Source organism: Gossypium raimondii, chromosome 13 (assembly GCF_025698545.1).
Source record: "Gossypium raimondii isolate GPD5lz chromosome 13, ASM2569854v1, whole genome shotgun sequence".
NCBI lineage: Eukaryota > Viridiplantae > Streptophyta > Magnoliopsida > Malvales > Malvaceae > Gossypium > Gossypium raimondii.
The window spans coordinates 47054425-47126513 of NC_068577.1; the positions used below are offsets into that span (position 1 = coordinate 47054425).

Genomic DNA, 72089 nt, shown 5'->3' on the forward strand with positions numbered 1-72089 from the left:
TTTTGGTTTTGCGGACAATTAACTGTTTCAATATGGATTATGTTGGAACTTTGGGGATTAAGATTATTATTATTATTATATATATATATATATATATATACTCTCCTACTTATTAATTACTGTAATCTTTTGATAATCAAGAGATTTTACTATACTGATTTCTTGGAGTAATTAATATATTCAATTCTTCTCATTCAACACTTGTACCTGCAATTCTGTAGTGGCAATAGGAAGCCAAGATTAAATTAAACATTTCTTAATTACATTGTTTTTTTCTTTTATTACGATTGGACCGGTTAGATCGAAACTAAATGATATATTGGTCTAAGTATAGAGGTTGAACTGCTTTTGATTGAACAACTCAAGCAGTTGAATCGGCTTTTTTATTATAAATTTTGTAATAATTTTTAAAATTTTTATTTTTATAAAATTTTTAATAATGTATTTTATTGAAACTAGACCAATAATTGAACCAATTGAATCGAAAATAATTAATCGTTCGAGCATCGATCCATTTTTAAAACCACGACTAACAGAATCAAGAGCTGAAGTCGGATATGAAGCTAAAGTGGAAGTTAAAAAGAAAGTTGAGCTAAAAGAAGTTAGAGCTAAAATAGATAGGACGAGAAGTAATAGAAGTAAGCATTATTGAGTTGAGATTTTGCTATATGCTAAGATTAGAAGTTTCTATTAATAGGATAAGTGTAAATAATTGTATCGTGGATAATAGTTGAATCCTAATAGTGTCATAAGTAGATTTCATACATCAAATTATGTTTAAACAATTATCTTTATGAAAAGAGAAAAATTTTTTTTCCTCTCTTATTCTATTTTATTTTTCTTCTACTTCGTGCTATTTCTTTTAGCCACCACTAATCTTTCTAGATTTGATATCAGAGTAGTTCTAAGATCTAATCAAAGAGTTGAGGATATCTAAGAATATAGTATTAATGATAGAGAGTACTAGATTGAACATACTGCAGGAACAAGTTCAAATGAAATCATCGAAGAAAGATGACATAGTGGTCCCAAATTGGTGGGAGGAGTAAAGAAAAAGCGTTAATGCTAAATTTGTGCAATGATACATTAGTCAAATCCTTGAACTAAAGGCTTAAAAGCATGGTTTTTGAAACTTGAAACTGGACCGGGAATTGACTGGTATATCGTTCCAAAATAAAGAGGAGAATTAGTTGAGTTGTAAATCATGGATGAACCGTGAACCGATAAAAAACCAGTTAAACTAGTTTTATATTTTTGGACCAAATAAAAAAACTAGCCCAAATCCATTAAAATTACTAAAAACCCAAGTACCCAATCCAATCCAAAGTAAAAAATGAATTAAAAATAAACTGAAGTTACAAAAATAACTGTAAAATGGCTTAGAAATGAAGGACATGGGTAAATCTGCTTACATTCTGGGAGTTAAGATTACTCGAGATCGTTCTCAAAGGTTAATAGGTATTTCTTAGGAGTTATATGCTAAGAAAATCGTCGAACAATTCAAATTGTAAGATTACAAGCCAATTGACACTCTTGTTGCTAGAGGCGAAAGCCTAAGCAAAAGAATGTGTCCCAAAAAAGGTTCAAATGGAGAAAGTCCCTTACTCTAGTGTAGTAGGAAGCCTTATGTATGCAACAATGTGCACAAGGCTTGATATTTGTTATGCAGTTGGATTAGTAAGTAGATGTCAGTCGAATTCAAGTCAACCCTATTGGAAGGTAGTGAAATGATACATAGGTATCTGAAAGGCAATACAAAATATTTTTTATTCTATCAAGGATGTGACTTGAATTTGATCAAATATAAATACATTGATTTCGGAGGAGATTTAGATGAAAGAAAATTCACACCTAGATATGTTTTCTTATTAAATAACGGAACAATCCCCTGAGCTAATAAGAAACAGTGTCACATCCCAAAATTTGGCCTAATAGTTTCGGGTTAGTAGAATTGGGTTATTAAATTGAGGGTTTGAGTCAAATACTAAAAATTAGGGTCGTAAATAAATAATTAAAGTATTAAAGTAACATAATCGTGTTTTATTTTATTAACTAGCTTAAAATGAAATTTAATTTTGAGGTCTAATTTGGAAAATTGGATTTTAATTGAGTGAGGACCTAATTGGAAAAGGGAAGAAACAGGGAGTGACCAAAGAAGGAAATTGCCCAATTTTTTAAATTAGTCTGATAATACCCACCGTCTTCCCCCTTTCCAAAAACCAAGACCTATTCAAACTTTCCCTAAATCCAAATCAAAGATTTTTCCTCAAAATTAATTCATTCTTTCAGATTTATTAACCTCGCAAATAGCAGAATAACCCCCGATTTCAAAAGAAAATCACGTTTTCTTCCTCAATTTTGTCATTGTTCTTCTTGAGTTCAAATCCCGAATTAGAGTTGTAGGTCGTCGTTTTCAACGAATTAAGGTAATGTTCTTACATTTTAGAATTAAATAAAGAGTGTTGTTAATTCAAATTGAGTTTTAAACGATTGTATGAAAATTTATTTAGATTTAATTTTTTAAAGCAAGCTTGGATTCAAAAATGGTAAATTTCAAAATCTTGAGTAATCTTGTATTTTCAAAGTGATTTTTATTCATCCTAACCTAATTAGAAGGTATTTCACTTCAATTTGATAGTTCATAACCGAATTTTTAAGAATCAAACATTTTCCTCTTTTACATGTTCTTGAAAGCTTGAATTTTTCGAAAATTTTAGAACCACAGATTTAGGTGAAATTAATGGTTTAGATATGGAATTAAATTATATTTAGTATATTTGAAATCGAAATTGAGAATTAGAAATGAGGTTAGAATGTCAAAACTTCAATTTCGGTAAAACTAGTTAGTTTTCGGTAGTGAGAAAAGAGAGGCTTGAATTGTGTTTTCTTTGATATTTGGTTGTGTTCAAGGCTATTTTTGATGAGTCTGGAATGTGTTTGTTGTGTTTGTAAAGTGTCAAATCAATCAGGAGCCACTAAGAGCAAGTCTAAAGGCAAGGAAAAACTTGTTTAAGCTTTTGGCTAGTAAGCAAAAGCGTGATTGCTGAGTGTTCAGAGTCACTGCTAGTATGTGCGATCCGTAGTGTTAATCGAGAGCTTAGAATTAGCCTAAACCCCTATCTTAAGTTCCGAGAGTAAGTATTTTCTATATTTTTTGCCTTGATGTGAAATTATGCCTAATGTACGATGAGTTCTGATATGTGATGCTATTACAATAGGTAATATGTGAGAAAACCTATATGTGACATGTGATTTGTGATAACTAATTTTAATGCACACATATGAGATTTGATATATGATAGCTCAATGAACATTATTGTGGCACCTAAAGTGCAATTAAATGTGAATCTAATAAGCATGTATTGTGTATGAGATTGTGATGCGAATTAATGAATATGAACAGAGGTTATGTGCATTAAAATAGTAAATAAATGTGTGTAATTGTGGATATTTTGGCCTTGAAACCATTGGATATAGTTGGCATGCCATAAGGTTGTGAGTACTCACCTTTGTGTTTTGTGATTTGGGCGTTGAGTCCTCGGGACAGGTTGGAGAGATAAGGGAATGTCGAGCAATGCTCCATTCATCGGGACATGATGGTGTATTAGAAAGTGTTTAGCTTAATGCTACACTTTTGGGATATGTTAAACTCTTTAAATCAATGGTGTGATAGAGATCTGTTTATCCAATGTGTGGAGATAGAGTCCACTTTTTACGTTTTATAATTTCAAGCTGCCAAATTATCATTATTTGAATTATATATATATGATATATGCTTTGTGTAAATGCATGTGAGAGTATATGCTAGACTTTTGAGATAATGAAGCATGATTATATTATTTTGTCAGGATGAATATTTGGTTGTGAATGTGCCTTAGTTTGTTCTTGCTTAAACTTACATTGTTGTGTCTACTCTGCGCTAATTTCGAACATTCACTAAGCTTATTTAAGCTTACACACTCCACGTTAAAATCTTGCAGATAAGTAACTCTTTAAGTATAAGCAGAGTGGCAAAGGAAGTGATCTAAGCAAGGTATAATTTATGAGTAGGTGGTTTTGTGATTCTTTTAAACATACTAAATAAAGATAATGTTGGTTTTAGTTACAATTATTATCATCATCATCATCATTATTTCAGGATTAAACTTATGAACTGTTAATGTTGTTTTTGGACTTGAGATGTGGACAATTTTGATGCTTGAGATTGATATTAGCAATACATTCTATAGTTTGCTTGACGAATATGTGTTAATATGGCATGAAAAATGGTTAAAAGATGTTAGTAGGTTTGATTGAGTTAGTCACTACTTGTTTCATGAGCAAGAATGTTGTTTTAAGCATGAAGAACATTTTAACTCGTGAATTTTTAGCATTCTAGGTAAAAGTATCGATACTCAGGGACCAAAATATCGATACCACGAGAATGGAACATTTTTAAAAATCGACAGTAATCAAATTTGGTATCGATACTCGTGATAAAAATATTGATACATCTGCAAAGGTATTAATAAAATGTTTTGAACCAAAAATTGGCAAAGAGATAAAATGGTATCAATTTTTACATTAGTACCGACACCTAACACATAAATATTGATACCTTCTTGTTTAGTATCGATACTCACACTGGATTTTGTAAAATTTTCAAAATGGTCCTTATTTCTTGAATAATTATAATTCTAATATTTATTTAAATGTTTAATTAATCATGATTTCATCTCTAAAGGTTGATACCGGTAGTCGTTGCTCTTATTTGTAATTGTGTATGCATGTGTATAAGTTTCGATAGTTGTTGTAGCATCCTATAACTCGAGTCTGACAATTGAACCGGGTGAGGAGTGTTACAAATAGAATTGTATTGCATTATCCACAATGGAAGTTGAATTTGTGGTAATTTCAACTACAATGCAAGAAGTGGTATGACTTAAATGATTATTGACTCATTTGGGATTTGGCAAAGATGCATCATGAGATCTAGTGAATTATGATAGTCAAGCTATAATTGCATTCACTAAATATCCCAAAAACCATTCAAGAACTAAGCACATAGATATGAAGTACAATTTTTACTAGACATAGTTTCACATAAAGAAGTCAACATACAATACATATTTATGAAAAAGATGGTTGTAGACGCATTTAAGAAACCAATCACTAGAGATTTATTTAATGAGCATGCTATGTAACAGCCTGTTTTCAGTGATGCTGAAAACAGTGATTTCGGGACCATAATTCTGACGAGTGAATTATTATTTTATTATTTATTTAATGTATACGGGATTGTATTAAGGTCGTGTTAAAATTTGAGTTCTATTAGTTAAAGGGGTCCATTGGCTATGAAATATTAAACTAAAGGTGTAACACCCCTTACCCGAGACCATCGCCGGAATCGAGTACGAGATGTTATCCAACTTAACTTACCAATTCGGAGCATAAAAATTTGCTTTTAAAATTAAATTCACTGTTCACAACAAAACTGTCCACCTGCGCGACTGTCACTAATTTAATTATATCTTGAGTTACAAAACTTGAAATTTAAATCCGTAAATTTTCCTGAAACTAGACACATATACCTTATTACCATAAAATTTTTTGAATTTTTGGTTTAGCCAATTAGTACAGTTTATTCATTAAATTCTCCCCTGTTTCACTACTTGATAGTTCTGCCCTCTTGGCACTAAAAATCAATTATCTCATTGTACAGAATTCATATAAGGTTATAATTTATTTATTTTGAAATAGACTCACTAAGGAATCTAGACATATAAATTATGACCTATAATTCTTTCTGTGCAATTTATAATGATTTTCTAAATTCAGAACAGGGGACTTCAAAAACCATTTTGACCCTGTCACACTAAAATTCAATTATCTCAAAATATAAAATTCCTTTGCCTACACCATTTCTTTTATGTAAAAATAGACTTGATAAGATTTAATTCTATATATCATTCACTCTCTAATTCCATTTCTACTATTTATGGTGATTTTTCACATTCACATCACTGCTGCTGTCAAAGAAACTGCTTCTTTGTATTAACTACCATTTACACATATATAACACCAAAACATAATCTTTACTAACCATTTCAATAGCTAATCTTAGCCATATCATATGAACATACTCAAAATGATTAAGACTCTATACATGCCATAGTTTTAAACATTCTGAAAAACACATAATACCGAGATGGTTATGATAGTGTGATACGAGCTCCGGTGATCCCCAATTCGAGCAAGCTTAATTCACTATAAAACGAATGAAAGGAGAAAATGTGTAAGCTACAAATAGCTTAGTAAGTTACATGTAAACAATAATTACTCATTTAATAATTAACACTTTTAACATATAACTAATCAAAACATTTCTTCGCAATTTCCATCACTTACACATGCACAATCTTACCAATTCACTTGCATATACATTTTCACACTTAACATTTATCACATATGCTCAATTCTTTCAATTGTACCTGCATACACACTTCATTTCATATTCACTTTAACTCATTATTAATCCCGTTGAACACTCGAAATATACACAGATACGTAGAGATTTAGCACATAAGTTGTAACACCCCTTACCCTGTATTCGACACCGAAATAGGATACGAGGCATTACCGGAGTTTACTAATTAATTTTCAGACATTTCATTTTTATCTAACATTAATATTTATAACCAATCAAAATCAAAACATTAATGAGCTAATGTTAACCAAATTAACTTATACACGCCATAATAACCAGAATCAAATCATCCAAAATTACCGATAGAACCAATGGATAATGTGATATATCTCCAACAATCTTCCGATAATCATTTCAAAGCATCTAATAACTATACATATTACCAATAATAATTCAGTTCCAATATAAAACACACATATATATAATATTCATTACCAAATAGCATTCACTTCAATTGAAATTAAACAAAATATAGTTCATACAAACTTACAAAGCTAAATTGCGTAAATACCAAAATTTAGGAACATTTTAGAAATTTTCTATTTTTCTCAATTTCCACCCAATATTGATCTAAATTAAAATTTTATTCAATTTGCTACTTTAAATAATAAAAAATTCATTTTATACAATTTGGTCACTTTTTGACATTTTTACAAATTTACCCTTAAATTTTCACCTTTGTTCAATTTAGTCTCTGAAACATATAAATTGGTCATTTTAATAAAACTCATGCTAGTTGAATAATCATATATTTTCCTCCTCCTCCTCTCCATTCCACATCCTTAATATATATAACTTGCTTATATGTAACATTATCTATAATTTCACATTTCTTTATATTCATTCAAAGCTGTCCACTTGAGTCATAGTTACTAAATTATTTATATCTTGAGCTACAGAACTTCAAATTGAGATCCGTTAGTTTTCTATAAAACTAGACTCACGTATCTTCTTACCATAAAATTTTAAGAATTTTTAGTTTAGCCAATAAGTACAGTTTATTCTGTAAATTCATCCCTGTTCTGCTGTCTGACAGTTTTGACCATTCTTCACTAAAAATTAATTATCTCATCGTACAGGATTTGGATGATGTTACCGTTTATTTATATTAAAAATATACTCAGTAATGATTTAAACATATAAATTTAACCCTCTAATTATTTTTCTCAAATTTTTGATGATTTTCCAAATTCAGTACAGGGAAACCCGAAATCATTCTGACCTTATCTCACAAAACCTATTATATCTCATAATTTACAATTCCATTGCTTACACCGTTTCTTTTATGAGAAACTAGACTCAATAAGATATAATTTCATATTTTTTAATCCTATAATTAAATTTATACGATTTTGGTAGATTTTCAAAGTCAGACTACTGCTGCTGTTTCAGAACTATTTTAGTGTAAAATGTTGATAACTAAATTTATAACACTTTCCTTTCCTTTCTCTTCAATATTTTCCATCACTTTCTCTTATTTCCTTTACTAACATAACAAGAATATAGAACCTTATATAATGAAACTTTACCTTAACATTAATTTCCTACTTTTCAATAATATCAAACTCAAAAGTATATAAAAATCTTGATGTTCTTACCTTATGCCATTGATTTCAATCTTTAACTTGATTTTCTCCCTCCTCCAGCTTCTATTTCTTGAATCTAACTTGATATTCTAGCTCCCCATAGTCTCCTTGTTATCTTTCTCTCTTGATGGATATGAAAATTTTTTTATTTCTAAGTGAAAATGGTGGATTTTTGGTAAAAGGATCAAATTGTAAAGAAAGCAAAGCTTTCTTTCTTCCCCTCTTCTTCTCACGTTAATGCATGCAAAAATGGTGGGAATGGATGGATGCTTTTCATCCTTCTTTCCACATATATATACTAAATAAATTAATAATAATAAAATAATATCATTAAAAAAATCAAATTAAAATATTAATAAACTTATATTTATTTATTTATTAATCTAAAATATCTCCAACATCATCATTATATTCTAGATTTCTCTCTCTTCTAATTGACCATTTTGCCTTTTATGATCTTTTAAAATTCCATCCTTGAGTCATCACTTAATTTGGTAAAATTGTGATTTAGTCCCTCAAACTTCTTCACCTTTTTCAATTTGGTCCTAATCCATCTATTTTTCTTAGTTTCTAGATTATTCCACCCTTAAAATATTTACACTATTGGTCCTTCAAATTTTTCATATTTACACTTTAACCCCTTAATTTTTAAGTATTTACTCTTGGGTAACAAAACTTTTCTCACTTTTGCAATTTAATCATTTCTTGGATTAATATGTCATAAATATACTTTCCAATGTTGACATAACTCAATTACCCTTTTTATCACTTTATTTCCTTATTTTACCATATCAGTATTTTCATGCAACCTTCCTATCATAATGCAACCCATGTCATAATTTTAAAATAAATTTTTCCTTGTCGGATTTGTGGTCCCGAAACTACTGTTCCATCTATCCCCAAAATCGGGCTGTTACATAAGTGCCACATTGATATGTAGCCGAAGCTACCACTGATATGTAGCCGAAGCTACCACTGATATGTAGCCAAAGCTACCACTGAAATGTAGCCGAAGCTACCACTGATCAATAACACTAGAAATGTCCACGGGCCTGCTCACACAAGCTGTCAGGTGTCTGCAACACATGCTAGATCACCCAGCACCCGGGACTCACTGTAACACTATAACACTGATCTCTAGTGACATGTCACTTGTATCCACTTCTATTCCTAAGTTCAACCGGAAATTTACACTTAACACTTTATTTTCAACACTTTATCACTTGAATAATTCATGAACAATTTTTCTTCCACATTCAATATTAATTCACATATCAAATATAATTCACAATTTATAAAAATATAACATTATTTACACGTAACTTACCTCGGATGCAAAATGACTATTTTTGTAAATTAGTCGATAACCTTCTCTTTTCCCCGATCACTTCCACTATTTCTTCTTTCTTGATCTATATTAACATAATTTAATGAATTTTATCAATATTCCATTCAAATACAACTCATACACAATATTTTGACGAACTTACATTTTTTTCCCATAACTTTTCAAAATTTTCACTTTTGTCCCAAAGCTCGTAAAAATAAAATTCACTAAATTCTTAAATTTCAAACTTCACTAAATCATATTTCATGCTCATAACAGCCCCCAATTTCACAAAATCACAACTTCATGCACACTTTACCACCTTTCACAATTTAGTCCTTTTTCAGCATTTTCATTTAAATTCATCTAGTAAAACTTGTAATTAACACTTCAAACATTCATTATCTAACATCACTAATCAATTTACAATTATATCATGAATGGGTCAATTTTTAAACTTTAATTTCATTTAAATTAAATGGTAGAGACATGAAATTCAAGCTTCAATAAGCATAAAAATACGAAAATAATTAAAAACGGGGCAAGAAATCACTTATAATTGAGCTTAGAAAAATCAAGAGCCCTAGCTATGGTGACATGACTTTTTTTGGCAACAAACGTCTGATTTTGAAGAAGATGGACACTTATTTTCACTTTATTTTGTCTTTTTTCTCAATTTGGACAAAAATGCCCTTGACCCATTACTTAGATATTTTTCTAGAATTACCCTTTTGTGTCCATATCACTAATTTATGGTCTAATTGCCACATAAACGCTTCCAATTTCATGCAATAATTCAATTAAGTCATTTAATCACTAATTAGACACACTTTGCATTTTTTTCAATTTAGTCCTAAAAATTCAATTAGGCACTAAATCATTAAAATTTCCTATCCATATTTTCACACAATATTTCAATCAACCGGAAATTAATAAAACTTTATAAAATTAAACTATTTCACTTCAGATTTGTGGTTACGAAACCACTATTCCGATTAGGCCCTATTTTGAGCTATCACAAAAGGACTTGAATGGTAAATATACCATTTAAGGAGATAGTGGATGTGCATGGATAAGGTTTTATTGAAATTTTGATATATTTTAAAGGTTAAAATGGTAATTGAATAATTACAACCTAAATCAAATAAAACAAAACTTGCTTCATCTTCTTCATCTCTCCCAGCGAAAATTACCAGTAGAGAAGAATGTTAGGTTCAGCCAAGCTTTTTCTTGTGCATGTAAGTGTACTCAAGCCCGTTTTTAATGATTTTTATTTTTGAGTTTGTTTTAGCTTAATCTAGCTAGCCCCGAGATTAATTTGCAAAAAGGTTGAGGGACTTTCCATGGTTGTTTTTGAATAGTTTTTGAAGTTATGTGATAGATTATTTATCTTGATTGTGAAATAAACGAGTTTTGTTAAGTGATTTTTTGTTATATTTTCGAAATAGGGATTAAATTGTTAAATGCATAAATCCATGGGTTTTGTTGTGAATTGTTGATAAATATGAGTTGCTTTAAGGTACCTTGCAACATGGGTTAAGTTGGATTTAGGTTAAAATGGTTAGATTTTAAGTTATGAGTTTAAGGACTAAATTATGAAAAGTCAAATTAGGGGTAATTTCCTAACTACTAGCGAGCACATGGTCATGTCATCTGTCCATGTGTCAGCCCATGTGATGAAAAATCCGTCTTTTGGTGCAAGTTACCAAAACCAATCTTCCAAATAAACCAAACATATACATCTATCAACTTTTGACTTGTCCAAAACATATCATATAACAATCCCTAATCAACTAACCAACTGCCTCATTGACACCATTTCACAACAAGGTTATATAAGCATTATCAACCACTCAAGTCAACTGATACAATTTCATACCATTTATATCACACTAATCCAACCCTTTTCACAATCAAATATGCCCATTTGAAAACTTCAACCATTTATGAACCCTAATACCATTTTGTACATTTTGAGCACTTTAATAAGTCATTTAAAAACCAACCACATTCATAGTTCAAACACATGAAAACTCCTAATTAAACACATATACACTTCGAGCCCTATATACATATTATACACACATTCAGAACAAGCATTATATATGAACCATTTCATCAACTTACAAAATAATACTTAACCATGTTAAAACCAATTTGCATGCCACAAAATCGAGCTTTAAACGATAGAAAAACTACTGAATCAATAATAGGATAGTGTGAGCTCCTCGACGATATGCTAGATACATTCTGTAAGTTGGCGATCTACAAGAAAAGGGAAAAGAAACGGAATAAGCATTACAAATGCTTAGTAGGCTCATAGTTATTAAACCAAGTAACTTACCTGAGGTTATTGTAACACCTCTAACTAGTATCCGACGCCAGAACAGGGTTACAGAGCATTATTGGACTTACAACTCAAACAATCATACATTTCATATTCAATTATCATTTAAATAAAAAACCATTTACATTCATTCTTATAGTCCCTATTATGAGCCCTCGAGGACCAAAATAGATCTTAAAAATGGTTTGGGACTAAACCGAGTACTCCAGGAATTTTAGAAAAAAAACTTTGAAACTTTTCAATGTGTAGGGGACACACGCCCGTGTGGCCAGGCCATGTGGGCATTTGAAATGGGGACACACGGCCATGTCCCAGGCCGTGTTCGACCCCGTGTAACTCACTGACTTGGGTCACACGGCCAACCCACACACCGGTGTCCCAGGCCGTGTGAAGCTACTGACTTGAATTCTATAGAAGTATCAAGGGATACACGGCTGTGTCACCTGGCCGTGTGTCACCTGGCCGTGTGTCACACATGGCTGAGACACACACCCGTGTCTCTGCCTGTGTGGACAAAAATAAGTCATTTTCCAAGTCACATTGCTCATCCAAATAAGTACCAACCTTGACACCATAATGTGCATACAACCTTAGAATAAATAGGCATTTAAAACCAACCAATATCAAGTTTATAACATGTAATGTCCACACATACAACATGATATCCATAAGCACATTAATTGACCACTTTAAAACATACCAAATATACTTCCAAAACATACCTTAATGGTCAACTCATATATGAGACATTGTGCCTAAAACTTAACATGCTTACCACATCTCATTTTAAATCAATTGGTACCCAAAATACTAATTCACAAACAAGGCATTCACATAGCAAATATACACCACATACCATAAGGTCATTCATACACATTTACATATCAAAATTTATGTCCACCATACAAACCAAATCAAATGGTCAAAACACAATAAGACATAGGCCACATTAGCCAAAACACCTATACATGCCATTTAACCAAGGTATATAAAGTCCAAAGTACCAAAATAAGTGTTTGATCTTGTAATGCGATCCTTGATGACTTTCAAGCTGAACGAGCTTCCGAGACACTATAAAACACGGAAAAATAAACAGAGTAAGCAATTAAGCTTAGTAAGTTCGTAAAATATAGAATTAAACTTACCATATAACCACAAATTTAGGCAACTCAAATCAATTTGGCCAAAGCCTATCATATAACCATTCACCAAGTTAGTCATGTATACATATAAAAACCGAGAATCATGTATCAATTCCACAATTATAAAATTTCATGTATGTGTAACATTTATATCGTATACCCATATATCATATATATAAACCATCTCCGTATAAATACCTGTAATAGTTCGTATCGAACTTATATAATCTTGTAATAACACTACGTCTATAACACCCCTAACCCGTGTCCGTTGCCGAATTAGGGTTACGAGACATTACCGGACATATCACAGTTCATACAGATATTCATTACATTTTAGAACTCAAAATTTTACCACATCAAATCTCGAAACTTAATCAAATATCAAATTTATAAAAATAATCATAATATTCAAAAAAACATTACATAGTTAAAACATTATTCGGCATCTATCTAAACATATCATATAATGAACATATACAAAATTACTATTCCTTTAGTCGTATATTAAATTTATTTTTTATAAATATATATAAACTCTTGCACATATACAAATTTAAACTTCAAACAAACCAAACTTTACTATTAAAATTTTCATTTATTCATTTATACGGCCTTGGAAATATAAAACATAACCAAACATACTTTATTTACTATAATATCATACGATATTTACTAATGTCTAAACCATAACTACATATAATTACCGAATCAATATTAACTTATTCCATTAAGTAACCACATGGCATACTAGTTATATATACATATATAATCATTTAAACAAGTATCATATCAATGACCAAATATATTTCTTTTTTGACACATGTTCATGCACAAATAACCATATTGATTTGAACCATTTGAGCACAAATTATACTAAAAAAAATCACCAGATTCACATTCTTTAAATCCATACACATAACCATTCACTAATTATATATTCGGTCATATAAGATAGTTTTAATACATAACATAAACCATATCACATGCCTATTTATAAAAGTTTAATACTTTAGTCGAATATTCTTGAACACATATTCCACATTTCTAAACCATTTCACCAATGCAAACATACCATTTCAATTTGACTCAAAGTAACCATATCAAATTGTCAAATTCCTATAGCTTAGCCTAGTACACACATAACAAATAAAACAAATTCCAAAGTTACCAACCGTACCTATTTAACTAATTATTCAAGCATAACATATATGAATACTTTACTAATACAAACCTATTCAATATAACCTATACACATTCGGGCTTATAATCATCTAACCCATACACATTCGGACATATAGTTAACTTCTAACATCGAAATACATAGCTCATTTTAAAAGACCTAACCAAGCTCACTTAAATACTAAATCCATACAGACCACACTTTATATATATATATATATATCAAAACATGTACCACAATATTATCTAACATAACAACCATATATTGCATAATTAAGCCATGGTCAAATGATAAAACTAAACACATTAAACATTTAAACAAGAACTCATATAACCGAACCTAAGCAAAGTCATCAAGCCTTTTTTGCATGGCTTTATATAAATACATGCCCAAAAATCAAACATTTCAACTATAGTATACATGCCTTATGCTCAAAATCAACTTAGCAAAATATCGAAACAAACAATCGATAGTGTGATAGACTTTGTTGACGATCCCCGAACTCGTAACTTGACTCCAAAATCTATAAAACAGAGGTAAACCAGTACAAACACACACGTAAGCTATTTAATCTTAGTAAGTCATAAGCTAAAACATATATATATTAACAAAGGCATATTAACATTTTACTAATAAGGTCGAATACACATAATTTCCAATTCAAAGATATCATTTAGTACAAAAATCATACTTCAATCACACATACATATCATATGGACAATTATAAACAATCATGTACACATATATATTTTCATTTTTAATATCACAATTACAACAATACATTGAATCACTTATATGTTCAACTATGCTAACACAAAGTCCATATTCACATAACTTTATAACATTTCAAGTAATCAACTTACCTTGTTTCCTGATAAACATTTAACTAGCACATACCTGAACCTGTAATTTGATTTCACATTCGGTCTTTACTTCACATTGCCCGTTGAACTGTTCGGAATTAAAAAGGATACGCGAATAGTCGGAAAGCTCATACAATGCCAACGTCCCAGATGTGGTCTTACATGTAATTACATATCGATGCCACTGTCCCAGACAGGGTCTTACACGTAAATCACAAATCAATGCCAACGTCCCAGATGTGGTCTTACACGATAACACACAACAGAATCCTATGTCATGACATATGTATCCTAACTATTCCTAAGGTTCGTACGGGACTTTCAGACATCGTATCTCGATCGAATTGAACTCGAAAACATTGCTCCCAAGCATAAAGTCATTCGGCCAACACTTATATAATCAAGAATTCAATTTAACATATATATAACTCACATAAAATCAAATTTAATATTATTTAAAATGTTTATAAACTTACCTCGGATGTCGGCAGACGGAAATAAACGACTATTCGATTATTTTTGTTTTTCCCCGATCCAAATCCATTTTCTTTGGTTCTTGATCTAAACATATTCAAATTAAACTTATTTAAGCATAATTTTATTCAATTTAGTCTAAAAACACATAAATGGGAAAATTATCATTTTGCCCTTGACATTTTACACTTTTTGCAATTTAGTCCCCATTGCATAAAATACAAAATATGCAAAATTTAACTACACTATAGCTTGGCCGAATCTTACCCATGTTCATCTAAGTCAACACATTTTATTTATTTCACATTTTAGTCCCTAAAAATATTATTTCTACAATTTAGCCCTAATTACTCAATTTCAACAAAAATTCCAATGCAAAACATATTAATCTAAAACATATCTTTCATTATTCATCATCAAACATCACAAAACACAAATATTCATCAATGGCATAACTCAAAATATTCATCAAAATAAAAAATTCAAGCATGGGTCTTGTAGTACTCAAAGCAACGATTACAAAAACGTAAAAATTATCAAAAACCGAAACAAAAACTAACCTTAATCAAGCTAGATAAGTGTCGAAACCCTAAATGCCATGGATGTTTTCTTTCTTTGCGACATTCGGCCAGCTAAAGATGATAATAGCTTGTTTTCTGTTTTGTTTTATTATAATATACATTATTTATTCATTTACTTATTTAACCTTTTATTTAATATACAAAACATATATATATATATATATTAAGGTTACATTAGTCCTTTGCCACCCACTAACTTATATAATGGCTTAATTGCATCATAAAACCTCCAAATTATAAAGACAACAACAATTAGGCACTTTCATATTTAACCATTAAATTTTCATTTTACGTGATTAAGCCATTTTTCTCAAATTAAGCACACAAACAATAAAATTAATTTACGAAACTTTCACCCATGTTAATTCACACATAATTAACACAGAAAATAACATTAAATTATTTTTAACTCGGATTTGTGGTCCCGAAACCACTATTCCGATTAGGGTCAAAAAATTAGGCTGTTACAACTCTCCCCCCTTAGGGATTTTCGTCCCTGAAAATCTTACCGGTGAATAGGTTCGGATAACGCTCTCTCATTGTATCCTATGGTTCCCAAGTTGCTTCCTCAACTCCGTGCTTATGCCACAATACCTTAACTAAAGGAAATTTCTTATTTCGCAATTCTTTAATCTCGCGAGCCAGAATACGAATCGATTCTTCTTCATATGTCTTATCAGATTTAATCTCAATCTCTGCCGGACTAATCACATGTGAGGGATCAGATCAGTATCTACGGAGTATCGAAACATGGAATACATTGTGAATCTTTTCTAGTTCAGGTGGCAACAACAGTCTATAAGCAACCGGCCCAATACGCTCTATAATCTCATACAGTCCAATAAATCTTGGACTCAATTTGCCTTTACGACTGAATCTAAGTATTTTCTTCCACGGTGAGACTTTCAAAAAGACTTTATCTCCGATCTGAAACTTTATATCCTTTCTTTTCAAGTCTGCATATGATTTCTGACGATCCGATGTTGTTTTCAGACTATCGTGTATCACTTTCACTTTCTGTTCAGTCTCTTTAATCAAATCGACCCCGTGTATCTTCTTTTCACTGAGCTCAGTCCAATACAATGGTGTACGACATTTACGACCATACAAAGCCTCGTAAGGTGTCATTTTGATACTAGATTGAAAGTTATTATTATAAGCAAATTCAATCAAAGGTAAGTATCGTTCCCACGTATCTTCAAACTCGAGAATGCAACACCTCAACATATCCTCAAGTATTTGAATGATTTGCTCAAACTGACCATCTGTCTGGGGATGGAAAGTAGTGCTAAAATGCAGTTTAGTACCCAGTGCATCTTGCAGTTTCTTCCAAAATCGCGATGTAAACCTCGGATCTCTATCTGAAACAATAGAAATAGGCACACCATGCAACCTCACAATCTAAGAAACATATAATTCAGCCAGCTTATCAAGCGAAAAATCTGTACGAACCGGAATAAAGTGTGCCGATTTAGTCAATCTATCCACAACAACCCAGATTGCATCTTTCTTGCTCGGTGTCAATGGTAAACCAGATACAAAATCCAGTGTAACTCTATCCCACTTCCACTCGGGTATCATAATCGGCTGAAGTAACCCAGAAGGTTCCTAATGCTCGGCTTTCACTTGTTGACAGACTAAACATTTCGAAACAAAGTTAGAAATGTCTTGCTTCATACCAAGCCACCAGTAAAGTTGTTTCAGATCATTATGCATTTTTGTACTACCCTGGTGAACAGATAACCGAATGCTATGAGCTTCGTTCAAAATCATCTGAATCAACTCTGAATTCCTCGGAATACATATTCGGTTTTTGAACCTCAAAAAATCATTGGTATCAACTCGAAACTCTATTTCAACACTCGATTCACATTGAGCTCGCTTTGCTAACAAATCATTATCAACTTTCTGAGCATCACAAATTTGTTGAACAAATAACGATCTTGCTTTTAATTCAGCTAGTATCGAACCATCAATAGACATAGTCATATGCACATTCATTGCTCGTAAAGCAAACATTGATTTTCGACTTAAAGCATCAGCAACAACATTAGCCTTTCCCGGATGATAGTCAATTACAAGCTCGTAGTCTTTTAACAACTCTAACCATCGACGTTGTCTCAAATTTAGATCTTTCTGAGTCATCAAATATTTCAAGCTTTTATGATCAAAATAAACATGACATCTCTCACCGAACAGGTAGTGGCGCCATATCTTCAATGCAAACACAATAGCTGCCAATTCCAGATCGTGTGTCGGAATTGTAATCCGTTAATTCTTGTACATGTATGCTCATACGAGCGATAAACGGTAAGCTGCTGCGAGCTGAATATCAATAAGCACATACGAGCTGAGTGTTGGTAAGCTCATAAGAGCTAGAATCGGTAACCCTAATGACATGTCATTACTATCCTACAAATTCCTAAGGTTCAAACGGGGCTCGGTATTTTTCGTATGTTGTTTGTTATAAGCTCAATAATTATACATAATAATTAAACCATTCACATACATATATTTCAATTAAATCATATAAATACGAAATCTAGTTACACGAACTTACGTCAAACTCGTACGAAGAAATACGATCGTTTAGTCCACGTCTTTCTCTTTTCCCCGATTTAGTTCTGAATGTTGCTTTTCTTGATCTATATGATCAAATTTAACTCATTTAATTATTATTCTAATCAATTCAATCCAAATTTCATGTTATGAAAAATTACCATTTTGCCCCTAAACATTTGACTTCTCTACAATTTAGTCCCTAGGCTCGTAAAAATGAATTCATGCAATTTCATTACACCCAAGCCTAGAAAAAATCTATATATGCATATGGCAGCCCATACATTTCACAATTTCACAATTTCACATATTTAACACACACTTTTCACCTTTCTTAAATTAATCCCTATTTGACAATTTCAACAAAACTCACTTAACAAAAGCTGTTTATTTAACAACAAAGATTCATTTTCTTCCATTAAAATTTTAAAAACAACCAAAATGCTCTCATGGAAAAACCCTATAATTTCAATCATATTGCAAATTAGTCCTCTATTTAGCTAGATTAAGCTACAACGAACTCGAAAACATAAAATCAATAAAAACGGAACAAAATTGCACTTACATGCAAAGGATAGGCTAGCCAAAATTTTCAAGCTCTCCAATGGTGTTTTTTCCTCTCAAATTCGGTTAGGAAGATGAAGAAAGATGAAACTTTTTCTTTTGTTTTATTTAATTTCTCATTTATTTACCTAATTACCTATTCACCCTTACCTATATTTAAAAATTACACAATTACCAAGCCATGCTCATCCACTAACTCATTTAATGGTTTAATTACCATATAAGGACTTCCACTTTAAAGTTCTATAGCTATTTGACAACTTTAGCTAATAGAACACAACTTTCGTGCTTTATGCAATTTAGTCCTTTTTCACAAATTGAGCATACAAACGGTAAAATTTCTTAACAAATTTTTATACCATAATTCTATAATGCTGTAGTCCACAAAATAAAAATAAAATTAAAATTAATTTTTCTACTTCGAATTTGTGGTCCCGAAACCACTATTCGAATTTCACTGAAAACATGTCGTTACAGTTATAATTAAACATTACATGCTACTTAGCTTGGTAAAGTTTTTCTATCATAGCAAATCAAATATTAAAAAAGGTGAGTTAACATTTAACCTCATCATAGAACATTTCAATATGAAATAAACCAAATCACCTAAAAGCACATTTCAAATACCATTCTCAAAACTAATTCAACATTTAACCATATGAACATTATTCTCGTAATATCATATCATTCCATATATTTATCAATTATACATCCAATTTTAATTTAATGTCAATTACTATTTCATTTCCTTATTCAAATTCTGAATTGAATTCAATGATTCATCACATTTCTATATCGACCCTCTAGGCTCGTATAATCGGTTCGTATGATTTTTCACATGCCATCGATATTCGTTAATCGTAATATTATACAAATCATCAAATTATAATATCAACCCAATTCAAATATCATTTATCGAATTTTCATTTTGTACCCCTATTAATCTAACTCAGACTTGAGCGGATGCAATGATCCAACCAATCACACTAATTTGGCAACCAGTGCCTCATCGAATAATGTCGAAGTAAATAGTTTGCGCCTAGAGCTCACCAATGTGTTTGGCACCCAGTGCCTCATCGACACGTAATCAAAGTAACCCTAAACTCTTCCTATCCTATGACATGTCAACCATATCCGACTCTACCCAAACAAATAATAATGTAGCAATTTACTCAATTTCATTTATAAGCCAATTTCTCAATTCAATGTTGTCATTTCATCAACCACTTATCAATTTATAAGCATAACATTATAATTCATCTTACCATAAAGCCAATTTTGTAATTACAACAATATACAATATTTCCAAATCTATTCAATTTAGTCATCTATCTCGAAGATCAAACATAATCATATCAATTTGATTCAATTCAACTAATCAATCTCATATTTCAATTCATTATATTCAATTTATCAGTCAAGTTGTCAATTCTTTATGATTTAATCCATATCTTACATTTTGTACCAAATCGTAAACAATCAAAATTTCAATTAAACACATTTACAATTATAATTTTAAATACATAAAATTTAACACAAACATGTTGTATGAACTCACCTAGTCAAAATAGCAAGTGATCAATTCTCTAAGGACTAATCAACAAATTTGGCTTTTCTCCGATTAATTCTAATTTGGTCCAATTCCCCATCTATACAATTATTTAATTCAATTTATCAATTTCAACCCTTTTATTTCATCCAATTATAAACATATATCAACTCAATTTCATTTTTGGATGTTCCTAAAGTTTTGCATTTTAGTTCTTAAAATCGAAACTATCACAATTTTCTCATTTAAGCCTTGTTTTTCATTAAGCTTTCAATTCCGTACTTGTACCGCCCTCTAAATTCAATAATTATAGAAATTTCATGTTAATTTCAAAATATTTTCATTTTAGTCCTTAAACTCAAAACTAACAAATTTTACTTTACAAATTAGTCCTATTATATTTCTAAGCTTCAAATCCTACCATTAAACATCAAAATCTAAGAGACCATCAATGGTAACATTTTAAAGCTTTAACAATTTTACAATTTAATACTTGAGCTAACTATATTAAACTACAACGATCTTAAAAACATAAAAATTACAAAAGTCGAACTTGAATACATACCAATTTGAAGGACTAAAAGTTGATACACATGAAACCTTATTTTTCCCCCTTTTAGCTACGGGTGGAGAAGAAGAAAAGATTAACAATAGCTATTTTTTTCTTTTATTTTAACATATATACATACTTTAATAATTGATTAATCTTAATTTATTTAATTAACTAAAATTAAATCACTTTAATCACAATTAACATGTTTTGTGGATGCTAGTTTTCATCCATCACCGGTTCTCAAAAAGGGAGGGTCTAATTACTCATCTAGTCCTTCGGCTAATTAAAAATTGATAGTGATTTGATTTTTACAACTTTTACGATTTAGTTCTTATATCTTAACTAGTCACTAATTTGACAAAATTATCTATCCAACATTCATTTCACCAATACAATAAATTCTTAAATATTTAATAAAAATATTTACGGACTCGGTTAAAGAAAATGAGGTCTCAATACCTCATCTTTCAATACCAATGACTTTAAGGTCAATACACTTGTACCTTAAATAACTATCCAATTAACAAATCCATCAGACCAATATTCAAAATAATATTATAATTGGCTCGTAAATATTAATTAATAATATTTATGGACTCGATCATCAAGAACGGGGTTTTGAAACTATCGTCTCTGACAACACTGAAAAACGAATTGTTACAAGATCATTAAAATATTAATCTATAAATACATAAGGAAGTATGTAAAACTACTTTATTTTAACATCGTGTAAGTGGATCCTCCCTAAATTAAATTATACAATTTTATTTATTTATTAAATTTATGGTACCATAAATTTAATAAATTGCCTCATGAGTTAATATACTAACTAATAATTTTAAATTTATTAGTTAAAATGAAAAATATACACAAAGTTGACTTGCCTTAACATTAAAAAGGTTCAATATTTTAGCTATCAATTCTTATTTTTATTGTTATTATTGTGAAAAAGAACCGTGAATTCAAGTGCACTTTATTATTATTATTTTCTTTTTATCCTTCCAAAACACCAACCTTTCTTGGATAACTCACAACTCCCGAAGATCATTAAACTAAAGCGATTTGTGTTTTACATTAACTATAGTGTAAAAATGTATACTCTTTTTTAGGGGTGAGCATTCGATCGAATCGAATTGAAAATTTTCAAGTTAATCGAGTTTTCGAATCTCATTTTATCATCCTAAATTTATTTGAAGTTTTCTCGAATCAAGTCGAGTGAGATGGGATTCGAATCGAATCGAATCAAATATATTTGTTCGAGCTAAATTTTAAAAAATAATTTTGGGTCCTTGTAACCATTGTCACCCATCGTAATAAATTTTGTCCACCTTAATCAAATTTTTTATTAACTTTCATCACTTCATAATTTATTTATTAATTTTTTATATATCGGTTAGCTTCTTTGCTTGCTTAGTTGTTTCAATTATCTTGATTCTTGTCACTATGTATTTTTAGAATTAAAAATATATTAAATGTAAAATATGATTTTTAATAAAAGTTATTTTAAAAATAAAATGTGAAATTGATACCAATATAAAATTTTAACACGAATATTTTATGGCATAATTAATAATTCAATTTTAATATAAATATTCAATATGAATAAACAAATCAATAATATAAATAATATAAAATGTGAAATTTAATTTAATAATAAAAATAGTAGATATAAATAAAATTATTACTATTTATGTTTAGTGATTTTTTTTTTTGGATAATTTTGATTTTTTATTTGAGAGTAAAGGGTGAGAAGTAAAAGTTTAGGAGAAAAATAAAAAGTTTTGGGGAATAAAAGTTTGAGGGAAAATAAATAGATGGAGGGAAAATATTAAAAAAAATTGGAGGGGGAAGGGTTTGGGATAGATGGGAGGTGGGATGGGAAGGGAATAAAAGTTTTAGGGGAAAAGTGGGAGGAAGTAAAAATTTTGGGGGAAAATAAAAGGTTTTGAGGGTTTTGGGGAGTAAAATTTTGAGAAAAAATAAATAGGAGAGTAAAATTTTGTTGGGAAATGGATTTTTGGTGGATTGGGGGGTTGGGAGGGGAGGGGAATAAAAGTTTTGGGGGGAAAGTAGGAAGGAGTAAAAGTTTTGAGGGAAAAGTAAAAAGATTTGGGAGTTTGGGGTAAAAATGTAAAATATTATAGTTTGATATTCGAATTATTCGAATTATTCGAGTTATTTGAATTCGAAAACTCAACTCGATTCGAACTCGAAATTCGAAAAAAATTCGAGTTGATTCGAATAACTCGATTCGTTTAACTTGAAATTTGAATTTTTTCGATTTTTTCGAGTCGAATCGAGTTTTGCTCACCCCTACTCTTTTTAGTTATGAATTAGTTTTGTGGATGGAAAAAATAAAAACATATGTTTGAATTCATGTATTATTATACTGATAATAATATCTATTTTAACTGAGTTAAGACTTAATCATCAATAAATATATATATATATATATATATATATATATATATATATATATATATATATATATATGATAGTGTAGCTTTTTGTGGTAGGAAATAATAAAGACCTCTTCTTCCTTAAAATTTTGTTTTATTTTTCCCATTTTCTATGAAAGTGGCAATGAGGTCATGGCTTAGCAAAACCCTTCAATTGCTCTCAATCCTTTTAGACTTCCGTAAACAGTGGAAATTATGAGGGAATATTGTGTTTCTCACTCCAATTAATGCATGTCCATGTCACTCACCATATATATCTGTTAAGAAATTTTGTTGAGGGAAGTTAAAATAGAATTGTATATTTTATGATAATAAAAATAAAATTTTATCATTTTAATAGTTTATAAATTTATAATTTTTAAAGAATTAAATCATTTTTTTCTTATTTTTGGGGGTCAAAGTATAATTTTATTATATACTAATTTAAATTTTTTAAAATTATAAAAGGACTAAATGTGAATTTTTTTATTTTAGGTGGGCCGAGGGCATTGCCAGCGCCATTAGCTCCACCCCTGTCTAATCTTCTTCGTATTCAGACAAACTATTGTTTCAAATATGTATAAATTAAATTTTAGAATTTATTTAGATATAAAATCAAAATTAAGTATTGTTTACATACAAATTACTATAAAACTCATCATGCTTCAAGAAATAAAATTGAAGTTTTAAACCTGATATTTATAGATTAATGTAAGATAAATTCTTAAATGAATGAATGTAGAGTTAGACTTAAATGAAATACAACATGAAAATAATATAAACTCTTTGATGTTTAAAGCTTATATAAATTCATAACGCTTTAAACACATAAAAATGCCATAGACACAGCAAAAACATATATTTTTCTTTATTACAACAAATTACAATATGACATTAATACACAAATTATCTTCCAAACTATGAAAAACACAGAAAATATTATGTATATTTTACTTTCAAAATTTACAGAAAACGAATTATTAATATCTAAAATATATATATTTATAAAATTTTGACTCCAAAAAGTAATATAAACATAAACATAGAACAAAAATTTAATGAATAAATTGATATTGCAAATCCCACATAAAACAATTTATTAACTTGTATTAATATAAATGTATAATACACATAAAACCCATTCGTTAAATGTATAATATTTAAATATTTAAATAATTTAAGAACAAATTCTTGACCACTACACTAATAACAATTCTTAAATAAATATTTAACATAAAATGTTTTCTCTCACCAAATTTATGTATCTATACTATTATTTAAGTCCATAACTGAGTTAGTATCAAGAGTCAACCAGACACCAACTCGGTTACCCTCAGCTAGGGTAATTACAAAAATATTCTTTTGTATTTAAAATAAGTTATATTATTGGTGGGTACTTTATTATTTTTATTTTTAAAGAATGACATATGAAAGGATTTGAATTTGCATCAATTGCATACTTTATTACCTTCGCCATTACATATTTATTCTAAAATTTATAACTGAAATTATAAAATGGTCATATGGAGTCACAACAGATTATATTAGTCAAGGGTACTTTAGTTTTTTTATTTTAAAAATAAATATAATACGTTAATTACATTAATAATACTTTTAATTTACCACTTTAATTTTATTATGCACATTGTATTGTATTAACAAAACCCTGACTAGGTTGGTGTCACGATTCAATTGGACACATATTATTTATTGTAAGTATGGATAAATCATATGAGATGGTAAATCAGAAGTTTACTAGTCCAAACATACTAATTAGTTGGCATGACCAGTTAGTCCATCTCGATCAATAATGATGCAATAAGATAAAAAAATTATGTAAATATTTATTAAAGAACTTGAAGATTCTTCACTTATCAAGTGGATTATCTCGATATCAAAAGTAGAAATTAAATCTCTTGCAATTCTGAAAGAATTATGCGCCAATTTATCCAACAAGTGGATATTTTGATATAATTGTGGTGGGTACATCTACAAGTTAATCACATTAGAGTTATCAACCAACAACCTGCAATTTGCAAAATTACTTGATTTATTTAAGAACAATACTTTCAAATTATGCAATCGATACTATTCTTGCTAATGTTGATGAATTTATTTCTCAAGTTTTCAATAATTATTGTATATTAGATTGTTAGAATGAGTAAGTATCACAAAACCTAATGTTTATGCGTATAAATAGTTTAACATAATTAATGATTCAATGCCTTAGTTAGTAGTTAAATCATATATTTTGAGAACAAAACTTTTGTATATATTTAAGGATATGATATTTTATATGAATCAGCACTTGTAGGCATAATGCCAATAAGTTTTGATAAATGCTCCCCATTACAATTAGCTTTTGGTCAAGAGTCAAATACAACCCATTTTAAAATTTTTAAATGTGCGATATATGTTTAACTTGCTCCACTACAATACACAAAATGAGTATTCAAAGAAAGTTGGGAATACACATTAGATATGAGTCTCATTATATTATTAAATGTGTTGAATAAATTGGAGATTCAATTATAACATTATTCGTGATTATTATTTGATTTGATACTTTTCCAACATTAGGGGAGAGAAATAATAGTTGGATAAAATAAATTACTTGGAATGAATTATCATTATATAGATATTCTTAAAAGTAATTTGAACTAGAAGTTCAAGAAGATAATTCACTTTATTACGACTTAACTATTAGATGCATTTAATAGTTTGATGAACCAAATGTTATATACTAGCTAATGTTTTGATTTGAATTGAAGTCCCATAGGACAACTTGTTAAACTAATTAAAGGTAATGCATGCCTAAAGCATGGTAGTTCGATTGGTTCCAAAGATGAAAATTCTTGTAAAAGAAAAGAATAAATCTATATGGTCATATAGTGGAGATAGGTGCTCCAAAAGAGACCTAAGACATAATTAATTATTAAAACTCTTAAAATACCTAAAATGGAAACAATGAAAATAAAGAGATCTCAATAAGTTATGTCAACACAAGAAAATATGAAACCTTGAAATAGAAAAGTTGTCGACAACGATATTTTATGCAATAATATTATTGTGACAATGAAAGAAAATGAGGATCTTGAAAAAATCTATTGAGAATTATAGATATGGAAAAACTTGGCCAAAATGGAAAGACGCAATTCAAGTAGAATTAAATTCATGAAATTCTGGACTAGTAGTCGAAACATCTAAAGGCATAAATGTAACAACCATTTCTCTGTAGCGTCAGAACAGTGGTTTTGGGGTCACAAATCTGATGTGTGGGTTAAATATTTGATTTAATGATTTATTTTAAATGGAAGAACAATTAGGTTTAAGTGGTAAACCTTAAAGTCAAGTGGTTTTAGAAAATAAGGTATTGAGACCTCGTCTCTATAAACCGATCCGTAAATATTTTATTAAATATTTATGGAGTGTTATTAAGGTTTTATTTAAGTTTCGTTAAGAAATTTTGAGGTTTAAATGGTTAATTAAGTAAAAATGACTAAATTGTAAAAAGTGTAAAAGTTGAGTTCTATTAGTTAAAAGGGTTAAATGACTATAGAAATGAAAGTAAATGGACTTAAATGGTAAATAAACCATTTAAGGAATTAGTGGATAAATATGGACATGGATTTGATGTTTTGTTTAATTATTAACTAAGGTTAAAATAATAATTTGATAAATTAAATTAAATTAAATTAAGACTACAATTGTATCATCTTCCCCAATTATTTCTCCACCAAAATTGAAGAGGAAAAAGACACCATTTTTGTGCTTTGAAGGTTCATTTAAGCATAATTCATGCATGTTGGTATTTTGAGGTTAGTTTTTAGTGATTGTTTTAGCTTAATCTAGCTAGCCCGGGGGTCAATTTGCAAAAATTTCAGAGGTTGAGGGACTTTCCATGAATTGTTTTGAGTAGGTGTTGATGTTGGTTGATAGATTATGAGTTCTTGTTGAAAAATGAATATGTTTTGTTAAATGATTTTTAATGAAATTTGGAATTAGGATTAAATTGTTAAAGATGCAAAAATATGGGTTTCATTATGAAATTAAGGTAAATATGAGTTGTTCCAAGGTCCCTTGTGATTGTGGTTAAGTTGGATTTAAGTTAAAATGGTTAAATTGCAAGATATGGACTTAAGGACTAAATTGTGAAAATTAAAATAATAGGGGAAAATTGGTAATTTTGCAAAAAATGAAATATGGATTAAATTGAATTCTAGAAGTCTTTAATTGATTGAAATTATCCATTTTGATCAAGATAAACCACGTTCGGACTTAGATCGAGGAAAAGTTAAAGCTTTGGATTAGTTCGACTATTTTAATACGCCCTAACTTTTGAGGTAAGTTTGTATGAACAATTATTGTGTATATGTTAATTAAGTTGATTGTTATTATGTTATTTATATTGCAAATGGATCGATATATGAACATACCAATGCTATGATGAATTGACGGATATCGAGTCCCGGTTGAACCTTAGGAATTCTTAGGATACGAATGACATGTCATTAGAGATTTCATGTTTCAGGTGCTAGTCTTGAATGTCCTACCAATGGCTGAGGTCCTGCATTTGTTGCAGGTACTCCACAACTCATGTGAGCAACATCGTGTAGCTTACATTCTGACCCACAACTCGTGTGAGCAATGATGTAAATAAAAAGGTTACAATTATATGTAAAGACACACTATGTGTGAGCTTTCTCGAGTACCCGATGTAATTCTAGATGGTTTAAGAGGCCAAAAAAGAGAACAAAATGGTAAGTATGAAATTGTAATGAATCATGACATTATGGTAGCATTGATGATGCAAAATGGTATGTTTATATATGGTAAACCACATATTTTATGGATGAACTCATTTATATCATGGATAAGTGCTCTAACTTGTGAATTGATGATGTTGTTTAGGCTTATGCTAAGCATTTGAAATGGAATGGTAAGTAAGTAAATGAAATGGTTCATAATCTTATATGAAAATGTTGATGATTATGTGATGTTGATGAACTTACTAATTCGTGAGTTTGATGGTGTTCCAATAGGCTTATACTAAGCTTATGACTTGATTTTGGTTTATGCTTATTCTATGAATGATATTATAAAAAAAATGGTAAGTTATGTTTAAGGCTTATACGAGCTTACTAAGCACTCGTTGCTTATGTAGTTTTCTTTCTATTATTTTATAAATTATCGAAAGCTCGATTCTGTTGGAAGCTCGTTAGAGACTTATCACACTATCCAACAATCAATTCGGTAGATTTTGAGCATTTTGGTCAAGGTTAATAATGACATGTATAAGGTGTTTGCAATGGTATTATGGTGTTTGTGTTAATAAAGTTATGGCACGTATAATATTTGGAAAGCTATGTTGGTTTAGTACATTTTGATGCTTTACCAAGTTATGTTGTTTGGTTGCTTTAAAGTGTTTATTTATAAAGTTTCTTGGCATGTTGGTGATGGTTTGAAAATGGGTACTTGTGACAAGTTTTAGTTCATATTTGAACTAGGTTATTATGGAAGGAAATGAAAGTATTAACATGTATGGGTGATAGACTTGTAATGCTTGTTAAGTTAAGTCTCTTTGATCACTTTTAGGTAATTGTTATGCATGGCCTTTTGGCATTTTGATGTTAGCTTGGAAAGGGTCATTTATAATGTGTTTTAGGCACATAGTGGAATTAGGTCTTTATGCATGGAATGAAGCAATGTTAACATGTTTTGGTAAATGGTGTTTAGATGTATTTGTGGTGCCTTTGAATGGCATATGGGTTAGGTGATTTAAGATGTTTGAAATGGTATGTTTATGCAAATTTTGAATGGTGTTTGAACCCTTGATTGTGTGCTTAAGTGGTTTGACAAGTTATGCATGAAACAGAATTGAAATGACTTGATTTCAAGTTAATTTTGGGTTCACACGGTCTGAGACATGAGCGTGTGACTCAGCCGTGTGAGGCACACGGCCTGGCGACACAGCCGTGTGTCATCTAAGAGTTCCTTAGTAAGCAAGTCAGTGAGTTACCTGCTTAGAGAGTTACACGAGTGATGACACGGGCTAGGACACGGCCGTGTGACCCCTATTTTCTAAAATTTACAACTTTGTCAAAAAAACTTTTGTTTTGTTTCAAATTAGTCTCGAATTGTTTCTAAGCTATTTTTAGGGCATCGAAGGCTAGATTTAGGGATAAAATGCATGTGTATGAATGTTTTATGTTATGATTAATTTATTAAATGATTTAAAGTCTAAATGTTTTCGATTATATGGTAATGCTCCTTAACCCTAATCCAGCAACGGAGACGGGTTAGGGATGTTTCAATAAAGCCAGTGGGGGTACTAATTGAGTAGTTTTGCAAAAACAAAATAAGAAAAATTAAGTTTTTCACTAAACCTTGGCATTGGAAAGATATTCTTTATGGGGGATACAATAATCTTTAATATGACAATTTACGAAAGATTTGACTCACATCTAATCATTGTTGTTATAGATTTTTACATGAATCACTATATAGTGGAAGTTTATATTAAAATCTTTGGAGGATTTAGAATGTTAGAAGCATAAAGAAATTGTTCAATATATTTGTATAAATATTTATTGAATTGATTGAACATGTGTATTTTTATAAAAGGATCATGATCAAAGTTTATTGTAATTATTATTGAAGCTACTAAGAGATGAGTGATAATAGGATGAAGAAGAAGATTTTTGTAATTGCAAATCTTCATCAAGTAAATGAACGTTCAAAAAGGCCCAGAATTCGGCTATCACATTGGTTGCATGTCCTATAAAACCATCTCAACCAACAGCTCCTTCCCATCAGAATAACGAATTGAAGCACGAGCCCCAGCAGCTCTAGCATTTCCAACCATTCATGCACGAAGAATCACATTTGGATGAAGAAAATCATAAGTAATATAATACCATGTATTTCTCAGATGATCTTCCAAAATTTGTGATATTTTTAATCCATTCTCAGTGACTTCAATCAATCTTCGTTAGAGGAAAACGGTCTCAAATTTTAATCCATTCTCGATATTAACCAATTTTCATTAGAGGAAAACCAAAAAGAATGATAAATACTAATGAATAAATATATTTGTTTTTTCTTTAAAGAAAACATCTATTTGGTTATATATATATATATATATTGTGATTTCAATTAGATGATCATCGGCTAAACCGATGTAAAATTTTAGGTCTAAATAATAAGAGTTATAAAAAATTCTAATAAATAACAACAAAATAGTAATAATATAACAACAAAATAACAATGAAACAATAGCAAAACAGTTGATTCGAGTCGAGCTTAGACCAAAAAATCCTATATAAGGCCCAATCCGTTTTAAAAGCGGACCTTATTTTTTGTTTAAACCCATTTTTCGAACCGATATATATATATATATATATATTTAAATTCTCTCACTTTTCGAATAGGCCTTCAAACCTGAGTGGGTCACCCAGCCCATGTAAGTTCTAATTTCAACTATATTTATTATTATAAATGAATTTTGTTTACTATTATTTTTAGTTGTGAAAACTTAACAATGATATATTATATCATATTTTAACGATTACATTATTTTAATGTTTAATTAATTATTTATTAATTGAAAAAAAATTAAGAGTTTGTATATTATTATTGTTCTTTTTCATAGTTATTACTAAAAATTCTATCACATGTGGAAATTATGTATTTAAAATATATATGCTAGTTTGAAAATAACATATAATTTGAAACTAATTAATAATAACACATGAAATATATACGATATAAAATAAAAATAAATTAAATTGTTAGTAAAATGAAATTTAAATATATAAATATATCATATTAAGAATGCTAAATGCACTACAATTGTTTATCATAGTTGTGACACCAAGTCGATCAACATCATTATCAATACATACAATTGATGAAGGTAATAAATAGGTGTTAAGCCATAAATTTTTTCTAGACGAGTTGAAATGAGGTTGTATATTTTTATGAGAGTTAAAATGCAATTTTACAATTTTAATAACTTATATCTTTATATTTTTTAAATAATTAAATCAAAATTTTATCATTTTGGAGGGATTAAAATGTGATTTTACTTATTATTAAATTAAAATCTTGTAAATTTAAAGGGCTAAAGTGTAATTTAATTTTATAGGGCTGGGCTTGCCAGCCTCTTGGCATTGCCCCTAGTAATAAAGTATGCACAGAACAATTAAAATGTAAACATTATATTAAGATAAAGTTTTGGTTTAGTGATAAAATTAATATTTTATTGAATTAAATAACTTCGGTTTAAACTCACTTCATGTAAGTTTTTGGAAAGATTTTCATAGTTTTACTAATCGAGTTGGTGCTCAATTCATTTGTGATATCGATTTAATCAAGAATTTATTGACCTTTTTAAAAAAATTTAAAATGAAAATACTTTCAAATAATATATTTTGTTTTAATTAAAATGAAATTTGTCATGTTTTTCTATTTGAGTTGATAATTTATTCAGTCTTAAGAACAAGTTAAGGATATATAATAATATAAATCTTAAATTTATATATAAGTTTTGATTTAATATACAATAATATACATAAATTTTAATTTGATATTGTATTATATAAATATAAAATAATGTTATATTAATAATTGTGTTCATAATTTATAAGAATTTGATCAAATAAAATTGTGTATATAAAATTATATAAAATTAAAATTAATTTTACATTAAATAATAATTTATGTATAATTTTAAATTAATTCCGTGGGGGAAGGACTTTCCACATAAGAGAGTACGACGACCGACCAACGCACTAACAGACAAGAAAGAGGGTCTAAAACGTTCGATCACTGAGGCTAATCGTGCGATTGAACTACAGTAATGGCCACTACACAGAACTTGAACAAAAAGCAACCACTTTTTCTTTTGTTTTTCTCATCATCATCGATTAATCTAACGGTTTCAATAACTTTTGGGGTTTAATCGAATGGTTCAAGTTCAAACATAAAAAAAAGTTTCTTTTTTCAAACCTCGACTATTTTGTCATTGAAAATCCTTTAGATTCCTTTGGATGACTTTGAATGCAAGTTGCTGCAGAAAAAAAGACTAGAGTGTAGAGGAAACTGCTACGCAGCTGGACTTCGGGATTGTGAACCAGGTGAAGCATTCGATTTTACTTGAATCAGATTCTTTTCTTCCTTTATTTATTTTTTATGTTTGTTCTCTCTAAAGATTTTCTGGGCTTATTTTCTCTATTTTTTATCTCATTTTTGTCAACTTGTTAAAAAATCTAAATCCGGGTCTTCAGTATTTTGATTTGCAAAGCAATTGGAACTTTCAGGTAAGTGATCCTTAGTCATGCATTCCCGGGTTTCAAATCATGAGGCTTCAAACAAACAAATAGGTTGGAAAGGGGAGTTACGGAAAATTAAAAAGAAAAAGAACAAGAGTGAAGCTAGAGATCAGCAAGTAAAGAAATCTGTTTTGATGATTAGGTTTTTCTCTATATGTTTTAATTATTTTTTAAGCTTTTTGTTGTGCAAAATAATAGTAAAGAACAAATGTTTTGCAGAAAGAATTTGAGAGTTTCACAGCAGAGAATGGTAAATTGGAGGACCTCATCGAATATTTAATTGCTGGTTACCGGCAAGTTCCTGCAACTGATCTTCAGAAACAAGAAATTTCTGTTGATCTATCATATTCTCATCCAAATTTTGATGTCAAGGTAAATTTATCTTAGCTTTATGAGTTGAAGTTATCATTGTTGCTTTGTATATGGCTATGTCATCTGGATTTGAAATTGAGTGTCGGGTATGAGTACATGCTACTACAAAAAAGCTCACATTTTAAAATTTTTAGCATATATTTCATATCTAAATATATAAATGTCCAAATGAAAATTTTGATTTAATTATACACATAAAATTGCCAATTGAGTCTTAATTCGATTAACATAGTCATTGTTGCCAATACAAGAGAATATGGGTTCGAGTGTGCTGAAGCGCATTATCCCCCTATTTATATACTTTTAGCAATTTTATATTGACTTAACTATATATTTTTGCGTATGCAATAAGTAAATGTAAAAATTGAAATCAGGGAGTTGATATTTGATAACTTTCTCCGAAGCTTTAATCAGAATATGATTAGATGGAGAGTTGAAGGAGAGAAAGTGAAATAAAAAGTACAGAGACTGATGGCAAAAATTGCCCAGCATACATATGAATTTGAGACAATATGTGATAAATTTGAAACTTCCTATTTTATTTTCAAAGGGTCAACGGGATTAAAATTAAGTAATGCATGTATAAGAATATATATGATTATAGTGGTAAAAATAGGATACTAGAAAGAAGCCGTTCTATTTTGCAGGATGAAGGACAAGGGATGAACTCTGACGTTGAAGGAAATGCTGAAGAGGTATGGAAATTGCTTCTAAGCTTTGAGAAATCTTGAAAAATTATCATTTTCTTTGAAAGCATCTTATGTATATGCATAAATTTTACTCTAAATAATCTTGGAGTTCGTATTGTACATTAATAATATAGATTTTTTAATTTCATGAGCAATGTTAAGAATATATTACATATCCCACTTTCTTAATGGCTGTTTTAATATACTCTAACCCTCACTTACCATTCTACCAACTCTGCTTGAAAAATCTAAAAATTTTGACAGTGTATCAGATAATTTTCGATAATCTCTCTGCTTGTGAGATAATATCCCGACTCTTTCTTTCCAGCTGGATGGTATAGAACTTGATGACCTAAAGGATGATCTGGTTCCTTCAAAAGTGACAAATCCAGAGAATTCTCTGATTATCCAACCAAACACCATTACCGAGTTTCTTCTGAAAATTGATGAAGATGTTGCAAGCAATGTGGATTTATCTGACTTCACGATTTGCTTCAATGGGGAGCAAAAAACAATTGGAAGATACAGTTTTCCAATATCTTTGGTCCCTACTGTGGAAAGAATCATGAATGCTTATGGTGATGTCTCGGCTTCGAGTCCAATGAACACGAATATTACTGGGAAAATTTATCTGCTTTTCTGTGCAACAATAAAAGAGATGGAAGATCTTGAGCTCCATCAAGTGACCCAGACAAAGATGCTGAAATGGAGGGATGCTATTAAGGATGCTCTCCGCGTCAAGTTCAAGGTGGAGTTTGCAATGTCCCATCTGAAGAAAATTGCTCGAGCTTACTTTGGTGGCATTGGAGAGCAAGTGTTGCTGACCATCAACGAGAAGTTGAATTCCTTGTATAAGGAACGTGCTAAGGCATTGGAGGGTTTCAAGGATTTTCTGGCTAATGCAAAGGACTTTGATGGCCAGTCTGTGAGCACTGGTTTATTCCCTTGACTTGTGCTGCACTTCTAGCTATTTTAGGTGTATTGGATCGTTAGCTTTTGGCCGCCTTTTTTTTTTTTTTTCCTTTTTAATGATTTGTGTAATTAATGGATGGGATTATACACCTGAGAGGTTAAAGGCTCTCATCTGGGAGTCCAATTGGAGGCATCTCATTGCATCGAGAATGTCGTTTTATGCCTAATCCATTCATAAAACGACATTCTCGATTCGATTTGGTGCCTCTAGTTATGTGAGTCTCAAATGGAGCCAAACTAAAACCTATTTTTGAATCCTAACTTAAAAAACTAAAGTTTTTTAGGTTAAGGGATCAAGAATACGTTTTGTACCTCAGATGAAGTACTCTTGTATTGTATGTTTGGTATTTGCTATATAAACAAAGGCTGTGATATGTAATAATAATATGGTTTTGGAGTTTGCAAAATGTAAGCATTTTGCCCCAATGTAATTAGTAATGGATCCAAGATGTCAATGCATGCTAGCTTTCCTTGGAAATCCAATAAATTTTCTGGTCATTATTTTCCATGAAACATTCTTTTTTGCCAAGCAGGAATGAAACTGGATATATATGTATATATCATTTTCTCTAAAGTTGTAATTTGTTTCCAATAGAAAAGATAGGAGTGGAAGAACAAATAGTTCGATCAAATACTGAGAAGCCCCCATCTATGTTTTAGGTTTCTCCTACAATACTAAAGCTTTTCCACTAGACGATGAGACATGTTTTCATCTTTCCTCCATTATTTTTCAATAATCTATTATTATATTTTATGTGTAAAATATAATTTACGAACCTATGTGTAAACCATGCACGGATTCTCATCGAATTTAACTATAGATAAAAGGTGAAAATATGTTAAAGCAAATAATAACTTTTCTTTCTGCTGAATTATTTAAAATATGAATATTTTAAAAATTAATTAATTGGGTGCAATAAATTTAAAAATATATAACTGTTGAATTATTTTGGTATGGTTAAAATCTAAGATGATGATAAAACGACTCGAGAAAAGCAATCCATAACGTCTGGTTATTATTCATCTGCATTTTCGTCCCTTCCAAACTCTACACTGAAGTCTGAAAGAACATTCTTTATTAAAATCCAAAACCCATTTCATAAAATCCGATAACATTGCTCACCATCTTGATTCTGACAAGTTGATCCATCTGAGATGTCATTTTTTCACTTGTAAGTTCCTTTCTCTGTTTACAACAGTTTTAACTTTTCTATGGAAACGAATGAAACTGTATTACATTTCCTGTTGTTTTTAGGCATAATGTAACATTTGAAAAAGGCTTCTCTTTGCAATTCTGGGTTAATTTTTAATTTGGGTTTCGAATGCTATATTGTTGTATTATTTTTTTTTTTTGAGTAGCAGTATCCAAATTTGCTCGTCTTATAAGTACCTTTGTCTAACTGGAAATAATATTTTATAATTCTAATAGCTGAAATTAAACAGTGAAATTATATCTTGAATTGAAAACAAAAGTGAAAATTTCTTACTGTCTTGCATTGGATAGACTAAAACTCTGAATTCTGGTAGTCCTGTTTGCTAAATTCTGCATATCGTGATGAATTCCATGAGCCTGGTAAATCTCCTACAGTGGTTACAGAGGATAGTTTTTTGACCGACATTCGAAATGTTTTGTTTATTTTAGTTTGATGGTCTGGTCACATTGCCATTTATGGCATTGGCCTGGTAGGAGCATTGTGGTTTTCTCTGTATTGAAATGCGCTAATCATTTTGGCCACTGGACCACTTTGCATTTCCCATGTATTCTTCTTGTTTCATACTGCAGTCATGGAAAAAACTTGTTTGAATGCTTAATTACGTTGTCAAGTACTTGTTTGAAGGAGAAAACTACATGATTGACATTCTTTGATTGTTGTGAAGTTCTATTATCTTAGAAAAGCTGCGATTGTTCTGCTTGTCTAGTCTATAAAGCATTAATCTTTGTTATGCAAGCATACTCTCATTAACTTATGTTCTTAGGTTATTTACATTTGAAGGAATGTTTTTATATCCTCAAAAACTTGTTTCAGCATCCGGATTGTTCCAAAGTATAACCATATTTGTTTGAGTTTTGACCTATCAGGAGATTGTCTGCTCGACATCCACATTCAAGCAATGTTCCAGACACCCTTTTGTGGCCTATTTCCTCTGTGGTGGATTATATGCATCGCCAACCAAACGTGTTGCTCTCAAATTACCATCAATTTTTTGTGAAGAAAGTATTTTCCTCTTATTCCTGTAGATGTTCATTGAGCCTTCAGCCTGTTAGAGCTTTGCAAAGTTCCATGGGTGCAGAGGAAGGATTCATGTTTTGCAACAGTTGTTGGTCAGATGATAGTATAAAATCAAAACAGATGCAAAACTTGAGTGAGGAGGCTCATGTATATGATTGTTATAGCTCTCAGGAATTTTCCAATGATGAAGACTACAAGGAAGAGCAAAGGAGGAGGAAGATAGGACTGGCAAATAAAGGGAGGGTTCCATGGAACAAAGGCCGGAAGCATAGTGCTGGTAACCTTATTTCTAAAATTTAAATTAATTAATTTGGTTTCAATCTTTATGTGCTTAGTAAATTCGTAGATTTTAATGTTGTATCATGCAGAGACACGTTTACGAATCAAACAAAGAACAATAGAAGCCTTGAATGATCCCAAGGTGAAGTCATATAAGACTGAAGCAGTTTTGGGATATTTTTATTTTTCACATGGATATTATTGAAATAGGGGTAAGCACCCATGATATGTTGAAAAAAAAAAAAGAGTTGTTCTCACTACATCAGCATTCAGCATTATCATTTGCTATATATAGGCATCAAATTTAGTGCAGTTCTAGCAGTAATCATTATTAATAGAGACTAGTTTTTCAACAGGAAGAGAAAATAGGATATATTCTTGTTATTGTTGTTGCTGTTATTAATTAAATTGAAAATTTGTCCATCCCTTCATTTCCAGGTTAGGAAGAAGATGGCTGAACATCCCCGCACTCATAGGTAACTTTGTTTTGACAAAACTTAACAAAAATGTCTGCAATGGATTGTATCATTAAACATCAAACATGGAAATGGTTTCATGCTGTAAGAGATGTATTCAAAAACCCTTAGACCTAAAACTCTAAGCAATAGGTTGAGACCAAAGTAATGTTATGTTGCTATAATTCCCACTGCATACATGCAGGCGAGCTAGATACTCAATGTGTTAAAATTAAAATGGGGCGAGCACTAAGCCTTATATGTGTTAAGATCATCCTATAATATAATAATTGTGCCAGGATACGAGCTTTGGATCATTGTGTCAAGCAGGTACTAGTACCCTGATAGCCAACCATAGCTGGCTATATTATGGGCATGCAGGACCTAGCAGAAAATTCGAAGTTAACTATCAGACTAAAAGGCTGAATGGATTAAAGATTTTCCTGTCAACTCAAGATGGTATTGTCACAGGCTGACATTATGGATGTACATTTATTACAGTCGTATCAGATTCAACTATATATGACTTTCTTTTAGGTGGTCTCTAGTTTTTGATGAATAGCTGTTGCAGTTTGCATTACTTATTAGTGCCATTCAAGGGTAATGCGGTTTCTATCTCAACATAAATGAATGAGTCATGTAATTGATGTGTATGTTTGCGTTATCAACATGGGAAGTTGACATGTAAGTGACAAGATCTGAGAAAAAAAATGTTTTTAGTCACCCTTGGCTGCAGATGCATCCTTTGTTTATTTTTATATTAATTTTCTTAGCCGCTTTCTCGTATTAAGCATCTTGGAATGAGATTTTCATACTTTTAGCATGAATTTGTATGCCATTGAAACAATGTTAATGATTACAATAAATCTCACTTCTAAAGATCATGAAATTGAGGATATTACAACTCCTGCAGTGAGGAAAGCAAGGCAAGAATTGGGTCTTCAGTGAAGCGTGCTTGGGGAAAGCGTTTGAAATGGAAACGGTTAGGGGAGAGATTCTTTCTATCATGGATGAAAAGTATAGCTGAAGCTTCTAGGAAAGGAGGAAGTGACCAAGTGGAGCTAGAATGGGATAGCTATGACAAGATAAAACAAGAAATAGTTCTTGAACAGCTACAGTGGGCTGCAGAGAAGGCCAAGGGAAAAGAGATAGCCAAGGTAAGAGCGGAAAAAGCAAGAGCAGAAAGGATAGCAAGGATTGTTCAAAAGAGAAAAGAGCAGGAAGAGAAAGAGAAAGCAAGAGAACTGAAGAGAAGGATGAAAGAAAAAGCAAGGCAAGATGAGAGTGTGGCAGACTCCCAAGGAATGAAACTCAAGCAGAGATTACAAATGGTAAGAAACCTCAGAAAGATTGCCAGAGAATGCATAAAATTGCCTGAATATGTGCTATGTTCTCATTGTTGTCATTCTATTGAATTAGAGACAATTAGCTTTCGAAGGGCTTGTGTTGATAGAACTAGTATTAGTATGTAATGAGTCACCTATTTCCATGGTTCCTTAACTTATTTTATCTATCATAATAACTTCTATCCTTAGATCCGCAAAAAGAAATCCATAAGCAGTCAAGTCAGTATTAAAGGAGACACATCGCATATCCCAGCTCTGGAGAAATTGAATATAGAGCTTATAAAGAAACAGAAAATGCAGAGTGAAGTTTCACTTGCAGAGCAGATCAAAGCAGCCAAAAGCAGAAGAGCAGAACCAATTTCTGCAAAAATTCTGGCAGTCTCGTCGTCCTTTGTTTCATATAATGCAAGACTAAAAGAGTAAGCTCCAAATATGTTTGTTCCTGTAAACAAAATCAAAGCATGGTATGTCAGGCAGAAGGTGATTTTCCCTTTACTAGCTTGTATTACTCCTTTCACTGATAAGTTTAATCAATGGTTTCATTATCACATTTGCAGAGGAAGTGACTCTCATCCATGAAGAAAATTTTGATCAAAGTGATCATTGACTTGCTTTGTTCCTGCTTTTGCTTTCATATTTTACCAGTTATGTTCGGTCTTTTACTTTTCTGCTCTCCTCACAAGGTAGCCTAGTGGATGCCTTTGCACTTGGAGCTTTTGCCTCTCATCCGATTACCATATTCAGATTCAAACCGGAGCAATCCCTGATGTCTTTTTTTTTTTGAGATATAGAGTTTTGTGTTGCTTCCGCATGATAGTATGAAACTAGTATGTATATCTAAACTCACAGTAAATCCTGTTAGGTATTCTTCAATACGGTTCTACTCTTTTGTGATGTCATTACACAGTAGTTTACAAACACATTCCATTGATTTGTATCATTTTAGTTATCAAATGGTATGTTACGATTTCTGAATTTTTTCCCAAGTTTTACACAGTTATCATATCTACAAATATTGAAGAAATCTGAAAAACTACTGGGATTCAAGGAATATTTCCAAACATCAAATTGTAAGATGCATGCCCTCATCTCGGTGCAAACAAGTCATTGCAAACTTGGCAAGGTGATAGAAGATTTTGAATGCTCCGTCTCAAGCCAATTTCACATTTCCACGGTCAAAGCAGAAGATGAGATCTCCATAAAAGAAAACGGGATGTTTTCAATTTCCTAAACCCTATAGCTTTTTTTTTACATCAAACTAAGGTTCCATACTAAGTCCATAGGCATCAAATTTCAACAGAGCCTCAATACAAGCTGGGGTTCCCTACAAATACACAAAAGATCCCTACTATGAAAGGTGTTAGAATTTTCCTGTTGAAAGATGCTCCATAAACGAGCTAATTTGTTCGCACACTGGTTCCCCTCTCTCTATATGTGCTTGAGTGCAATCGAGACAAATTTAGACATTAGTGACTTGCAATCATTAACAAGTGTAGATAAAGCAAGATTATTAGCCTCAACATTAGTAATGAACTTAACAACAATAACAACATTACTTTCAACTTCAATACACTCAATATTAAGCTGCAAAGCTAAAGTTAACCTGTCTCTAATCGCCTACAATTCAGCCTCTATACTAGTAGCAACAAGAACTTGTTCGAAAAAATCGCTGACCTATTCACCTTTCTCGTTTCTAATAATGGTACCAGCCCTTACCTTACCTAGGTTACCTATGGAAGAACAATCGGTATTAAGTTTGAAAACACCTGGAGCAAGGGGCATCCAAGAGACATGGAGAGTGTGTGGGAGTGGTTGGCATTTAAGTCTGCCAACAATGGCAAGGTGTACCCACCCGCCTTATTGATAACCTTATTCTCTAGACACTGTTGACTATGCTTTGATTTGAAGATGATAGCATTGCGCAAAAGCCAAATTTCCCAAAGAAAAAAAAAAGCAAAAAATAATATACATAGGTATCTAGTGATTTTTGTGTTAATCTTTTTTCTTCCACACTAACCTTCAACCACTCATTCCATGTGAGACTGATTTGGGAGTTATCAAGACCTTTAGTATTCAATACCGTCCGATACTTTGTGCTCATAGCATAGCATAGTGCCAAAACAAAATTTCCACTACTTCTGAGTGAGTCTTGCACAAAGGACTAAGGACCTCAACCTGCATTCCCCTTTTACTAAGAAAATTTGAAGTTAGGAGAATCACGTGATTACATTCCCAGAGGAAAAAAAGGATTTTCGGAGGAATTTTAGTCTTCGATAACCACTGCCAATCACCGAACTTTAGGGTAAAGATAGCCTTGGTTTGTTGCATAATGTAGTGACACGTAGTATCGATGTTAAAGTGGCCATCGTTAGAAACCCTCAAAAAAAGAAAGTGGGAGGCTAACCAAATTATCCATGATATCCTTTGGGAGAGAGAAAGAAAAAAGAGTGATTTGGTGGTCCTCCAAACCTCTACAAACCTTTTTAAATGTCATGTTATCTTCTTCAACGATTAAAGAACCCTAGATTAACTTACGAAAAGGTCCCTCCCCAAGCCAATTGTCCCGTCAAAATTTAGTATTCTCGTAGTTACGAATCACCATTTCATCCCTTGTTGGAGCATTGGCCCTATTTTCACAATGGTTGCTCAGGTGATGGGAGAGCCCTTACTAGATTTCAAACATTCTCTTCCACTGATGTATTTCTCATGCAACACTTGAGCCTAAGGTTTTGTTTTTCCCATCAAGAGACGCCAACCCAATTTCATGATATATGCTTGATTTTTAATTTGAGTTGGCCATTTACCAAGTCCCCCTTCTTTATTAGGCATTGCTACTTGACCCTAATTGAGAAGATGGATTAGTTGATTTGACCTGAGTCATCCTAAAGGAAGTTGCGACTGATTTTATCAAGATCATTGCAAATGCTAATCGGGAGGAAACGATATTGCATACAATAGTTCAGAATGATAGCCAAAGTTGAGGGAATGAGAGTAAGTCTACCCACATGGGATAGGCAATTACTTTTCCACGCGCCAAGTTTCTTACTCACATTTTCAATGGTGAAGTTATAGTCATTTTGACGCATCCTGCCATGGTGAATGGGAAAGCCCAAATATTTTCCTAATGAGGTGGTACCTTGGAATTTAAGAGTTCCTAACACTATACCTTTTGTTGTTGGACAGTATTATTAAAGAATAGGATCTTCAATATCTCGAAGCTCACTTTTTGATTTGATTGCACGGAAAAGGAATCCAACACATCTGTAATGGCTTCCACAATCCTGTTATTTGTCTTAGCAAATAAAATAACGTTGTCAGCAAAAAATAGATGGGATAGTATGAGACCTCTCTTAGATGAGTTTACGTCTTTCCAATGGTGATTCTCCACAACGATATTGATTTGGAGGTTTGGATATTCCATGCAGAGAATAAATATATAAGGCAAGAGAGGATTGCTTTGGCGGATACCCCTGGATGACCTAAAGTTCTCAAGTCTACCCCTATTTCTTGGAAAATGATCACATTGTCAGCAGTTTGATACCCTTTAATGAAACTACCCTGGATTAGAGGTGCTCATGGGCCGGGCCGAGTTCGGGCCGGGCCCATAAAAAAATTTCGGCCCGGGTCCTAGGCCTAGCCCCGGCCTGGGTCCTAGGCCTAGCCCCGGCCCAGCCCGAAATATAGGCCTAAAATTTTGCCCAGGCTCAGCCCAGGAAAAAAATCATAAGCCCCGGGCCCGGCCCGACCCGGCCCATTTTTTTAATAAATACCAAAAATTTATTTTAAAAATTAAAAAAAGTATTTTAAAAATATTTTAAAATTAAAAATAAATATATTTATTATATTAGGCCGGGCCCGGGCCAAAAAAGTGGTGCTTGAGGCCCGGTCTGTTTTCTAAACGGGCCTCATTTTTTTGCCCAAGCCCATATTTCGGGCCTATATTTTTACCCAAACCCTCCCATATTTCGGACGGGCCAGGCCGGGCCGCCCGGCCCATGAGCACCTCTACCCTAGATAGGGGGATCAATTTATTAAAAAGCGGTGCAAGTCTGAGTACCAAAAGTCTAGTGACAATTTTGTAAATATTATTACACATTGAGACACCATCGTAGGGTTATTTATTTTAAGGATAAAGGTGATAAGGTTTTCATTAACCTCCGCAATGAATTTTCAGGAATCAAAGACCCCATTCACTATATCACACACTTTGTCTTTAATCATCTCCCAAAACTTTTGGTAGAACGGAGGGTGCATGCCATCAGTATTAGGGCTTTATAGGGATTACATGAAAACATCGCTTGGTAATTTCATCTACTGTCACATCCCTATCCAAGACTAGATAGTTTGCCTCACTTAAAGTAACCCAACGAAACAGTGTAGGGTCATTTAGGTAAGGGGAGTACATCCTATCCGTTGTGTAGAGCTTAAGAAAGTAGGGTTGAAAAATTTTACAAACCTTTCCCCCATTCGACTCCTACGCTCTTTCACTATTATTAATCCCATCAATCCTGTTGAAGCTACGACGCTTGATGGTAGTAAGATGAAAAAATCTAACGTTTCTTTCCTCATCAATTAACCAGTTAACCTTAGATTTCATAGCCCACAAGTCCTCTTCATATTTAGGGATCAATTGATACTCTTCAGTAAGAGAGGCTTTGAGTTTACGGAGGAAATCATTTGGATCATGCTCTAAGGCTTTCTCAATACCACTAATCCAAGCAAGAAGTTTATGGTTTTTTTATAATAATAAAATGCCAAAAGAGATACGATTTCAAGAAGTAAGTTTAGTGGCTAGGACCTTTAGTGTATTGGGGAGATTAAGGTTACTTGAATGCCAAACTTAAACAAGAATTGGTTAAACTTTGGGTCATCAAGCCACATTTTTTGGAAACGAAATGGCTTATTCCAATTGTGAAAAGGCTTGTCACAAAATTTAACCAATACCAGTTTATGGTCTGGCTTGGTCATGTGAAGATGGGTAACAGTGGCATCCTTGAATACCAAGCACTAGTTATAATTAGTAAAAACCATGTCAATTCGCTCCTGAATTAGTTGACTTGCCAATCATAAGTAAGACCAAGTGAATCTTGGGCCTCTAAATCTAAGATCCATAATTTCGTAGCAGTTTAAAACCTCATAAAAAATTCTCTCATTCTACTAGGTGACTGCTCGTCCTGGCATACGTGCACACTACAACAATCAATAATGTTGCAGTATTTGCAAGTGTGATAGGTCAGTTTTAATATTTGTAATGTCAATGGAACACTAGAGTATTCCAAGGATCGAACCCAAATGAGTAAGCAATTTAATGATTCCTACTCGACAAGCATGCAATGAATGAGTCTAGCTAGCTAAATGTAACACCCTTAACCCGTCTCTATCGCCAAATTAGGGTTACGGAGCATTACAGTACAGTCAAAAACCATTTTTTGTCATAACATTTAATAAATAAGTCTCAATCAGAATTATATCAAACATATGCATTTGATCCCTAAATCGAGCCTTTGAGGCCCTAAAAATAGCTTAGAAACAATTTAGGACTAATTTGGAACAAAACAAAAGTTTTAAGAAAAATGTGCAAAAATGTGAAAATAAGGGTCACATGGCCGTGTCCCAACCTGTGTCCTCTCCCGTGTAACTCATTGAGTAGGGTCATATGGTCGTGTAACTCACTGATTTGAAACACTAAGAAATTTCAAATGACACACGACCATGTCACCAGGTTGTGTGTGTCACACGGCCGTGTGACAACCTGTGTCCCAGGCTGTGTGATCCATAATTTGACCCTAAATTCATGCCATTTCAAGGCCAAATTACACCTAGTCATCCATACCATTTGAGCATACATTCAAGGGATTTAAAACATCATTCACACACACCTAACATACCATTACAAACATCCCAAATCATCTAACCAATATGCCGTTCAAAGGCATCACAATTATACCAAAACATCAATAACCAAATCAAGTCAATATAACCATATCTTAAGCACAAAACCTAGTTCATTTATCTATCAAAAGACATATCAAATGACCATTTACATGCCATCAAAAACATACCAAAAGGGTCTTATATACAAGCACTTAAAAGTGACTAAAATGACACAACTTGGTAAGGCATTAAAGTTCATCAAACCAAACATAACTTCAAAAGCATAAACATGCCAAAACATCAATTACACATTCAAGAAATATCATTACAAAGATCCTATACATGCCACTATTGGCCTTGGCCAAATATACTAAAAAACTACCCAAATGACTGCTGGATAGTGTAATAGGTCTCTAACAAGCTTCAAACCGATCGCGCTTCCGATAATCTATAAAACAAAGAAAAGTAACTACGTAAGTAACGAGTGCTTAGTAAGCTCGTATAAAATTAAACAAAACTTACCATTTCATTAACACAATTTATAGAAATAACATAATGTCATTACCAAGACCATAAGCTTAGTAAAAGCCTATACAAACATCATCAATACACAAGTTAGTAAGCTTATTCATGATAAATATGAACTCAACCATAACATAAGTAGATTTCCATATGCACATCATATATTACAATTGCCTTTTCATAGATTGTGAATCAATATCACATTGTATACTTACCATGCCATTCCTTTTCTTACCTGTTGAACCATTTAGAATTGCATCAGATACTCGGGAATACTAACACACATAGTGTGCCTTTCCACATAACCGTAACATTTCCTTTTCAATAATGCTCACACAAGTTGTGGGTCAGAATGTAAGCTACATGACACTGCTCACACGAGCTGTGGAGAATTCGCAGCAAATGCAGGACCTCAGCCATCAATAGGACATTCAAGCCCTGCACCCAAAACAAGAAATCCCTAATGACATGTCATTCGTATCCTAAGAATTCTTAAGGTTCAAACAGGACTCGTCATCCGATAATTATTCATATATCGATACATATACGATTTCAAATCCGTTTATTAAAACAACATATCAATTAATCAATTTAGCTAACATAAATACGATCATAATTCATACGAACTTACCTCGATAACTTTGATCATAGAAGTAGAATCGAACACTAATTCGAAGCTTTAGCATTTCTTCGATTTAAGTCCGATTGTGGTTTATCTTAATCTAAATAAATAATTTCATTCAATTAAGTACTTCTAATATTCAATTTAATCCATAATTCATGTTTATGTAAAATTACAAATTACCCTTAACATTTTAACTTTTCACAATTTAGTCCTTAAGCTCATAATTTGAAATTTAACCATTTTAACCTAAATCTATATTAATCAAAGTTACAAGGACCTTGAAACAACCCATAATTAACAAAATTCACAATAAAATCCATGGATTTACACTTTCAATAATTTAATCCTAAATACAATTTTATCAAAAATCACTTAACAAAACATGTTTATTTTACAACCAAGATTGATAATCTATCAAATAACTTCAAAACACATTCAAAAGCATCAATGACAAGTCCCTTAACCTTTAACAGTTTTAAAAATTAACCTCCAGACTAGCTAGATTAAGCTAATATAATCACAAAAACATAAAAATCATTAAAAACGGGCACAAATTGCATACCATGCATATGAAATAAGCCTTAGCCAAATTCTCCTCCTCCTTTAATGGCTATTTAGGTTTTGAAACAAAGATGGAGAAGATGTCATCTTTCTTTTATCTTTTATTTACTTAGCTTTCATTTTATTTGCCAAATTACTATTTTAACCTTAATGATTCATTTAAACTATCATATTAACTTTCCATAAACATCTACTAACTTTAAATATGGTATATTTACCATATAAGTCCATTAGCTTTCCTTTCCATAGTTATTTAGCCTCATTAAAATTTCTTAACGAAACTTTAATATGACCTTAATATAATTTCATAGTCATTAAATAAATATTAAAATAATAATTCACTCGTCGAAATTGTGGTCCCAAAACCACTATTTTTGACACCACCGAAAACGAGTTGTTATAACTCTCCCTCCTAAAGGAATTTTCGTCCCCGAAAATCTTACCAGAAAATAAGTTCGAGTATTGCACTTTCACAGCTTCTTCCGGTTCCCAAGTAGCTTCCTCGATTCCATGATGTTGCCAAAGAACATTAACTAAAGCTATACGTTTATTCATTAACTCTTTAACTTCCCGAGCTAAAATTCTGATCGGTTCTCCAATGTATGATATATCTGGCTGAATTTCAACATCAACAGGTGAAATCATGTGTAAAGAGTCTGATCAATACTTCTGTAACATTGATACATGAAACACATCATGTATTTTCTCTAACTCAGACGGTAAAGCCAAACGATAAGCCATTGGCTCAATCCTCTCGACGATCTCATACGGCCCGATAAATCATGGACTAAGCTTTCCATTTCGGCTAAAATGAAGGGCTTTTCTCCAAGGCGATACTTTTAAAAACATTCTGTCACCGACTTGAACTTCAATATCTTTTCTTTTCAAATCTGCATAAGATTTTTGACAATCAAAAGCAGCTTTCAAACTATCACATATTACTTTGACCTTTTCTTCGGTTTCTTGAATCAAATCAACACTGAATAGCTTTTTCTCATTCAACTCAGTTCAATATAATAGAATTCTACATTTTCGACCATACAAAGCTTCATACGACGCCATTTTAGTACTTGCATGATAACTATTATTGTATGCAAATTCAACCAACGGAAGAAATTTCTCCTAGCTACCCTCAAACTCTAAATTTGATTGGTATTGAAGTTGGACAAGGACTACCCCTACAGTCAATTTTTGTCTCTTCATGATAGTAGTATTGTGATACCCATACAGTGGTATCGCGATACCCACAACAATATTAAATTAGAGGGTTATTAGGAGGTTGGGAATCGCGATACCCAAAGCTGGTATTGCAATATCACTATAGATGGCTTCAATTCTTCTCGTTTCAACACTGTCAAGGGTATCACAACTTTCATACTTTGATATCATGATACCCCCTGCTAAGTGATGTTTTCATTCACGTCCAGGCCATTGTTGACTCCCTACAACACTCAATCAAATGTTAGGGCCTCTATGGCACATTTGGCCATTTCATGTCTCAAAAAAGACATAAAACACACTATTTCACTTATTAAAGCAAAGAATGAAAAGTAAGTAAAAACACGACAAAAACATATAAATTGCTTGGAAACAAGCTCTTTAAGTGTACTAGGGAGCTTAACTTGACATATGAAATTACGACAGATTAGTAGGAGAGGCCGACCTCCCCTCTTTTTTATTCACATTAGAGAGGAATTTATTGAAGTCACCTATCATAAGCCACAAGAGATTATAGCTTTGAGAAATAATATTAAGATTATTCCAAATTAGTTTATGGAACTTAAAATAATTACTAACATAAATTGATGAAAGTAACCACGAGAAATGAGAGTCACGTACCTTGACAAGAGCATGAATCTCTTGTTTCGTGTCAGTCAACTCGATAATAGAGATAATATTTGAGTTCTAGAGCATTCACAATCTTTCACTGTAACTTATGGTATTAGTATCCAATCAACAGCTGAATGGAAGTTGAGAGATAATTCTAGGAACATCAATGCCTTTCATTTTTATTTCAAAGATAATCATGATTGGAGGGTGGTGAACCGCAAGAAAATCTTTAACAGTGTTTGTAAAGCCTACACTTCGAACACTTTTATAGTTCCATGTGATCATTAACATTTGATTTTGAATTTGTAGAGGCAGATGTGTCATGAGAGCTCAGTTCCTTATTAGTAGTGGAGTTCGAGTTAGGCATAACTCAATTTTATGAAGTAGAGAGTTCATCTCATTAATCACCAATGTAGTTGCTTTCAAGTTGATTTGGTGTAATCACGGAATCAGAATTAGCTTTTGAATCAATAAATGAATACTTGATAGATGGATTTCCAAAGGGTATTCCCAAAATTTGACTGTTAGAATATTGATAAGCCATTTAAGGTCTTCCTCTGAGTTCTAAACGATCTTACTTTGGGTCAAGTATCTGATCGAGATGAACCTTGGATATATTAGAATAGGCATTGAAAATATCTACATCGATGGGGAAAACCAACTAGCTACATGATGTATGTTTGACCATTGGGTTAAACTCACGACTTCTTAGTGAGATAGATTTACTTGGTTTCTTCTTGAAAACCCCGACCTTGTTCCTTCTTTCCTTTCCCAGATCAGAACCCTACGCAGTAAGTGAGTCGGTAAGGATTCTTGGTCTCAAAGGAAACAATTTCATCTATTGAGTGATAACCCTCGTTTGGTTGGTCTCATTCTCAATAAGCTTGACCCTCTTCTTATTTGGCTCCTACATCAAATTTGTCCATCGTTTATCATTCTTTGAAGAATCATAGTACGACAATGAAGAAGACTTAGAGATATACTCTTTGGATTTGTTATTACCTGATGAGATATGATTCAAAACACCAATGTTTTTACTATAAGAGCATTGTCTAACATGATCTCCAGAATCTGACATTTGATTGTTCATGATTTTTCATATTTTGCTTCAAACAAAGAATTGATTTCTAATTATCTTTTCCTTCGGAGGCTAGACCCCTAATTTTGAATTTAGCTGATTTTCATAATTTTGTAATATTTAGGATAGTCCCTATATTTGGGGCCTGATTTTCCTTCATTCTACCTGATATTATTAGTGAATTGTTCTTTCTTTTCCTTAGTTTTGGAACCTACCCTTTAGAAACAAAAGTTGCCTCTCTTGTAAAGAGAACTTTGGTTTTTTCTGACCTTTGAATTTTTTTCTAAGTGATAATTTGGATTTTTCTAATAGGAGAGCTAGGGGGCCTTATCCGACGCTTTGCCCTCTAGGTCTTCTCTTTTTATTTTGTTTTTGGCTCTTCCTTCTCCATATTTATTGAGCCCTACTAGTAGCCCAGATTTCCTTATTTACCTAGGTTTTCTTGGTTAAACTATCATCTAAGGACCTTACCACCTCCGGACATACCAACTTCCAAAGTAGAAATCCTGCACAAAAGATATGAAAAGGCGGCATCCGTAAATATATGGGTCAGGTTGTAATATAGTTACAACAGAGTAGATGAGTACTCCAAGGATCGTACCCAATTGAGGCAAGCATCAAATTAATCCTAATCTAAGCATAAATAGATCTAATTAGTACTTTAGATAAATTATATTATAATGAAATAAACAGAAAGTTTCTTGTGATTTTTAATAATAACAATAAAATAAAAGAAATAAATAAATAAATCACGAGAAATTAAATAATAGAATGTATCAAATCTGAATATGGGTGATTAGCTTGCTTCAGTAATCATAATCAATTGTTGCTTCGGGTTTTTTGGTCAATCAACTAGTTAATATCCCAGTAGGATATTTTGACCTTCCACTAAAATAACGAGTCGGCAAGAACTACTTATCTCTTGACCTCACAGTCCAAATCGATTCAGGGTTAAGGTGTTCACAGATAGACCATACTAAATTTGGGTTAATTCCCACCTTAATGACTTCTTAGGTTGTCAGGCCCATGGTTTAGGTTTTTCTTTTCCTGAACAGCTAATCCGCTAAGAGAATCCCTACAAAATAGTTAATTAATCATACCTCCACTCGCTAATCCCTCACAGGAGGATTAGTTCCTCATGGATCTCATAAACAATATAAACTTAATAGAAAGAGTCGGCATGAATAATAATTCAAGAGTATAAAGTTTAGAAGAAGCCTGATTTGTAAAATTGAGTGCATAATCCTCACAGAGTTTGATTATGTTTCACAAATCTGATTTCTTCCACAGAAGTAAATAACAAAAACTGAAATAAACCTAAAACCTAAGAAAAGAGAAAAACTAAAGACTAAATCGAAAAATAAAATTATACAATATCAAAGTTATCCATAACATGTGTTAATAAGCCTATTTATAGACTTTAGAGTGGCTATCGTCCTTAACCATAGGTCAGCTGTCGTCCTCGTGCTTAATGTTTGATTGTGCAGACCAAAATATACCTGGCTTGTAATTATTTCCCGTACAGAGGTGATGTCGCGACACACCTGGTCCTGTCTTGTGACATCGAGGGCAGTAAGCTACATCTTCAAGGTGTCTTCAGGGGTGTGTCGCGACATCCTTAGGCTGTGTCACGACATTGAAGGCAGTCTTGAAATTCTTCTATTCTACTCCATATGTTGTGACATCCAGTGCTCTATGTTGCAACACAGCAACTAGTATTGGGTTAGCACACCTTTTAATGGTCTCATGTATGCTCAAAAAGTATATTATCTCACCCTTAGGCCCCATTTGGCCCCTAAGGTCAATAAAAGACTCAAATTACACACTTTGTTGACTCATTTGTACCCATGATCTTTATTTGTGTCATCTTTACTTAGGGTACCTCTGCTGCCATCTTTTTCCAATTTAGTAACTTCGCCTGCAGTTGCTCTACGGTGTGTCAACTTGTTTTTCGTCTGAAATTGTTAAAAGACATTTACTTGTTTTATGCCTGATAATTCCACACTAAAAACAAAGAATATAAACACATTCATTCTCTATATCTTGTCGTCTACCATCCATGACCACCAATTGAGCTAGCGGCTTGTCTAGGTCGACTTGGATACAAAGTATTGCAAATTTTTCTCTCTCACCCCTCATGGTGAGGTTATCAATTTTTAGAATACGCCTAACCCCTTACCTATTTTTGAGAGAATATTGGGGTCATAGTACTCAATCAGCAGCTCCAATAACTTTATCCAGACTGCTACCGTCTTCAATGAAGCCTCCGGTGCTCGAAAAATTGGGACCCATTCTTTAAATGTAAAAACCTGCCCCCATCAAACTGTGGTCTTCCATTTATCAAAAATTCATGGTCTTCTCTGTTTCCCAACTTCACTAAGAAATAATCCTGACACAAGTCTATAGTTCTCATCACATATTTAGGATGTCATAATTGTTCTAGTTTGTAGGAAAGGTATTTAAACCCAATCGTCTTCAAAAATTGTTATGATTTTGATAGGGAGATGTTGACTATATTATCATCATGGTCGCTCTCATTGGGTTCATCCTCACTTTCAGAATCCATATCCATCACTTTAGTACCCCTTTCGGTGAGCCTTTCCATTATATCCCCATAGTTGAGGCAAAGTAAAGAATCTTTGAATGACATTACCCTCCCACCTTGTTCGTTGTTATAAGGGTGATCAAAACTTGATTCGATTCGAAAAGATTTAAAAAAAATTTGAATTTCAAGTTAATCAAATTGAGTTATTTGAATTATTCGAGTAAACTTGAATAACTTGATTCGAGTTTCGAGTTTTGAGTTCGAGTTGAGTTGAATTTCACAATTCGAATAACTCGAAGAATTCGAATAACAGATTTGTGTAAATACTCTTTTGGTCTTTATCAACTTTGAAAATAAGCAAATTGGTCTTTCTCTCAACAAAATTACAAAAAATCAAAATAATTTTTAAAATTTAAAATAATTTTAAAATTCAAAATATTAATAAAATTTCAAATTTTAAAATTTTAAAATTATAAAAATATATAAAAGTTTAAATTTTAAATTTTTTCTAAAATAATATTTTGGGGACCTAATTAATGATTCAAAATTATCATACTCAAGTATCTTTTTTTTCTTTGAAAATTTTTTCAAATATATATGGTCTCAAATTTATGTGATCTAACGTGGAATTAATTATACTATAATAATATTTTTATTTGACATGTTCAATTTTTTAATTTAACTCAAACAATTTCACTAGATTTAACTCAACTCGAATTTCATCTTACTCGATCGATTCGAAAAAAAATTCCAAATTGAGTTAAGATGATAAAATAGGACTCATGAAATCAATTAACTCGATATTTTCCACTCGATTTGATCGAACGCTTACCCTTACATCGTTAGTTAGGGTCTCCTCTCTATCATTCGTGTTCATCTTTCTGTTTGATTTTTCCAGCTCCTCCTTTTCTTCAGTAGAGAGAATTTTCTCCATAGTCAATTAAATTTATTTTCAAAGTATATCATGTGGAACATCTTTTATACATTAAAAAAAGTTTAACCCACAAATTGGTACTTAAATCATACTCTTTGTAACAACTCATTTTTTAGTGGTGTTAGAAACAGTAATTTTGGAACCTAATTTCAGATGATTGGGCCCATAAATATTATTATTAAATTTTAATATTTAATATTTATGAAATTAATATAAAATTTAATTAAATTTTGGTCCTTTAATTTGTCAATTGGCTAGTTAATTAAGGTACAATGACTAAATTGTAAAAGTGGTAAAATTGTAATCAATATTGTTGACACCATTTTTTGATAAAACGGGGTCGACTTAGATTTTGAAAAAGAAAACGAAAACGGGAGTCACCACCAATCTTTTTTGAGGAGGTGTGATCGGATCACCTTGAAAAGTGTTTGTTTTTAATAAACGATTTTATTTTATTAAAACAACGATTTTGGTCCACGAAATTCAGAAAAACAGGTTCGGGAGTCGGTTACGTACGAGGAAGGATTAGCACCCTCGTAATGCCCAAAATTGGTACCTAGTTGATTAATTAATGTCTTAGAGTCAAAGATTGAAAACTGTGAAGAGTTTTAAAATACGATCCTTTGTTAAAAAACTTGTATAAATCAAATTACACGTTAAGACCCTCTTATTTTAGAGGGAGAAAATGTCACACCCAATGAGTTAGGGCGTGATATTTCCCCTCCCCAAAGATGAGCTTGTCTAAAAAACTCTTGCAATAAAATTCAAAAGGATATTCAATTGTTTAAGTCAGATGAAGAAATCGCAGCCCAACACGTTAGGACACAATTTCTCAAAATTCTAAACATTGAATATTACTTTTATTATTTTTTAGAAAAAATTCTCATCTCTAGAAAACAACGTGTCATATCCAATGCGTTAGGACACAACGTATTGAATTTCCGATAATGAGCTTTTTATTTATGTTTTTAATTAAAGAGCATTCTCGATTATTTAGATTCAACGAAAAAAAATTGGAACCCAATGCGTTAGGGCTCAATCCTTTTGAAGATCCCAAATACTGAGGATTGCTTTTATTTTCAAAATTTTCTTTTTTACGAATCTGGATAAAAATTGATGTAATGGAATAACAATTATGATAATGTAAATGAAAATAATATGGGCAAAAACAAAAAGATAAATAAATAAGAATACAAATATATATATATATATATACATAAAATCAATCATGTATACACAATAACAAGTAATAAACAAATAAAAACTAAAGCATTAAAAATAATGATAATAATAATGGATATGTAAATAAATAAATAAATTTCGAGTAAAACAATAATAGCAATAACGAAAACAAATAAAATTATAAAAATATAAAATATATGTGTATAAATACAACAAAGTTTAAAATATATATATAAACTAGTAAATAATGATAATGTATATATATGTTTAAAAATATATTAAAAATATGTATGTATATATGTATATATAAATTATAAAGTATATAAAAAATAAGTACGTACATATATAAAAATTAAAATATGTAAGTATGTATATATATATATATAACAAAATCTAAAAATGGTATAAATGGGTAAATAATAATAATGATAAGGTAAGTAATAATAATAATAATAATAATAATAATAATACAACTATTTAGTTTAATAATAAAAAATAACAATAACGGGACTAAATTGAAAATAAAAGAAAATCCCAGGTGAGAAATCAAAAATAAAATAAGGCAAAGGATTACTTTGTGATGCGCGCGAAAGGAGGGGGACCAAAAAGAAAATATCCCGCCCTTTAAAATGCATCACTTTACGCGGGAATAAAATGAAACAAAAATAAAATTATGCGGCTAAATTGAAATAAAAGAAAAGAAAGAAAAAAGGGGGCAAATTGCAACGCGTTGCAAAAGCGGAGGGATCAGCGAAATATCCCTTTTAAAAAACATGGATTCTCCCCGTGGTCGGGTCACATGGTCGAGGCCAAAACGGCATCGTTTTGGCACCTGACCCTTAATAGCAAAACGACGTCGTTTGATAGTATTATAAAAGCCAAATTAAAAAAAAACCCATTTCAGCCATTTGCTTTAAATTGTTTTTTCAAAACTCTCATTTTCTCTCAAAAATAAAAAGAAAAAACCCCTCTCCGATCATGGCGCCGGTCATCGGCCGTCGGGTGCCGTTGTACACGGTGGCTGGAGAGGGGAGAAACTTCAAATCTGGTCCTTTCAACCCTCCTAAGCCCGAATCCGTGTTCAAAATTCCCTAAATGTTAACAAAAAATGCCCCAAAGTTCAAGAAACCTTTCGGTTTCCGGTCACTGATCATCGGGGGTGACTCCCTTGGCGTTTAAAACGGGTATAGGTTTGTCCTTTCTTCTTTCCTTTTCGTTTCTACTTTCATATGTAAATAATAAACGCAAAAAAAAGGAAAAAAGTAGATTAAAGATGGAGTATAAAAGGGTAAATGTAAACCTTTCAGATTTTGATTTCTGCTTTCTTGTTCTAAAAAATGTTCAAAAAAAATTCCCCTTGAATTACATTTGATTCGGCCTTTATAGCCGATTATGTTGCTCTTTTTTTTTTCTACTGTATTCTACTGTTCTTTTGCCTCTATTCTCTTCTATCGTTTTGTCTTTGTTTACAGGTTTTGGGGCACGATCAACGGGTGTTGGAGGGATAACCCGGGCTATTTTGGTGCAAAGCCGATGGTGTCTGTCATGCTTCGGGCATCGAGTGCGCTGCAAAGGCACGAGGGGACGTACGGCGCACTGGGGCTGTTTGGTTGTGGGCTGAATTGGGCTAGGGTTTTGCCATCTCAGGCCGTACTAGGCCTAGCATGTAATTGGGCTTGTTATGGGTGTTTCGGGCCAAGTTATTTGGACTCTATTTATTTGTTTTGGGCTTTTAGACCCAGGTCAAAATTGACCTTTTACAAATATAGATTTTTAATTGGCCAAAGGTTTAAAGGATTTATTTAGTAATTAAACCAAGATTTTAATTTACAAATTGACCACTTTAAATTATGGTGGACGGTTGGATGATATTTTTTGAGAAAATAATATTAAAATGTTATAATTATAAAACCTAAAATAAAGAAAATAAAGTGAAAAAAAGAGGCATACGTTTCTTCTTCTCCATTCACCAATTCTCCATAGCTAAGAAACCAAAGGGCTCACTCAAGCTTGAGTCCCTCAATTGGTGGGTTCAATTTAGTCATTTTCTTATAATTTTTATGTTTTTGAGGTCCCAAGAGTTTGATTTAGCTAGCCTATGTATCAGTTTGTAAAACTGTTAAAGTTTTCAAAAGTTTCAATTGTTGAATACTTAATGAAATTGGTATTCTTTTGTTATATTCTAAGTTAAGAGATGAAAAAAGGACTAGTTTGTAAAGTTCAATTGCTAGTTTTTTAACATAGTGACTAAAGTGTATAAATTTTGAAATTTATGTTAAATTTATACAATTATAGATAATAGAGGGATGTAGAAGGATAAAATTGAGATTGGTTTCGAAATCAAAACTCAAATTTGAAAGTTGTAGCAATTTTGGTTTTAGGGACTAAATTGAATCAAATAAAAAACTTTAGGGAGCATTCGAAAAGTAAAATTGAATTATCATATGCATTTTATGGGAAAATATAAGGTAATTGATAAATTGAAATTAATTATCATATAGATCGAGATTTGAATCAATCGGAGGATAATTGAGAAAAAGGTAAAATTGTGAATTAGTCCTCGATGTCTTGCTTGTTGTTTTTCCAGGTAAGTTCATATGGAACTTATTATGTTGATTTTTGTTATGTGTGTATTGTATTGTTTTGCTTGTTAATTGAATTAATGTGAAACTAATACCTTTTGACATCGAATGGACTAAATCGTAAAGTATGAGATATAGAACAATTACAAATAGATACGAGAATACCAAATAGATATGAAATGTTTATGTGATTGGGTTAAATATTTTATAAAATGATGGTACAAATATTGAAATGGTACAAATACAGTAATAATGCCCGTGTGAACTTAGTAAATGATTCGGACATAAATGGTATGCCATTAGGGTCCAAAAAGGAATCATGTGTTTGATCAGGGATTTAATGATCTATGGCTTGAGATCCAATACATGTTTTTGATTATTTGAAGCTTGTGTGAACAACATCGAATCATTCTTTATCGATGGCTTGAGATCCAACACGTGTTTTGGATTCTCTAAAGCTTGTGTGAGTAACATTGAATCATTCTTTACCAATATATAGCTTGAGATCCAGCACGTGTTACGGATTCTCTAAAGCTTGTGTGAGCATCGTCGAATAAAACTTGTATAGTAACCCTGATTTGAAGCTTGTGTGAGTAGCCCAAATATGTTAGTTTATGTGAGCAAACTAGTTTCATGTATCAAATTCAATTTACTAAAGTTCTTTAGGTGAAAACCGTAATTAAATGGAAATGTAATGGATAGAAAGATTGATTATGATTTTGATTTTCATGTTTGCAAAATGAGTATGGGTTAAAATGAAAAATGGTATAAATTGGTATAATTGTTTATGTAAATGGGTTAAAAAGTATGATCTTATTATGTTAAGTTATTAATTCATTTGCTATGTTGATAGATCGAGTATGAATACATACAAATACCATAGATTATCATGTTTGTGCCAATGTGTTTCTATTATTTAACTTTTTGTAATGTTAAGGTAAGATAAGTACTTTTATTATGAACTTACTAAGCATTTAATATGCTTACCATTTTTTTCTCTTCTCCTGTAGTTGTCGGTTTGTGAAACGTGTTGGTTGGATCGTTGCAAAGCTCACACTATCAACTTGCCACTCGGTATTCTTTTAATCTTTTTGGGTCCAATTATGTGGCATGTACATAGGTGTTATCATATGTGTGTTACTTTGGATGATAGTTTAACTTGAACCTTGGTTAATGTTTGATTCTAGATTGTTAATGGTTATATATGTAAGTGTGTGTATGATGGTAACATGCTAAGTTACATATGTTTCTTAAGAATGTCAATTTGTAAGTTAAATAGCATGGTTAAAATGATGGATTTGAATGGTTGTGCAAATGTGAATGGTTTGAGAATTTTCCAGTTAGAAATTGTGTGGTTAGATGCTTATTTGATGTGATAATGTTTTTGTTGATTGATAATTTGTTGAATTGAAGTGTTAGGTATGCTTTGAATTGGTTTTATGTAGGCTTTAAGTGTTTTTATAAGCACCATTTGTGTATGGTTTGGTTTGGGCATGAAATAGGTACTAAAATGTAAGATTTTGAGATGTTTGTGACCGTCTCTAAACGTGTTATCGTTTAGGGTATAAATAGCACACAAAAAACATATAAAATCAAATTGGTAGTATCCGCAGGTATACGAGTCAAATTATAATATAGTATTTGTGTTACAACGGAATACAGGGAAGTATTCCGAGGATCGTACCTAAGGGAGGATGAACTAAATCTATTGAAAATCTCTTTACAATAATAAGTCTAAATAATAATAATAATTAAATCTTATATTATGATAGATCATAAAAAGAGATGAATGTAAGGAATTAAATAACTAAAATAAATAAACAATAAAATAGGCAAACAACTAAACCTATAAAACCAATCAGGAAAATTAACTCGTTTTAGGGGTTGTAATTAACTTCAGATTAAGGTTTTAGGATAGATTAGCTATTAACTAATCAATTATTACCTCTTGGCCTTTAATTGATTAATTAATTGGTTGATACTTTTTTATCTCTCAGCCTCACTTTCTCAACCAGGATAAATTATGATTTACTTGACAAACTTATCTCTCGATCTCGTTTAACCTATGGTTACTTCCTAGGGTTGTCAAGCCTAGGGTTTAAGAACATGTAATTTAAACCAACTAATCCTATTGGGAAACCTGTAATCCTCTGTTAACCACATCCCAATCCACTTGTTAATCTCCCTAAGGGATTTAGCCATTCATGGTATTCATAATCTCAATCTCAATCTCAATTAAAATAAACATGTAAATAAACACGATTAAATCTAAAAAGAAAAAAGATGTAGAAATAAGCTTGTGGATGTTGATTGAAGCACGGAGTAATAAATCTATTGATTGGGATAATGAGAATTGTCACTTGTAAAGGTAAATAAACTGAAATACTTTGATTAAACAAAAGAACTCTTGGATCTAAATCGATTCTAAGAGAGAAGAACAAAGAGTTTATGAAAAACAAATGAAAACTTAATATAAATCCTACTCCAAACTACGAGAGTTTTTGGATGTGTCTAAAATGACTTAGTTACATCAAACACCAAAGGTTTTATTTATAGAAGTGTTGGCAGCCTGAATTAAGTCTTCGACATGTCTTAGGTCTTCATATAAAGTTGATTGTGCTGACGAAAATAACCCCGGAATGCTTGGGCACGACGTTGGCCCTATGTTGTACCATGCAAGGCCTATGGCGCGACACGACAAGTGATTTGTGCCTTTTTTGGTTTGTGTCTTGCTTACATGGCTCGGGAAGCTTGTGCATTACTCACCCTTGATCCTATGTCCATTGGGCCTTAAATTAAGCATCCTACACACTCAATTACTCAAATTTGAACTACCTAGGGCTTGTGTCGGCTTAATAGGTCACAAACACTCACAAAATGTGTAAAAACTCTTATTTTATTAACTTTTACTACTACACTTCTAAATACCAAAAATTTAATAATTAATAAAAAAAGTGCTAGAAAATAAGCTCATTAAGTGCGGAAATAGATCGAAATAACTATTACATTTGACAGCAGGTCAAATACCGCCACACTTAAGTCTTTGTTTGCCCTCAAGCAAACTAAGCAAAAACAAAATAAAAAACTAAAAACAAACTAAACTGAAAATAAGAAAATAAACATGTAAGAAAAGAAAATTTACTTGAGCTAGCTTGACATAGGAAATTAGACAGAAATATATTAACAAGATAATGTAAATAAACATATAATTCTAGAACGATATACAATTAACTCACAATTCAGTTCATTAAATTACAAAGCAAATAAATAAAAAGAATGTTAAGTATAGGTTTCCATCAAAACAAATATATAAATATACAATTATGTTCAAATGAATATAAGTGGTACAAATATCAATCATTGGCACAATTTTATCCATATAAAGCCTTACCTAGGTCACATAGGACTTTTCGGCTTGGAATGTTCTACGGCTTAGGTTGGTTCGGATTTCAAGAATAGGCTCGACAAAATAGCTAAGCACGAAAGTAATTTGGCACATTATATTGTCCCCAATACTCCCCAAGTATACAAATAGCTCACCACCTTATATCCATTTCTCTCACCTTTCTTATTTCTTCATCACTAAAGCCTCGTACAGTATTCATGAGTACAATTCCAGCTTGATTTTTTTTCTAACAAATGTGAGCGCACTTTTTTCCAACTTACTTTAATTTTATATTTTTCATCTTCTTCTAGATTTCTCGGTTTACATTTTGCCTTATTTTTCTACAAGCTTAAAAATCTTGTACTCACTATATCGTACAATTCCTTAGTTCACTCATTTTTTTTCTTTTCGAAACCACCGTAATGTATCTATCTAATCCCTCTATATCAATGGTTAGACGTTTAAATCTGTGCAGGGACCAAGGAATTAAAGGATCAAATAAATTATATAATAGATTCAATGTTTCATTTTTGGTCCATCAAGAAGATGGATTCAGGCTCAAAATATGTACTAGGGAAAATATTTACGAGATAACTTTTTGGCTCAAAAATTTGTCTACCAAACAATACCTTAGGTCATCCCTAGGTAATTACATACATGAATTAAATCAACCAAGTCTATCAATAACTATAACCTATAATACAATTAAACATGCATGTTATTTATATATCTATTTATCATGTGGTATACTTAACATCTTCAATATATTCACAGTGTAATAAATTAAAAAATTAGTCTAAAATTAGATAATTTAGAATAAATTATTATTAGATTAAATGTATGGGGCCCATAAATACAATTGTACCATTGCCACACACTTTCCAATATTATAAGTTTTATATTGTTATTTTTAATAAAAATCATTTAAACTTTTCTTTTCATATTTCGTTTCTTGAGTTCTTCAAAATTTTTCATATTCAGTTTCTATTTGTGTTTAGATTTCTTTTCCCGAGTTTTTCAATCTACTAATAGTAGCACTAGCAAGTTAAGAAGACAAGAACAACCTATGAAGTAAGCATTGGTCATGAACTCCCCTTTTTTTTTTTCATTTTTTTTCTATTTCAACTGTTTCTTTTCAAATTTTTTTCTATTTCACCTATATTTTTTAAAATTCCCATCGGTGCCACTTGACACACCTGCAATACTCATTAAAAAATAATTTTTCCTTTTTTTTCTACCATGAATACCCGTATTTTTCACGGGTATTTCGAAAATTACATACGAGTGTCACTTTACACAGTCGCGACACCATTTTTTTAAATCTGATGATTAGGTGATGATTAAGGGGAAAGGGGGTGGTGTCATTGGTGTGTTAGGCGACACCGGCGGGTACTGTTGAAAACTGCCCATTTTCGTAATTAATTAATTAAATTTTATATTATTTCTATATAAAAAAAGCTATTCTTTTGCCTTCTCCTTTAAAACACCTTCAACTTCATGTCGTTTTCCACCAACCTTCAATCTCGTGTATTGTCGCCCTGGCTCCTAAACCAACCACCATTTTAGCATCCCCTTTCTTCCAGCAACCATCAACAATTGTTTCTAATGTTGGTAAAGAGGATTAAATAGGAAAAAAATCCTCACCGGAGGTATTTTTCTTAACTGAATCTTAAAGCTCAATGGAAAGCCACACTTGCAGGGCATAAGAAATGCCTCGACTGAATCAAAACATTGTTATCCAAACAGACAATTGTGGTGCGTTTGCACGAAAGTTAAGAGAATCTCAACTCATCGGAGCTAAACGAGCATCCAAAAAAGCCTAATTTAAGGGAAAGAGTATTGTTTAGATATTAATTATTGGGTTAAGCCTTTTTTTTTAAATAGACTTAATGGTTTAACTAATAATTTGATCAACGAAGGTACCAATTTGGAAAAGAAATAGTTTAGTATCACTTGTGACACATAAAAATTAGGTATTAAGATGAAAAAAAGAGCACAATTTAAGTACTAATTTGTGGGTTAAGCAAACCATAATCCTTATTCTTTGCATTCTAGACCTCTTCCAACACGAGCTCCAAACTCAAGAAATTATTATATGTCGTGAAAAATATTATATGGGTTATACCCCATAGCTCTTTATTACAAGAAACATGAGAAATTATTATATGTCATAAAAAGATTATATGTGTTATAGCTATTCGCTAAGTAGTTCTAAGCTCTCACACCCTAAGATAGGGCCCTTATTCTAATAAAAACACCAACTTTCTAAACTATCAAGTCACATTGGGCTCGGGCTCAGACTCGGACAAAGCCTTTTTCAATACCACACAATCTAAAATTAATTGCTAAAACTCTGTTCTAATACCAACTCCACATTCTCGGACCACTAAACCTAGCAGCTCTGGTGTGCCCGTTCCTAGGTAACTTCAATGTTATAACAATATGAAAACCTGGTTTTCCCCTCTGAACCATCCACCAACCTGGTTTTTGGATCCTCGACTCCAGCTGTTTCATCGCGGTGTTCTGCTTTCAAATGTCTTAGCTAAAACTACCATCATCTTTTTCCTTTTTTCTTTGATGCTCGGTGCCCGCCTTCACTTCGCCTCACCAGTACTTACTACTTACTGCCTACTTGGCTTTACCAGGCCTGGGGATTCCATTAATTGATGGGTTTCTTTAGTTCTCCTTGGTGGTTTGTATGGCTCTTTTTATGCCCAATAGTTCTTTTGTGGCATGTTTCACAGCTCTTGTCTCCAACCTCAAAATGGGGAACTCAGCCATTGCAGGGTCTAGCTTCTCAGGGTATTTTATAGCTCAACATAAGATGCCAAGTTACTGTATTTTCATACGTTATACTAGTTTGTTTGTTCAAGTTATTGAAATAATTTGAAGGAAAAAAATGCAATATTATAATGTAAATATAAACTGTATTTTGTTCGTTCAAAGGGAATAGATTTCGTTATTGTTTTTATCGAAATGTATCACTGCAAATATTATTGGTATAATATAATATAAATCTTATTTAGTAAATTTGAAAGGATTATTTATGTATACAAGCCTTATTTTAGTTAATTGGAACAGTTTTTTATTTGTACATTTAAAATGGTAAGTAAAAATACAATAATAATAAGGCAATTACAAAAGCGAAGTGGAAAGAGAGAAGAAGTACAAATGACATGACATATAAACTTACATGGAAGAATTTTCTTATTTTTATTTTTATTTTTTTCCGCCATTGCCATCTGTTACATTATGGAGCACTATTCGGGTTTTCCAAAGCCTCTTCAGTTTTAAAACTGGGGGCTTCCTTTATATTTTAAACTGATGAAGCCAAATGCAAAAAGGAAGCCTATATATTAAGATTCTCTCTCTCTCCTCTTTTTTTCTCTTTTTGTTTTTTGAGATGAATATATTTCAGTTTTTCAGCTCTTCAACCCTAAATTGAAGTTTGTTCTTCTTTTGCATGTTGATCAGGACATGCATTATAAAGGTGAGCTCTATTTTTTTTGTTTTGCTTTTTGGATAAAATTTTGAAATTTTGGGCGTTTGGCATTGGATTTCTGGGTTTTGATCTGAATCTTGTTTGCTTTTCTGGGTCCTGGAAGGATTTTCATTTCAGTTTGCATTTCTGGTGGTGTTTTTTAATTAGTTCAGGTTATATATGTTTGATATGCATAATAAATTGGGATGAAAAATGAACAATTTTAGCTAAAACGTAAAAGAAATTCAAGTTTAGTTGCAACCATAGTTTTTTAATTTTCATCAATCTCTTTTGAGGCAGGTGAAATTAGGGAGGGGTCAATGATGTTCTTATAAGATAGACATTGTTAATTTTTATTAGAGGAAAGCGTGCTGCTGATACTGAGAATGAGCAATTTGATTTTCTACTTTACAGTGCAAGTACATTTCTCTATTGATTGTGTTCTGAATTTGGATTTTTGTTCTGGTGAGAGTACGAGTATTCGATTTTCTTTATTTTCTGTTTCTTTTGTGATGGCTTGTTTTCGCATGAGCTGAAAGTAGCAGTTGTTAGTTTCGAAATGTAGGCAAATGTACTGTTTCATAACTCCATGCATGATAATGGTGATAATGATCCAATATGTCTGTTATATCTGGCTAGAAAAAGAGAAAAAGAAAGGAAAAGACATCCAAGTATAAAGTTGGAGTTGGACTTCTTTGTGTCAAATTGAATCATTCCGCATTTTTTCCGGTCACTTGGTCATTGAAAGAAGTTTGTCGCTTTATCAATCTTCTACATCTGGTTTCATTTTAAGTAGAAAGAAAAGAAGAGAGGTGCCGATTGGGGAAGGCTTTAAAAGCTTCATGAAAGAGTATATAGTTTGAACTGTATATTAAGTTAATAATACAGTTAAACTTTTGAAATCTTTAAGTTAATAATAATGAAAAAGCTTTAAGAAGCCTTCAATGGAATGATTTGCATATTTTTAGAAGTCAATTAAAATCTTTATGTATGTCACGTTGATAACCAGTACGGTGCCGCCACATTCCATATTGGGAGATAGTGGACCCTATAGAAACTTAAAAATAATTGGTATTGATTGAGTGCTATCATCATTCATATAATATCAACTGCTATCGAACAAGTGGAATGGTAAGTGCATTTATAACTTTTTCTTTGAAGCCTGTATCACTTGACAGTTATATTTCTGTTACAGGCAACGTGATCTCCACATTTGGCATATCCAAAGAGAGAGAAACGCATGTTAACGTTTCCGAACCCATCATTTTAATCTAATAATACTTTTTTGCCACTTCTTCTGGTTTTAATCTCGTGCATATGACATGGAGAATAACCTTAATAGAAGGAAAACCTGGTTTCAGAAAGTAGCACCTAGTAAGTAATAAAGTCAAGGAGTAATTAGGTTATGGCTAATCATTATCTATGTATACTTTGATGGTTTGTTGTTCCCTATGCTGCCTGGTGGAATGCAATCATTCCTCAAGCATAGCTGTATCTTTACTGCATGTCTATTGGAGCTCATACACTTTCCTTTTTTTGTGGTTAAATGGACTCATCAGCAAAAGAGACTTCCATAAGTGGAGTCTTTGCATACCACTGGAAGTGGATGGGATCCTACTTTGCTTGGTCTTGTGTTAAAGGTTAGTTGATGGTGCCATTGACAAACATATTTTAAAAGTAAGAACAAGATGGGGGAAATAATGTTGTTTACATATTTATTTTCGTTTGTTATTTTTTTTCCACATGCCTTAGCTATTGTTACTTTTCTCTTTATTGCACTGGTGTTCAGAAAAGACATACTGTTTGCTGATACCATGAAGCCTTTAGTTCATTTGAGAATGTGTCAATGTACGTTTCCCTCTTTTCTTTTCTTCTAAAGGCACACATAAGAAAGAGCAAAGAATGCAGATTATATAAGGAGTTCGTGTTTTCAATTAGTGAGTCATTACTCTGGTTATAGCTAATCATAAATCTGATATCCAAATGGTTATGGCAAGGGAAAACCCAGTCTTTGGAAATAACAATTTTAATATTTCATCTGAACATCATGGTCTGCAACTAGTTGGTGGCAGTCTGTTGTTCTTAACCTCTTTCATCTTTTGTATCTATATATTTTTTCTTGAAAAGTCTTTTTATTCTTTAAAATAGAAAACATGAATGGTTCTATTGATGTTGTTGTTAAAATTTCTAGATGTTACATAACTTCTTCTAATGCAAGATAGGGATTTTTATGTAATTTGATACAAAAAAATGCAGTAGTACAGAAATGAACGCCGTTAGGTTATGTGTTCGGATGTGAGTCTGCATGAAAGAGAGAGAGATTCCATTCATGTCAATTTGACATTTAGTTATTTCATTGCCCTCCTACTTGTGATAGTTTTAGCCAAGATTAAGCCAAAATAAACCAGTTGAACCTTTCCAAATGTTCTTTATCCCCCAGCTATGAAGATGAGGCGTTCATATTTTCTCATTGGAACCTGATTTTATTAATGGAAAAGTTAGGGTTTTGAACATTTTAATGGTTATCATTCAATGTATTATAGTGCACTTTGAGTATCCAAGGAGGACAATTATGGTAGTTTTCTTTGCTATTGTCTCATATGATTCCTTTATTTAAAATATTAACATCTAAACTACAACATGTTTTTAGGTTGTTTGTCTATTTTATTTTTCTTTATGATTTCTTTTATTTGGTTATTTATGGCTTGCTTTATTCGGTTTTTAAGCTTTTGTCTTCATTGACTTTAATGTTCATTTATCTTACCGCTTTATCGCAGAATTAGCAAATCTAGTCATACTCTCAATTTTTAATATTCATTTTTAATATTTTAGGATTATTTATGTTTTACAATTACTTAGGTTTTACAATTATTTAAGCATTTATTATGAAGGACAATATCTAATGCCTGATCTTATTGTTTGGCATATAGGTCAGTCAAACCGGGAATGCATTTAGCAGAGATGTCGTTCAGTCCATATTTTGAAGATATGCATGATGATGATTTTGAGGGGTCACATGATGAGCACAGTATTTCTACAGAAGTTTTCTCTGAAAATGATACTGGCAGAATAAGTAAAAAGTGTCTTGTTACTGGAGCTATTAATTTCAAGGATATCAAGAGTCCAGAAGCATCACTATGTTCTTACAGTGCAAGCTCAGCTGTAACAAGCCTTTCTTGCTCAAAAACTTTATGCCAGGAGGTTTCCAATTTAGCAAATGACAGTTGTGGTTGGGTTTCTGCATCAGGGAGCTTTCCTGAAAGATATGCTCTGGCTGAGAGAGATGACCAGAATGCGAGTTTCAAGCGAATGAAGCTTTCCACTGGTGAAGTTTCCAGGGGCGAAGCACAAAAGAAAAAGGCATTGAGTGCACCATTGCAGCAGAAGGAAATAGTTAGTGGCTTGTCCTCGACACCTACAAATTCTGTTTACCAGAGAGTTATGCCCCATTTAGTTGAATCATCTGCTGTAGAAATGGACAAAGGTGCTGAAATGGAAGATGTAGATGTTACTAAGTCTAGAATACAAGACTCAGGTGCGAGTGAAGGAAAAGAAGTGGTAGTAGGTATAGCTATAGGTTCACCTGTCTCCGAGGAGAGTTTTGCATCAAAGGTTGTTGTTTCTAGTCCGGCAACTGCTTTGGTAAAGTTCGAGTCTCCTTTATGTGCTCAGGAAAGATTTAATTTATGCCAATCATTTGGAGTGGGCGGTTCTAATATTTCTGGGGCAACGGTGTCTAAGATGGATCCCCGTCCTCTTCTGCAAAGTCATGTTTTTCACGTACTAAAAGGAGCAGGCTGGTCTATTGAGAGACAGAAAAGGCCCAGTAGGAGTTATATGGATACAGTTTATAGATCACCTGAGGGGAGGCTATTTCGTGCATTCCCTAAAGTTTGGAGATTTTGTGGCCAGGTTTTGTTGGCTGATAGATACGACTTCATGCTGGAAAATGATGGTAAGAAATGGACTGACATGACCCAGTTCTGGTCTGATCTATTAGAGACATTGTTGAATATCGAGAAAGAAATTAACCAAACAAACCTTTCTAATGCATTGGCTCAACATTGGACTCTATTAGATCCCTTTGTTACTGTTGTATTTATTAATAGGAAGATTGGTTCATTAAGAAAGGGAGATGAGGTTAAGGCTGGAAGAAGTTTAGTTATTGAAAAGAACAAGAAAAATGATACTGTTTTGGCACAGAGGAAAAAAGTTACTATGAGAAAGTTCTGTTCTCAGGGAATGATGCCAACTCAGCATTGTGATTCTTCTCTGGCCGCTAAAAGTTCATTGACAATTCCCAAGAGGAGCTATGATTCCTCTGAGGAGCTCTCTGGCAATGGAAGTTTGTCAAAATTCTATGGTAAAATGAGTAGTGGGGCAGTAAAATGTCTAAAAGATGTATCTAATATGACTGACCAAGAAGGTTCGCATTTGGTAGATACTGCGAACAGGTTAGAAACTTTTGGTTGCGAGGTCAAAGGTTTGCATATTGTTTCATCACATTCTTGTGGATCGGATAACACCTACGGTCAGCTAGTTAGTTCTCAATTTATTGATCCTGTTGCTTCTGGAGATGTTACCAACATGCTTCATGGTTTCAAATCTGTTTCCCCTCACCAAGATATCAACACAAGATCTCCAAGCTTTGGTAAACAAATGTCTTTATGTAATGGAGAAACTCTTAAAGAGGTTCCAGGAAATGTATCGGTTGATTCTCAGGAGGAAAAAGATAAAACATCTGGAGCTCTAGATGCTGGCAATGTCAGAAATCTTCCACAGCATTTACTGGATGACCATCCAAGCTACTTACTGGATGACTATCCAAGCTACCCTAGTGATAGCCTGATTCAGTCTGGGGATGGTGAAGATCAGTTTGAGAAGTCTGCTGAAGCCCTGAAGTTTGAAACAAACAATGAAAACTGTGCACAAAATGCTATTTTGAAAAAGAAGGCACGCAGGAGATCTAGAAAGATATCTGAAATAAGTTTGACCACATCATATCAAAGTGATGTTCTATGTTCTTATACTCCTGATATGAGTGAACAAGATATTGACTCATGCCAGGCTGACTTAAATTCAAAGGAGGTCCAAGAATCATTTGAAACCAAGGGAAGCCTACAAAAGTCCTCATCTCCTGGGCCTTCCCTATGTCAAGTGGAGAAAAGAGGCTCAAATTTTAAGAGGATTTGTTGCGATCGTGATGGTTCTGAAAGTAGAAAGAAGAAATCAACTGAATGCCAAATTGAAGATGATGACCTGTTGGTTTCTGCAATTATAAGAAACAAAGACTTAAGCATGGGTGCCACCAGATCTAAATTGAAGGCCCCCAAAGTAAGAGCTCAGACCAAGTTCAAGAGAAAGAGGGGCCGCCCCAGGTTGCTTCCTCGAGTAAAGGGTAAAGGAAGGAAGCATGTTACTAAGATCAAGTTGAATAATGTTGGGTCCAGAACAGTGCTCTCATGGCTGATCCTAGCTGGGGTCATTTCACTGAATGATGTCATTCAATCTCGGAATCCTTATGATGATGCTATCGTTAAAGATGGCTTTGTTTCCTTGGAAGGAATAACCTGCAAGTGTTGCAACAGGGTGCTATCAGTTTCTGAGTTTAAGAACCATGCTGGATTCAAGTTTAACCATCCCTGCTTGAATCTTTTCATGGAATCTGGTAAGCCTTTCACTTTATGTCAGCTACAAGCATGGTCTGCTGAGTACAAGACCAAAAAGAAAGGAATCCGGAAGGTGGAAGCTGACGAAAATGATCGAAATGATGATTCCTGTGGTCTATGTGGAGATGGTGGTGAACTGATTTGTTGTGACAACTGCCCTTCTACTTTTCATCTGGCTTGCCTGTCTATGCAGGTTTGTCCTTTGCTGTGTTTTCATTTTGGGCAGTGACCCATGTGAACAGTGATTTTTTGCCCTTCTTCTAAGGTTGTGTAATATTTGCTTTAAGTATTTATGACTTAGTTTTGCTTCTGTATTCTGGAGAGAATATAGATTACTCTGACGTTTCTTTCCAAAGTGTGTAGCTTTGGTTTATTCTCGTTATTTTGGCTACTAATAATTTCATTTGCTTCAATTTGTTGCTTCCAGGAACTACCTGAGGGTGATTGGTATTGCTCAAATTGCACTTGTTGGATATGTGGGAATTTTGTTAATGATAAAGAGGCTTCAAGTTTGTTTGATGCATTCAAATGTTCCCAGTGTGAACACAAATGTAATTCTCCTCCCTTCAGCATGCCATTTCCTCTGAAAAGATTAAATTATCTATGAAGACAGTGTGAGAAAACAGAATTTTAGATATTTTAAGAAAATAGTTTAGGAGCTGTTTTAGGACAATAGTTTAGTAGTTTGATTTCTCTGATTTCTTTCCTGTTTTCTTTCATTTATTAATTCTGTTATTTAGGGGAACAATAAGTGTATATATAGGATTCCTATTATTGAATAAAGACCACTGAGTTTTCCCTTAAACGACAGACAGTATACAGTTTCCTGGCATGTAATTTGGATGAATAATCTTATCTTACATGTGAGGCAGGCTAACATTTCCTGTTTTAAAGTTTTTTTTCTTGATTTAGATTTTTCAGTGAGCAAAACAAAAAAAAGTCGGTTCAAAGAAAATGTTAAGTATTCTTTGTCTATTTTGTTTCTTGAAAACATTAGAAATTGTAAATCTACTTCCACAACTTCATGTAGTAGTTTCATGAAATCATTATGGACGTTTTATGTATTTACCATCTCTTTTTTTTTGGTTTGTTTATTTTTTATGTCTTTGTGTATGTCTGTGTGTGTATGATGCTTCTCTTGTGATTACCGTTTCTGATTTTCTCATTATCACAATATTTGTAAACAGATCATAAGGAATGTCTGAATGATAAATGTCAGTTCAAAGAAAAGGAATCGAATACTTGGCTCTGTGGGGGAAGCTGTGAGGAGGTATTTTTGAGATTCAAATATCTTGACTCTGATTATGTTGCAAAGGATCTGTTGGATTTAGCTTATTGAAAATGCTTTCAGTATTCTTAACATGAGTTAAAGTCTTTACGCTTCTTGTACCTTGTGTTTTGTGAGTATCTGGTTATTTTAAATCAACAATTCAGTAGGTGTGGGATGGAACATCTCTTCCTCATTCCACTGGAAGATAAAGTTGGGCCAGATGGACCCAACTGCACCCTGGAGGAAAGCAGGCCTTTGAAGCGACACTTTAATTGTATTCCATAAGCTGCTTAATAAATGCTGTCTTTGCAGCTTTTTGAAGTTTCTCCCCAATAACATTTCTGCAAGGGCTTTTGAACTTTTGAATGCAAAGCCAGACAACAGTAGTGCCTACCCATGCAGTGCAGGCTTAGCCTATGCGCTGAATCCAGATCTTCTTATAACTCCTCTCTTTAATCAATTTTTATGGTGTAAAGAACTTGCTGAAACTGTTTCATTAGGTTTAGGCTAAGCCAAACTGGGAGCCTCAGTTAAGTCCCTTCTCTAACACTTTGTTTGTCCATTTTCTCTGGTTTACTTTCAAACAAATGGTAGCTGCCTAGTGTTTTTATTTTAAAGTTGGTTGGGTGACTATTTATGTCTTTTTTCTGTCTTTGCTCCTTATCTGGTTTGCTAACCACTTTGGATTTTGATTTGTCCACTAGTTTAACTTTTGTTTAATTATATACTTATTTCCATTTTTTTAAAAGGAACAACATGTTGAATTTTTAGGCTGCATCTCAGCTTTTGGACTTGGCAAATTTATGCAATTCATGTCAACTGAAGTGTTCCATCCTGCCATTATAAAAGATCTTGGCTTTGAATGATCTGTTGTACTTTTAACTCTCACTTTATAGCCATTTCGTTAGCCTAAAAGGCAACCAGTTGCTGCACAGATGCTGACCATGATTCTTTAGAAGTTCTAATGCAAGGTTCACTGGTATTTGCAGCTATACTCAGGTCTTAGTTCTCGACTTGGGATGATTAATCACCTCCCTGATGGCTTTTCTTGGACACTTCTTAAATGTATTCATGAAGATCAAAAAGTTTACTCTGCTCAAAGGTTTGCCCTGCAGGCAGAATGCAACTCAAAATTGGCTGTCGCTTTGTCTATCATGGAAGAATGTTTTCAGTCTATGGTTGATCCAAGAACGGGGGTAGATATGATACCCCAACTCTTGTACAATTGGGGGTGAGACACCCA

At 32.1% G+C, this 72089-nt stretch overlaps 3 protein-coding genes across 7 annotated transcripts in view; all 3 read left to right on the plus strand.

Moving 5' to 3' along the window:
- Positions 1–32610: 32610 nt before the first annotated feature.
- Positions 32611–35404, plus strand: LOC105783832 (uncharacterized). Of its 3 annotated transcripts, none has more exons than XM_052626805.1 (5): positions 32611–32769; positions 32953–33080; positions 33184–33336; positions 33984–34031; positions 34354–35404. In XM_052626805.1, exons 2-5 carry the CDS (start codon positions 32970–32972, stop codon positions 34972–34974), a joined length of 933 nt encoding a protein of 310 aa, XP_052482765.1. In that variant the 5' UTR covers positions 32611–32769; positions 32953–32969; the 3' UTR covers positions 34975–35404. The 3 variants fall into 3 exon arrangements, with proteins under 3 accessions (XP_052482765.1, XP_052482766.1, XP_012464960.1); XM_052626806.1 differs by having other exon boundaries at positions 32666–32769; positions 32920–33080; XM_012609506.2 differs by lacking the exon at positions 32611–32769 and having other exon boundaries at positions 32786–33080.
- A 567-nt stretch (positions 35405–35971) lies between these two features.
- Positions 35972–40283, plus strand: LOC105783667 (uncharacterized). Of its 3 annotated transcripts, none has more exons than XM_052626680.1 (7): positions 35972–36169; positions 37078–37505; positions 37597–37649; positions 37946–37983; positions 38876–39293; positions 39498–39727; positions 39866–40283. In XM_052626680.1, the coding sequence occupies exons 1-7, from the start codon at positions 36153–36155 to the stop codon at positions 39885–39887; spliced, it is 1206 nt and encodes a 401-aa protein (XP_052482640.1). In that variant the 5' UTR covers positions 35972–36152; the 3' UTR covers positions 39888–40283. The 3 variants fall into 3 exon arrangements, 2 of the variants coding, with proteins under 2 accessions (XP_052482640.1, XP_012464703.1); XR_001130168.2 differs by having other exon boundaries at positions 35973–36169; positions 39498–39788; XM_012609249.2 differs by having other exon boundaries at positions 35973–36169; positions 39498–39772.
- A 22506-nt stretch (positions 40284–62789) lies between these two features.
- Positions 62790–72089, plus strand: part of LOC105783497 (increased DNA methylation 1) — an 11287-nt gene continuing 1987 nt past the window's right edge. Inside the window, 5 exon segments of the mRNA XM_052626919.1 lie at positions 62790–65547; positions 66838–69769; positions 70004–70127; positions 70764–70846; positions 71836–72077. Of these exon segments, the coding sequence (XP_052482879.1) occupies positions 66854–69769; positions 70004–70127; positions 70764–70846; positions 71836–72077 (3365 nt within the window). The 5' untranslated portion in view covers positions 62790–65547; positions 66838–66853.

Excerpts from the sequence above, each read along its gene's own strand:
- LOC105783832 (XM_052626805.1), top strand. The coding sequence starts at position 32,970 with ATGCATTCCCGGGTTTCAAATCATGAGGCTTCAAACAAACAAATAGGT. Across the intron at positions 33,081-33,183 it reads GTGAAGCTAGAGATCAGCAA|AAAGAATTTGAGAGTTTCAC; the intron begins GTAAAGAAATCT and ends AATGTTTTGCAG. Across the intron at positions 34,032-34,353 it reads TTGAAGGAAATGCTGAAGAG|CTGGATGGTATAGAACTTGA; the intron begins GTATGGAAATTG and ends CTTTCTTTCCAG.
- LOC105783667 (XM_052626680.1), top strand. Across the intron at positions 37,506-37,596 it reads AGGCCGGAAGCATAGTGCTG|AGACACGTTTACGAATCAAA; the intron begins GTAACCTTATTT and ends TGTATCATGCAG. Across the intron at positions 39,294-39,497 it reads TCAAGCAGAGATTACAAATG|ATCCGCAAAAAGAAATCCAT; the intron begins GTAAGAAACCTC and ends TTCTATCCTTAG.